The sequence below is a fragment of the Lepisma saccharinum genome, chromosome 18 (assembly GCF_977018435.1).
Source record: "Lepisma saccharinum chromosome 18, izLepSacc3.1, whole genome shotgun sequence".
In the NCBI taxonomy this organism is placed as follows: domain Eukaryota; kingdom Metazoa; phylum Arthropoda; class Insecta; order Zygentoma; family Lepismatidae; genus Lepisma; species Lepisma saccharinum.
Window position 1 is genome coordinate 46,455,120 of NC_139246.1, and position 60,948 is coordinate 46,516,067.

A 60,948-nucleotide genomic window follows, 5' to 3' on the forward strand; every position below is an offset into this window, starting at 1 on the left:
GTGGCAATATCCAATCCATCATATAGCTTCATCAGCTGCTGATATTTTAATTGTTCCAAGCTTTTAGAGAAGACATACAAGTGCCTGTTTTTCCAGTCTAACCAGTTGGGTGCCAATAAAAAATTATCAACCATTAGTGTAGTTTTACCACAAGCAGATGGCCCAACAATAAGACACCTAATATTATCAGGTAGCAATTTTCCATTTCTCTTATTCTGCTGTTCAGGTTCTGGCAGCCTTTTTATAACATCCCAAGTACTCATATTATTATTTTGTTTGCATCGATCCAGCTGTTTTCCGGATGACCCAGCCATTTGACAAGTAACTTGTTGCCTTTTCTGCGGATGATTTTTTCTATGAGATATGTGTCAGGCTGTTTAGTTTTGCTGAGCTCTTGTTCATAGAACCTGCCTTTGAGAATTTCTCCTCGGTGATCCTTTATTATATATGTGTTAAGGGTCCCGGGTTTAACCTGAACCACTGTAAATAATTCAGTGCTCCAGTTTCTTGTAAAGCCTCTCTTGAATAAGTGCTTATATTTGCTTATTCTTACTTGATCCCCAATCTTGTATCTGGCCTTTCTTGTTGTTGGCTGGTATCTAGGATAATATACAGTGCTGATCAATTTTTGCTCATCAGATGAAGTTACTTCAGAGGGTTTCATGTTGATTGTGGAATGGACCGAGTTGTTATATTTATGTAGAAGTTCTGGAAGAATATTAATCCATTTATAATTACCTTGGAGGGTAAATTGTTTATACATAAGATTTTTTAAGGTTCTGTTGAATCTCTCTACAATTGAGGCCTTGAGATCACTGTAACTCGAATAATGTTTTATTGCCTGGCTTTTAATAAATTGTTGAAACACTGAATTATAAAATTCTTTGCCATTATCTGTTTGCAAATAGCGCGGGGATCTTCCACTCTGATTGATGATTGTCCTAAAAGCTTCTGTAACACATGTTCCAGTCTTGGATTTGAGTGGCACAGCCCAGGCAAATTTTGAAAATGTATCTATGATAGTGAGTAGATACTTGTAGCCCTTGTTGATTTTGTCTAAGTTTTTCAACTGTCCACTTGCCATTTCAATCAAGTCGCTTTGCCATAAATCATCTATGCCCTTTGTGACTACTGGGAGTCTCTTAAAATTATGTCTGGCTTGTCTGTGTAATTCATCAACAATAATTTTTCTAGACATAATATGTAAACAAGAATATTGCAACTATAGGGTGTTCAGCAGCTGATACTGCAGGATTTTCTAAATATAATTTGTCCCCTATCTGTATTTTAAATTCCAAAGAGCCATCATCTTCAGTATAGGCTGTTTCTAATGTATTGGGATCTGTAAAATCCTCCAATTCTACACTGGTGATTTTCACTTTGTTGTTAGCATTTGTTATTGATAAGGTGGGGTAGTGGTGTGCCTGTGGCTGAAGCCAATATTTGATCTTGATTGGTCTCAATGTGCCCCCAACAAAAAATTGATAATAAAATTGTGCAGGGGACAACATATATATTTTGCCTCCTGGTGTAAATGGAGAATCATATTCTTTGTTGGGGATGCTGTACAATTCAAGAATTACTGAATGTTTTGGATTCTCGATTATGCCTGTTATTTCTTTTTCTGCTGTGAGCAATCTGCTTGTTACAGATTCAAGGTGCTCATTGATAGTTCTAACAATCTCATCGTGCCCCGGCTTGATTCTTATGTCAACAGCAAGTTTTTTGTATTGTTGCACAATATCTTGAAGCTGGGTGGCAAAAACAGACAAAGCATTTGCTTGATTGGATTCCATGGTCCCTAGCTGTTGCTTGATATTAGCTACAATTTGTTGCAAATTTTCAACAACTGCCAATTTTGAATTTTGAGCTGTAAGATCATGGACCTGTCTTCTGATATCCTCAAACAGGGCATGCAGTTCATTAATATGTTGATTTGTTGGTAGAGTGGCCACTGTCTGAGTGAGATGTTTGATCTCTGCCTGGATATTCTTGATATCTTCTGATTTCAATATCCTATTCACTGCCCTCTTAATATTTTTAAGTTCCTGTGATGTAGGAAGATTTGATACTGTATTTTGCAAAAATTCAAGTGCCAATTTTACATTGTGTAATTCAGAAGCATCGGCCACATTTTGCATTGCATTTTGGAGCAGGGCTATATCTGCCTGAGAGGGTGTGGATTGTTGTAAAATTTCAAGTTTTGTTTGGATATCATCGATCAAGTGATGAAAATGAGACAGTTCAGATTCAGTGTTGAGGTTTTCAAGCTTTGTGATTTGTTGCTGGACACTGACAAGGGTATCTACAATCCCAGGCAATCTGGATTCTAGTACATTTGCCAAATCACTTTGCACTGCTGCTATTGTACCTTGAAGATGGGTTATGGAACTTTGAATTTTTCCAAAATCTTCATATGTTTCAAGTTGCAGCTTAATATTTGCTACACTCCGAGTTATTGCATTCAAAGCATCAGAAGATGGCAAGTTGTTCATAAAATTTTCAAGTGTCTCAATTTTTTCTTTAACCTCGGCTATGGCATTGTTCAGAGGGTCCAGATTAGGTATTTGGAGTGACTGAATCTGTTCCTTTAGAGTGGAAATCACTAGATCAAAATCTTCTTGTGATTTTATGCTTTTGACAATTGTTTGGAGCTGTGTCTGAACATTATTTATCTGCTCTTCTAATTACTGTTTCAATTGCTCAGAGTTGTTAGCCTGGGTCTTAAATTTGGCTTGAAGAGCTGCTACAGCTTCTTCCAAACTTTGAAAATTATCCAATGTCGCCAGGTCAGTATATTTCTGAAGCAGCAGTTTAAGTTCAGAATCAATTTTAAGAAGAGGGTCCATGCATTGTGATTGCAAATTTGTAATTTCTAATTGAAGACTGGCATTGAGTGTTGTTTGTAAAGCTTGTAAATCACTTCTTAATTTCTTGACTCTGACATCAAGCATCAAAATCTCATCACTGTGATCTTCATGTCTTGTGTGGCCAAAAATATCATTAGGCATTTTGTTTAGTAGTTATTTATTATTGAATACCTGATTCTTAATTCTATAAAAAGGGTATAAGCTTATCATAAGATCCAGGGACCTCAATATATAAGCAGTCACCAGCAGAAACAGTATAAACAGTGCCAGAAATCATGTTTGAGTGCTTAATTCTGTAAATATTTCTCCCTACTGAAATTTTAACATCACCCTCAGGGGTTGTAATAAATTGCAATTGCCCACCTACAGGTAATTGGTAATGATTTAAATTGTTGTTAAATATGTACAATATTTTGCCTGTTTCATCATCAACATCTGTAAATATGCTGTTCAGATGAATAATTAACAAGCCACTCAGTTTAGACAGCTTATCAGGAGAGGGTTGTGGTGTTGGCAGCTCCATAATAGCCCGTTTTTTGAACCCAAATAAGTTCATAGGCATGTTTATTTATTTCAAATCATGCTCTGGAATTGGGCATTGATTGCCATTTTTCAAATCACAATGACCCCATGGTAGAGTATGTATGCCACATGATAAAATGCATCTCTTATCATCATGTGGGTCCAGAGCTACTTTTCTTACAACATTTGAAGTCAATAAGTGATCCACACTCTGAATTCTGGATTCCGATGTTCTGATTAAACTCTGGGATTTGAGGCAATTTTTATAATCTTCAAATTGGAGCTCTTTTTCCACAGTTACTCTGCCAATGCCCTTGGCTTTTTTGATAACAGCATTACATGTTTTAAAACTGTACATCTTGGCACTTAACCCAGCAAATTCCACAATAACATCACCAAGTGTCTCATCTTTTAACTTGCCGGGCACTTTTTTGTTGTGGTGTTGAATCTTTGTATGTTCACTGGTATCAAAGTATTTGAACAATTCAGGCTGTGACATATCTTGATAAACATCTTCTGTTTGAATATCAAGAATAAAACTATCCGTATCCATGTACATCAGTTTTACATTATCACCATAAAAAGGTTTCAACACATCATAATACAATGTTAGCATATGTAATTTGGACAATTCCAATATTGCAGCCCCTACATAAATAGGTTTATCAAACTTAATCCTTGTTTTTTTCATGTTGAAAAGTGCCATATCTTCATCATAAATTCTTCTGTAATTGAAATTAGGCTTTGCAACCAATTTTTTGCTCAGGCTGGGGTCAGTAATTATTTTAACATTGGTATGTTTTCTGACATTTTCAATTGTTTTGCCATATACAGAATTTACCATCAATTTAAACAAGCCCTTATCAAATTCGCTCTTTGCAGATGTTCGAAGCTCTGTATTTGTATCAATGTATGGCTTCAACCATTCTGAGTGCCTGAACCTTAAGACTTTGACAAGTTTGGTCACTTGAACACCATGACGCATCAGGAACTGGAGGTTCTTGTAATATATGACACAACCCTGTTTTGCCTCCAGTGTCAACATGAGCTTCTTCTGTTTAGAGCCAGGTGAGCACTGAACCTCGGGAATTGGGGGCAGATCAGAAAATTTGTTATGTAAATAATCTGGAAATATCAGATCAACCTCTAAGAAGAGGCCACAGTCTCTGTCATCAAAACCCTGAAGATCTTCAATATTGAAATCTTCGACCCACTCAAGCCCTGCATATGGCAGTTTTTGCATCATGGCATGACCATAGAGGCTGTTTGCATCCACATACAATATATAATTTGATGGCAGTGCTGGATCATAATCAGGCATATATTTGTTATTTGCTCTGGCATATCTCTGAGAACATTGCACCATGCCTCCTTTTATATTTTCCTCCATAAACAGATACATATCTTGATCTTGGATCAGATCCAATTGCTTTTTGGTGTTTAAAAACATTGCAGACCATGCTAGGCCCGGGGCACTGAAAAAATACACTGGGTCCAGTCCATAATTTTGCATACAAGATTTTCTGAATGCCTGCATTATATCTGCTGAGATGGTCACATCAAGTTTCAAATAAGCCATGTGATAATCACCAAATGTCTTGCATTTGAAATTGTCCCACACCAATTGGGCATGGTGATAATCCTCATCAGTGATTCCAGATCCTCTGATTTTGCTGTAAAACTCATGTTGTGGAGGCAGGGAACACTCATTAAATTTAGAAAAATCTGTAACATAATCATATGGATATACACCCTTCCGCCTAATTAATTTCGGGTCCTGATTTGGAAACACTGCACGTGTGATTTTGAATTGATCATCAGGTAATTGAGTGGCCAGTGTATCCAGGCTATCAGGTAAAAATCTGTAAGAATCAAGATATCTTATTTGAATAGAAAATCCATTAACTTTAATTATTTTGCTAATAGATATATATTTCTCATCATTTTCAGCTAAAATATTTAAATTCTGCTTCTCAAACCCCTCGTACCTGATCAAATGATGGAAATCATAATTGGATGCTCCATGGCAAAATATGGGGACAAATCTTGGTCTCTTGATCTTAATATTACAGCTATTACACAGGACCTGTTTATATCGACCATCTGTATGAGAATGGTGATGTACCTTGATATTTGTATCTGAAAATTCAGAATCACATATCGGACATTTTTCTGCATTGTTGAAATCTTCAATCTGATCCTCTGTTAAAGGCAACATGGGTTTTGATTTTAATAAGATGTTAGATGCTATGTCCGGCACTCATTTTCTATTCTATGCGCAAATATTTTGATGGCATCTGGTCCCATGTATGAATCTATTTTGGTAACAACACCATCCTGTACAATCACATAACAAAAGCTGGAAGGTTCATGTAGCTGGTATGGTGTAATAGATGATTCTTCAGGATCTGGGCTACAAAATGCAAGAGATTTGAGATTTGATTCAAAATCACAGACAATATATGCTGGGTGTTCCAACAAGGCTTCAAACTTTTTAAATTTGCAATTTTCACTTGGCATTGGCATCACCATATGAACAGGTTTATGGTTGCCACAGTATTTCAGATGCTCAATTAATTTGTTTTTGGCAATTTCTGCACTCATTTTACAAACCCCATTCACTGTTTTTCTACCATCAAATACACTTGAACATCTTCCGCACAACTTGAATATTCTATTAGATTTGTCTAGTTGTGTTCTGAATAAAGCTTCAAGATTATGTATCAGAGTGTAATGATTTGTGCCATCCCCTTCAATTAAGAGCAGATTAATCGGAATAACAGAACCATCAACAAATGTACTGATTCTGAGAGGATCTATCAAGCAATTGTCACGGCCAGTGGAACAAATATATACATTAATAGATAATTGTTTGCCATTCATATCCCTGGCTTTTTTTTTCAAATTTATCAATATGCTGAACAGACATTGGATATTCTAAACCCTCCATTGCATCGTCAAAATCATGTTCATGTTGTTTGTAATAACTTATTCTCTGAGAATTTCTTGAAACCGGATACAAAGCAGCTAAAATACACCACAAAAAGCATTTCTCATCATTATTTTCAATATTAACCATGGCTTGTTTGTTTTTAATATTGATAGGTAATGGCAAATATGTGGAACCTTGTAATGGGCTGAATTCAGAAATATTAACATATAACTTGTGCGGAAAGCCGCATAGGCTCCATCCAGACTCTTTTGCCTCAAATTCAGAGTGCTTAATATTCAATTGATCTATTAAACTGCTTATTATTGTGTCTGAATTTGCATTTGAATATACAGGTACAGTTTCTGTCATGTGGGGCTGTGTAAATTTAGTGCCATTTGGTTTCTTATATTGTGTAAACAATTTGAGGGACAGCTTATAAGAGCCATTTTGTGCATTTAGAATTGCCTGCAGATCAGGTTTTACACTGTTCAAGAAATTCTCAATACCACATCTTGGCTCTGATACAAACCGATAATCCCTAAGTTGGGCATTAAAACTGCTATGGATGGGTTCATAGCGTGGCTGCTTTGCTACTCTGGCATTAAGAGGTACTTCATGCTTCCTTTTCAGACCAGATGTAGATGGTTGTGGGGGCAATGTTGATGACTGTGCAGAGCAAGTATTTTTATGTGTATATGTGAAGTATTGCATGTTATATTTTCTATGGCATTTGGGGCAAATTTTTGTGGGAGCTCTGCGTTTGTCTGGGTTACAAATCTTTTGGTGTCTAGCCCAATTAGAGCTAAATATATTTTTATTGCATTGATTACAATATTTTTGATTCGGCATTTTTGCTATTGTTTATTATATACAATTTCCCGGGTTTCAATTCAAAACTTTATACTGGATCAGTTGGGTTCAGCACTGTGCTTTGTGTGTGTGTGTATGTGTGTATGTGTGTTAATATTTCTCGCTTTGGTATTTATATAAAATTTCCTGGGTTTTAAATCTAATCTCTATGCTTAATCAGTTGGGTTCAGTGCAGACAAAAAAAACTGCATAGCTCTATGTCAATTAGTTCTTGAGATATTGTATTTAGGAACCACTTTGGCCCCCCTGCCAAAAATTGGCTTTTACTGTATCGGTGTATATTGTCTCTATGATCAAAATTCTATGCTTAATCAGTTGGGTTCAGTACAGACAAAAAAAACTGCATAGCTCTATGTCAATTAGTTCTTGAGATATTAATTATTTTGTATTTAGGATCCACTTTGGGCTTTCCCCCCCTCTTCCCCCTCTGCCAAAAATTTGTATTAGTGTATATTGTCTCTATGACCTTACTTGGGTTATTCCGCCAAATTATATGCTTCAAGTCTCCTATACTTTGGTGGAGCCTGTTCAGGTTCTATCCCCCGCGATGTGGGTTCCTCTGCCGATCCAGCAAAGGTGAGGAATCTGCTCTGTGCCCTGCCTTATATAGTTTTACAGAGCCAATCAGAAAACACCACATCAGCGCATTATGTCGTAAGCATTTAATCAATTAATATTGCAGAACATGATGCAATAGAACTGGACTGGGAAGTAAATATGTATGGATGTAGGTAGGTGTGGGTGGGTAGGTGTGGGTGGGTAGGTGTGTGTGGGGGTAGGTGGGGGTATGTGGGGGTGTGTGAGGGTGTGTGGGGGTGTGTGGGGGTGGGGGTGCATCTTGACTTAGTTTTAAGTGTTGTGTTCAAAATAAAAATATAGTGGCTGGTAGCTGTATCTAAGCCCTATTATAATTTTTGTTTCTCTATTCTGTTACTAATTTTGATCCTAGGATAATTATATTTATGGGGGTGATTCTGCATAGCTGGAGTATTTTCTCCTGTGCGTACCTCCCGTTTCTCTGTTAGGTGTACATGCAATCAGTACAGCAGCGCCGTGTCCCCGGGACTCTCCGGAACTAATCCGTCAAGGCAATAGAACTGCTAATAAAACCGCGGGAGCTGCTAATAGAATTGCTGGAAGGAGAATTGCACAAAGTATTGATCGGCACCACTGTGTAAGCTCCATCATACAGCGCCACGGGAATTAAAGGAACTAATGCTCCAAGTATTGATCCGCTCTTCCTCTGGCAGTTAATTGGAGGAACTGCCGCTCCAGTATTGACCGGGCAAGGGAAACCTGCCTGGAGCGCCACGATGCGGGACTCGGAGGAACTGCCGCTCAAAGTATTGATCCGATGCACACAAAAGAAATGCTCGCAGCGATCCGAACATATTTACAGGCAATAAAACTACCGGCGCTGCTAATAAGACTTGCCGCTAGGTCACTGAGAATCAATATATTGATTCTCCCCTATTAGAGAGAGTTGAGAGCTCTTGTATAAATATAAGCTCTGGGACAAAGCTGTGTTTTTAGATTTGTGGCTCATATACAACATCTATTCGGCCTACTGAGCAACATACTCAAATTTTGGAAAAAATCGATAATTTTGTTTCTCTTATATCTTCGGAACCATAAACCCTAGAGACATGGGGTTTGTTGCTTTGGACTCAGCACGGCAAGATGCAACTTTTTGATGTCTATAAATTTTACAAAATATCTTGTTGTTCTCTAGATCTTGAATAACTTGCCCATTTTTCAAGATATCAGCATGGGGGTTACATATTTGAAATCTAGAGGCTGTTTAGAAGTTTTGTTAAAAAATCGATAATTTTTTTGAATTTGAGATTTTTCAGAAACTATCAATACTGGAGACTTGAAATTTTGTAGACATATTCTAGGCATAATTCTCTATATTTTATGTCTCTATAATTTTCCTGATATATGCAATATTTAAGCTGCAAATCTCTGATTTATGTATGTTCTATAAATAGAATTTTCTGAAAAGTGCAATATTAACAAAAGTTGTTAATATCTTCGGAACCATGAATACTAGAAACATGGGGCTTGGTGATTTCTCATGGGCATTTCAAGATGCAACTTTTTGATCTCTATAATTTTTCAAAAATCTCTTGCCTTTCTCTAGATCTTGAATAACTTGCCTATTTTTCTTGAATAACTCGCCTATATCATACATTATCAAGAAGAGCATATTTTTGACAAGTTTATGGACAACAATCTCACAAAAGTGCCTTTTGTAAGTATAGGCACATCAATCTGAGGGGGCTCTTCCTTTCTCATGGAATCCATGAGGGCTTTTTTACAAAAATCTTGGATTAGAGGGGGTTCCACACTAGAGCAAAAAGCTCATATAGGCATGTTGAGCTAGTTTTAAGTGTAGACAATTCTGCTGGAGGAGAGCTCTTCCTTTCTTGAGCTGGTAATAGCACAAGTCCCACTACTATAATCTCCTCGCAAATGTTTCTCTCATATTAAAACATAGATGCCGTTTTCTGTTTATTTCCTTGTAATGCTGACCTCCGTGGCGAAGTGATTAGCACAACGCTTTACGATGCCAAGGGGCCCCAGGTTCGAATCCCCGCCCGGGCATGGGTCTACTCTCCTTTCTTTAATTTCATCATATCATCACGCATCCTCATCTTTGCGATTAGCCAAGGTCAACTCTCGATATTTCAGATATATTAATAATTTTCATCACAACGTCTTGTAATAATTATTTGTTACTTCAATAATCTCCTCGCAAATGTTTCTCTCATATTAAAACATAGATGCCGTTTTCTGTTTATTTCCTTGTAATGCTGACCTCCGTGGCGAAGTGATTAGCACAACGCTTTACGATGCCAAGGGACCCCAGGTTCGAATCCCCGCCCGGGCATGGGTCTACTCTCCTTTCTTTAATTTCATCATATCATCACGCATCCTCATCTTTGCGATTAGCCAAGGTCAACTCTCGATATTTCAGATATATTAATAATTTTCATCACAACGTCTTGTAATAATTATTTGTTACTTCAATAATCTCCTCGCAAATGTTTCTCTCATATTAAAACATAGATGCCGTTTTCTGTTTATTTCCTTGTAATGCTGACCTCCGTGGCGAAGTGATTAGCACAACGCTTTACGATGCCAAGGGGCCCCAGGTTCGAATCCCCGCCCGGGCATGGGTCTACTCTCCTTTCTTTAATTTCATCATATCATCACGCATCCTCATCTTTGCGATTAGCCAAGGTCAACTCTCGATATTTCAGATATATTAATAATTTTCATCACAACGTCTTGTAATAATTATTTGTTACTTCAATAATCTCCTCGCAAATGTTTCTCTCATATTAAAACATAGATGCCGTTTTCTGTTTATTTCCTTGTAATGCTGACCTCCGTGGCGAAGTGATTAGCACAACGCTTTACGATGCCAAGGGGCCCCAGGTTCGAATCCCCGCCCGGGCATGGGTCTACTCTCCTTTCTTTAATTTCATCATATCATCACGCATCCTCATCTTTGCGATTAGCCAAGGTCAACTCTCGATATTTCAGATATATTAATAATTTTCATCACAACGTCTTGTAATAATTATTTGTTACTTCAATAATCTCCTCGCAAATGTTTCTCTCATATTAAAACATAGATGCCGTTTTCTGTTTATTTCCTTGTAATGCTGACCTCCGTGGCGAAGTGATTAGCACAACGCTTTACGATGCCAAGGGGCCCCAGGTTCGAATCCCCGCCCGGGCATGGGTCTACTCTCCTTTCTTTAATTTCATCATATCATCACGCATCCTCATCTTTGCGATTAGCCAAGGTCAACTCTCGATATTTCAGATATATTAATAATTTTCATCACAACGTCTTGTAATAATTATTTGTTACTTCAATAATCTCCTCGCAAATGTTTCTCTCATATTAAAACATAGATGCCGTTTTCTGTTTATTTCCTTGTAATGCTGACCTCCGTGGCGAAGTGATTAGCACAACGCTTTACGATGCCAAGGGGCCCCAGGTTCGAATCCCCGCCCGGGCATGGGTCTACTCTCCTTTCTTTAATTTCATCATATCATCACGCATCCTCATCTTTGCGATTAGCCAAGGTCAACTCTCGATATTTCAGATATATTAATAATTTTCATCACAACGTCTTGTAATAATTATTTGTTACTTCAATAATCTCCTCGCAAATGTTTCTCTCATATTAAAACATAGATGCCGTTTTCTGTTTATTTCCTTGTAATGCTGACCTCCGTGGCGAAGTGATTAGCACAACGCTTTACGATGCCAAGGGGCCCCAGGTTCGAATCCCCGCCCGGGCATGGGTCTACTCTCCTTTCTTTAATTTCATCATATCATCACGCATCCTCATCTTTGCGATTAGCCAAGGTCAACTCTCGATATTTCAGATATATTAATAATTTTCATCACAACGTCTTGTAATAATTATTTGTTACTTCAATAATCTCCTCGCAAATGTTTCTCTCATATTAAAACATAGATGCCGTTTTCTGTTTATTTCCTTGTAATGCTGACCTCCGTGGCGAAGTGATTAGCACAACGCTTTACGATGCCAAGGGGCCCCAGGTTCGAATCCCCGCCCGGGCATGGGTCTACTCTCCTTTCTTTAATTTCATCATATCATCACGCATCCTCATCTTTGCGATTAGCCAAGGTCAACTCTCGATATTTCAGATATATTAATAATTTTCATCACAACGTCTTGTAATAATTATTTGTTACTTCAATAATCTCCTCGCAAATGTTTCTCTCATATTAAAACATAGATGCCGTTTTCTGTTTATTTCCTTGTAATGCTGACCTCCGTGGCGAAGTGATTAGCACAACGCTTTACGATGCCAAGGGGCCCCAGGTTCGAATCCCCGCCCGGGCATGGGTCTACTCTCCTTTCTTTAATTTCATCATATCATCACGCATCCTCATCTTTGCGATTAGCCAAGGTCAACTCTCGATATTTCAGATATATTAATAATTTTCATCACAACGTCTTGTAATAATTATTTGTTACTTCAATAATCTCCTCGCAAATGTTTCTCTCATATTAAAACATAGATGCCGTTTTCTGTTTATTTCCTTGTAATGCTGACCTCCGTGGCGAAGTGATTAGCACAACGCTTTACGATGCCAAGGGACCCCAGGTTCGAATCCCCGCCCGGGCATGGGTCTACTCTCCTTTCTTTAATTTCATCATATCATCACGCATCCTCATCTTTGCGATTAGCCAAGGTCAACTCTCGATATTTCAGATATATTAATAATTTTCATCACAACGTCTTGTAATAATTATTTGTTACTTCAATAATCTCCTCGCAAATGTTTCTCGCATATTAAAACATAGATGCCATTTTCTGTTTATTTCCTTGTAATGCTGACCTCCGTGGCGAAGTGATTAGCACAACGTTTTACGATGCCAAGGGGCCCCAGGTTCGAATCCCCGCCCGGGCATGGGTCTACTCTCCTTTCTTCAATTTCATCATATCATCACGCATCCTCATCTTTGCGATTAGCCATATGTGACAGATAAGCGAAGTAAAATAAACTAAGTCTATTAATCAATTATTTTTTAAAACTCTTTAATTCTTCTTTAGCATGCCACGTTTTTGTTAAAATTATATTACGATTTGTAAAATGACGAAATTCTAAAGGAGAACACGTAACTTTCTTTGTAGCGCATCGGTCAGAAAGTTTCAGGAATATGGATTTTCAAAATACATTTTTTCACATGTACTTTGCCCCCTTTTTAAAAGTAGCGCGTTTTCAATTATGTTACTAATCGTTAAAAGGATGCCTCAATACCATCTTGGAGGATGACAATTATTATTTTCACCCTCCTAAAAGTAATAATATACTTTCGCTCTCTGAATCTCCCATATAAATGCTAGGGGCCGTCTGCTTCAGCCGAGCTCACTGCTTCTCCGGTGACGTCACGCGTTCGTGCAAGATCGGCAATCTTCGGAAGGCTTTACCTAATCTCTATGTACCTTGACGCGCGTACTGTATGCAAGGAAGAAGATATACTTGCAGATATCTCGAGTCCTCCTATCAAGCAATTTACACAATAACTCTCCACTAGAAGTTGGTTTAAATTTCCTCGTAATTATTAATTTCAAAATATTTCTATGTAAGTATTTACACAGCAAGCCACATGTTAATATTTGTTTTATGTTTTGGCTCTCAAGGATTGATGAATTGGTATGTTTTCAAACAAAATTAAGCAATTCTTATTGCGATTTCACTCCCATCTAGTGACAAGAATATAATGAATGCTATCGAATTGGCGTGATTCGTTTAGTTTAGGACTTGAGATTGAATCTAACACTAATCCTAAATTAATGTTTTAAAGAATTTTCAATGCTATATTTTAATTTTTGAAGATTTTTTTTACTAATTATTATACAAACTGTACTTACGTTAGAGTGCCTTATTTTATTGACAATAAATAAGACATAACTATAATTATGTATTAATAGGTACTTTACACAGGATATTTTATAATAATTTTCTTTATTTTGTATCAAGCTCGCGTATCAGGTTCCGAAGGTACGTGTACCAGTGGTAGTGCGTGTCATATTTTAAGAAACACCGCTGTAGGAGGCGGAGGTGTAAATAGAGTGTGTTATCCCACAATATTAATCCACTCGACACTCAATGTCTGTTTTGTAAGTAACGTTACTAATATGTCAATAGCTAGAACATACAAATCTATTATTTAGGACGGATAGCGACGACAGTTGTGCACAATTAAAGTAAAGTGTTGTTTAGAAATACAAGGTGACTCCATCTCCAAGGCTATTGACACTGTGAAAAGATCCAGTGAATGGGCATGTCCCTGGACAGATAATCAGAAGTACTTCACTTCCGACTTTGAACGTTTTATTAAGCTTTGATGAAATACTATGCGGTTCCTCAGCTATCACATAGGGAACGCAATTTTCTCTGTTGTCAGAGTCGCCATGTCCTTGTAAGCCCATAATATAGTACAGATTCTTTGCTTTTTAACGAAGATAGTATTTGCTTTAACGTAACGGTCCTTCAACTACCACGCAGGAGAACCGGGTTCGATTCCTAATGCTGATCACACTACCTCCACCACTACCGAGATCACAAACCTTTGCTCCACATCCCTTACGAGCCTTTATGAAACCATGCAAGGGATACATACCCTTGTCTTTTTTTTATGTGAAGTAAATAGAATTTTAATGCAATCTGATTTCCTAATTCCAATTTTCTCCTTATTTCTCGAGATGCCACGCACCTTTGAGTGCAGCTCTACTGGGACGATAGCAACAGCTGAACGCATCAAAGACGAACCAGTTCCTGGACACAGAACACAGCAACTGTGAGGAGCACATCAAAGGCGGGCTACTTCTTGGACAGATGCCATGAAGCCGGAATTTCCTGTATGAGAAGCTGTATCGAAAATTACACGACTTTCTTAAATTCAAAAAGCTTTTTTTTTTCTTTCCAAATGTTGCCAGTAATGCCAGGTTACTTCCGGAACATATTCAGCTGACTGGGGGAGCAGTGCCGGATCTACAAATCGCAAAACCTTGCAGTTCAGGGGGCACAAGGAAGGCATCAAGGGGCCCTTGCTCTTGCAGATATGCAGGAAAATGCAATCTATTTTCACTGCGCATTACAAGATTTAAATATTGTTATCCCACTAAAGTGGCATCAAGGTACCAATCCACACTTGCCCTCGGTCCTAGGCATGCATATATAATGAAAGGCGTTACAATAATTCTTATTTGGGGTTCGAACAGTGATGTGCAGTAACGAAGATTGGGGGGAGGGGGTCAAGGAGAGTTTACTTTCTTGGTTGACAAGACAAGACAAGCATCAAGAGGCCATAATGTTTCAGAATCTCCTTTAGTTGGGTGACCATGATGTGTTGTACTCTGTATTAACTTTCTGGCCCTTGGAGGTAAGCTATAAGTAGCACGCCGTCCTTATTCCAGAAATAATAAGCAAAGATCTTCCCTGCAGACTCTTCTGCTTCGAACATCTTGTGACAACTGTTGTTTTGTCTCCTGATCATGGTGATATAAGTAGGCTTTGTCCATACTAACAAATTTTGACATGAATTGTTAGACGTGTTCAAAATTGAACATGATTTTCCTGGATGCCTCCACGCTTTGGTCCGCGGACAGATTTTTTGGCACTCATTTCCCTAAGAGTTTTCGCATGCGCAGATCATAGTGAATTGTAGCACCAAGGCGTTCCAGTCAAATTCGTAGTCTCTCTGCCACACGTTTCTTTGATAAGCGAAAGTCTGCAAGAATCGGTTCATTAATTTGATCAATGATTTACGGAACGGTCTCTCTTTTTGGTCTTCCTGTGCTGGAGGTATTAGCTGCTGAGAATTCACTACGTTTAAACTGTGTGACCCATTTATTCACAGCTGCATATGAAGGAGATGGGTGTTGCCCATTTCCTCATGGATCTCCTTCTGAGACATACCCTGGAGGAAAAAAAGCTTCATTACAGCCCTGTTCTCTGTGCTGGTAAATCTCGCTCGCTGGGCGGACTTGCTCACTTCATAGAACGTAAGAAGGCAGTGAAGGCTTCGATGAATGCTCTAACGTTTGGTGCTTGAACATACGATATGAACATTCAAGTCACAATATGACCTTCCTTCAAATCGTTTGAGCACATTGTCGGGCCACAAATTTCTCATCACCCTCTGGTACATATATAGAAATATCTTCTGGAATATCGATTTTTCATATCTGATGTCATTGTGGGTAAAACTATGTTATTACGAAGTTTTGGATTTGTAACTGGCAGTAGTGTAGAGCTTTTTTTATGCATTTTCCATTTTAACAGCATACCCTTGCAACATCCTCCAGTTAGAAACCAGTTATGACAAAGTTAGTTTCCTACTGCTTGTGTGGGGAACATGAGACTCATTTATAACTCCCAAGGATTGCTGGGACTTTCAGAGAATAGACAATATACAGGGTGTCATTTTAATGACGCCCACGGACCATGAAAACGTGTAGAGGACATCAAAACAAACAACTTTTCTCAGTAACATTTTTCTCGTTGGTATGTCGTTTCGGCGCTACAGTCGTCAGGGTTGCCAGGAACACATATATTCTGTGAAAAATGACATAGCTGTAATCAGCCACATTATGTACCGTAAAACAAAAAGGAGAAAACACGTTCTGTAACCTAACAGGAAGTAAACAAACGATACGAAAAATGGTAGAAATAAAATCTAATTCAAGTAAAAGTGGTCATATCGAATTTTGTCTCGGCTTACATGTCAAATATTTGCAAATGTAGTTACCAAGTTGGCATCTACAATTTAGTCTTATCCGCTTCGCCCTTACGATACTAGTTGTCTGTGACACACTGAACAGAAGACAAAATATCGATGAAAGAACTCAAAATTCCAAAAGGTAAGCAACACATAGGACAATATGAGGCAAGAGGCAAAAATGGTTGAAAAATACAGTAATAATACAATAATAAATACAGTAGTAGTAATACAAGCTCTCCGACGACTGTGTTTATCTAAGGGCCGAATACACATGTAATAGTTTGCAACTGTGAACAGGACAGTATATTCGCCTACTGATTCATCATTAGATTGTTACTATGGTTGTACGTGTTTTAGCCGTAATGTAACAACGTGAACCTCGGATACTTCCGTTATCAGCACAAAAGTACCACAAGGCATCTGGACACAAACCTGTAGGTATCAACCTTGCAACGAGATTTGCAAATATTTGACATGTAACTGGGAGTAAACAGCCACATGTAAGCTGTAAGTAAAATAAAATTTATTGTTGTTGATATTTGGCATGTAAGCTGAGACAAAATCCGATATTGACACTTCATTTTGAATACGTTTTTTACCATTCTCATATTGTTGGTTCATTTAACCCTTCCCCGGAGATGACTACTGATCTTCTGGTTGGTAGGCTATGATGTTCGGTCTTCTGGACGCGTTTCTCGCTTCGTTTTACAGCTAATAATGTGGTTGGTAGTTTGTCATTTTTCACAAAATTTGCGTGTTACTTACAACCCTGCCGTGTGCTGTTTTGCCGCAGGAAATGACGTCACACATACGATCAAATGTTGTGTTAGCTTGTCAGCATCCAGGCGACAAAACGGTCTTTTTTGAACGGCTGTAGCGTCGAATCGACGCACCGAGAAAAATGTTACTGAGAAAAGTTGTTTGTTTTGATGTCCTCTATACGAGTCTGTGGTGCGTGTGCGCCATTAAAATGACACCCTGTATATAAAATTCTAAATATAGGCTATACGTTTACAAAGAACCTACAGATTGATATCCGTGCCTTCAGCAGTCTAGCAACTTAACGCCAGAATGGATGAAAAGACCAACTCTTACAACTTTTCAAACACAACAAACTATAACTGAATAACATTCAAAATTAACATTGTGCAATTCACATGTATAATACAGACGTTTTTGCACGTAATATTCCCGTACTTTTGCATATCGTCAGAATGACAAAAATATTAAAGCCATCCAAACACTATTCTTCGTTTCTAATTATCGCTTTCATGTTCTTGTTGATTCTCCTCCTTTTGTTTTCGACCTAACCCGTTGTTAGGTAGTCATATTTAGGCGGGTCCATTCACTTGTTCTGGCAAGTTGAAGGTGTGTTGCCAACACTGTTAAGCTGTGACATATTTCAGAATATTGATGTTTTCAATTCAATTAACAGCTTCTCGATACGAACAAAATGTATCGCACCGTGCTATAAACGAACAGAGTCTGTGGACGTAGTACTCCAGTCATCCTTGACCTCGGCCATGATGGAAGGGATGTGGTCAAAATCACGCTCCGACTAGTTATAACTCAGAACCTCTCTGTGTTGTGGAATTGTCGGGAAATTTCTTCTTCCTGAGAGTTTGACTCTATACCAACTAAAACACCGCGGCTCTTTCCCCAAAGCAATTGCAATTCCCTGCGCTAAGGCAACTATAGCCTGACAAGTTAAGTCCCGATATGCGCAGATCGCTGCGGAGCACCTAATATTACGTCATACTCTCCACCACTCTTCTACGTACTGGTCTGGCCTTGAGACTACGAGTGGTGCCAACTCAGCAAAATTACGCTATAACAAATATGACAAACTATTTTTACTGTGTAGATTGTCGGTGCTCATATCAGTTTATCAGTGGTTCATTTGATTTAATCCGGTCTTTGAAAATGCGTGCGGTGCGCGGATCGTAAACTGTAGTATTACGCTCGCGCCTTAACATTTATAACGAAGAGAAACTACTGGACGAATGACTTCATTTTCTGAATGGGACATCGAGCAGTAGCCTGTTTTTTTTTGTTTTTTTGAAGCCGAGTGGGGTGGGGGTTATCTTGTTTATCTTACAACAATCGCTACGAGAAGGCAATCTGATAACACGCTTGCCTGTGTTCGTTTTTAAAGCACAGAAATGTTCTTGCTCTTTACTTTTGGCTCCATATTTTTGAAATGCAAAAGTCAAATCATGCCGGGTTCAACGAAATCCACAACCAGCTCTGGAAAGCCCCTTAGAGGACAGGCCAGAGAAATTGTTTACAATGTTGCAACATATTTGCGAAATCAGAAGGAGTTATAAACTTAAGTATAATGTTGTCGAGTCCACAAGCCCCGCCACGGGAGTATCTAAATGGATGGTTTTTCAAGTCTTAAAAGAATTGGATTTGATTGATTTGATGTTTTAAGTCCACTTTATGCACAGTAAGGCTAATCAGGACTGGACCTACAGTTTAAAGTGGGATCCGAACCACTATGTGCCTCCACCGGGAATCGAACCCGGGATCCTTTGATTACAAGGCGACGACGCTACCAATGCGCCATCTGTGAGTTCAAGTTTTAAAAGAAGGAAAATAGTTGTTGGCGAAAGTTGAGCTGAAGTTCTGTACTCCGACAGGTAGAAAACAGCCCAGGTAAAAGCGAATACAAATTTCGTTGAAAATCCTCAGACCATTCCGCTCCCTCCAGGTTGCAACACTGCGAACCAAAGTCGCTGCGGAGAATGTAGTGGGGAAATGTGGCGTGAGCTGCGCAACAGCTATTTGCAGCGTCTTGTTTTCAAACTTGTCAAGTTATAGAGCAGCTAGTTCTCCTTCTGCGCAAGCGGTCAGCGTTTAGCAGAAAGGAATGTAGGAAGATGGACTTTGAGGGCAAAGGTCTGTCAATTTATTTTTCATTGAGTGACATGTGGTCAGCGCATCCAGTTCAGTTGCTGTATTCTTATCAAGCATTTCCTCACTTGACTTCACATTATTGGGTTATAACTAGGCTATTGAAGCTTTCCATATGGATCGAATTCAGATCGGCTTTTACCAGATGAAAACTTCCAAACTATTTAACTAGTCGAGAGTTAATCTTAGAATCGTTGATCAAAATTAACTATATGCATGTAACAGACGCTGGATAAAATTCAAACAACTTAAAATTATCACTTAGCTTAGTGCGCCTTTATATTTTGTAAATAATAATATGGTTAACACACAATATTTTACTTAGGTTCATTATGATCAGACTAAATATCTCCATTTTTAGTTCCCTTTACATCAAAAACACATTGCCAGCTCTCGGTGTGACATTAGTTTGTTAGTCACGCTGCCAATTTTCTACATTCGGTTTGTAACAAGAGATGGCGTCATATTAATATCATTTATTTTCTCTTGTTCTCTAACTTGATTTCAAATGCTTGTTTCACAGAGTTTCTTAGATAAATATGCAAAAATAAGTACGACTTTACTATAGGGGTGACACCTATAAATAATTTATTTCGCACTTTTTTACATTGCTAACGTACTATTCTGGAATTCGGAACATTTCTTTAGGTGAACTAATGAATTTCTAACGAAAATATTGTATATTTCTTACATTTACGAGTACTTACTGTTACTCGTAATTTCGATTCTTTAACACACAGTATGGTGATAGCGTACTGGTTCATCGTGTTGTGATAGTGTTTTATCGATTTATGCAGTGTTGCAACATTGTTCACAGGAAAATAACTACTTTCGTGCTCGGATTTGAAATTATGCTAATACCTCGCAAACCATTGACGTTAGCCTCACAAACCATTGACGTTAGCCCCACAAACCATTCACGTTAGCCCCACAAACCATTTTCCGTAAGGTCAGGTTAGGCAAGCATAGTTAAAAAAAAATTAAAAATTTAAAATACTTGACACTTTCAAACACGGCTAGTTTGAAACACTGACTACGGGGTTTACGTCATCTAACACACGGAACATTGTGCTCTTGTGCAGAAAGCAAATGGCAGCAGCAGAAACAGCGTGTCAGACAGAGATTTTCGCAGAAAACAACATGCATTCGCATTAAAATGGATCAAAACTACATTCACGAACTTACACAACGCTACAGAAAATGATTTACGTAAGTTCTTTCTCCTGTCAAAAGTAAGAAATCCGTCACCCCTATAGTAAAGTTTTACCCAAAAATATATTGCTTGGACTACTATTCTCTGTTCAAACTTGAAATGTGAACATTTGAGCGGAGTGTTCAAATTGGATAAAGTTTCAACTACTGATCATCCCTTAATATTCTTACTGTCCTTCCTCTTTACAACTAGCTCAAGAGCGTTTCTGTATGTTGATTCGTTCTCGAAATATACGCAATTGAAGATTGCATGTTTGTGAAAAATGCCTTTCTAATGCTTAAAGGGGGAAGGGAATGCATCTTTAGGCAACACGATCGCAGCTACTAGCCATTTGCTACAGCGCTCACTGATTTGCTTGGGCTACTCATTTTCTCTTCTCTACCGTGATTGGTAGAGAATATTCCATTTCTCAGCAACACTAGAGGTGAGTAAAGACTTGTTCTTTCAGCTGGTCATACTACTTCCAAAGATCATCCAATGTTTATTTGTTTAACAAAGTCCATAAAACCTTTTCTAGATCAGCATCTTTCCCTTTTAGGGATGAGATGAAAGATTTAGGTGGAAAATATGAGATGCACCGTGTACATGATCTCAAAGCCCTATATTGTTACTGCAGGACGATTTACCTCAATAGCCACATTACCAGTGTTGGCGATTGGAGGGGGGAAATTGCCACCCTACACCCTGTTCTTCCACAACAAGCAAACCTGTTCATCGAGCATGGGAAACACAGCTGAAACTGCGTGGCTTTGGCTTTCAATGTTTTGATGATACTCCTATTTCCTCGATCTGAATCCATCAGAATATCTTATCTTACCCCAACTCAAGAAATACCTGATAGGACGCTATTTGGCATCCGATCAGGAGGTGATCATTACCGCGCAACGTTGGCGTGAGGAACACATTTCAGACTCTTTAAAGTGATGTGCAAAAGTTGAAACATCATGCGAGGAAGTGCATTAAGGTTGGAGTGGAGTACATTGAGTATCTGTGAAATTTAATCATTCCCACTGCATTCCTTCTGTGTTAGGCCACGAACTTTTCATCCCCTTGTATAACCGATCCTAGAAGCAAAACATTTAATCAAAAGAATGAAATTTCATTTTCCTTGATGACTTGGGACTTATATTTCCACAGAGTCCCTTCATGGAAGATCATGAATTTGAAACTTAGAATTTTGTGTGCAAATCGATCAATTCTTCGTGAATAAACAGTGCTAGTTCATAGCCCCAAAATGTTGTTAACACCCTTGTTACTCTATTCTCTGTTATAACACTTCCTCTCTTTACATTATACAGTATATGTATTTCACTTCATTTCTTCTGTTCTCACGGTTTTGCTGACCACAAACCTCAAATTATGTGGGGCAACAGCAACAGTCACTCTAAGGGTTGGCGTGGGAAACACTGATCCCTTACAGCCAATAACAGCCAGTGAAAAGAGGTAGGTCATAGGCAGTCTTTCAAATAAAACACTACGTAAGTCTGATATGTATTTCAAATTGTGTTTGGTGCATGTACAGTAAGGCAACAAGCTTTAACATTTTTCGGACACATGCCACTAATACATTTTTTAATTTTTGTTTAAAAATTTTACAGTTTTACCATAACGATGGTTTGCAAAGAAGTTTCTTCAATGTCTCATTTGTATCACTGTTGCCTATGTTTATGTTACCATCTGATGTGTTTCCACCAGGCTACAAGTAGAACGTTGCACATAGTAGGAAGAGATGGTGTCACTGGATAGAACAATGCTTTCCCCATCAGTGTCGAATTACACTTTTTGCTTTCGGGGGCGATGGAGGATTCCATGCATTGCTAAGTTGAAATTAATTTATTTACGAGGAAATTTACTCTTTTTAACGGGACATAAATAGACATTACAAATTTTAACATTAACCACAAAGTACACTAAACACTTTCCGGATGTTGAATCTATCACCGCTGATCCTTACTGATTTTTCTTATTTTACACGAATTATTATTGTATTTTACATAATGTTTATTTTTTTACATGTTATTACTCCACAAGAATATTTTAGTGCCAGTCTGATGGGGTCGTTAAGAGTATGTCTATCCCCCGAATTGTCATCGTGTTCCCTTAATTTATCGTGGCTTAAAGGAAAAAAATACTTTAATATTTTCTTTCTTTGAATCCAAATTATTTATTTAACAATCTTTGCATGTAGATCACTATAGGTTTAATCTCTTTTAGCCACTGTATTGTAAATATTTATACAAAGATGGACCTAAATTTAAACGGAATGGTGTGTCTTGGAACGTGTATTTCTTTATTTCACTAAACCTGAACTGTGATTTCAAACTTCGCTGTTCATGTTATACCTTCTTGAAATCATTGAAATACGATATTTTTTCAAAACAATCTGTTCTTATGTTATAAAATGATTTAATGTTAGATGAAGTAGTAAATAGGCCTATCATAATGGTTAACGTAGTCCATTTGTAATAAAAGAGGTCCATGGTTGGATAGCAATGTGCTGTAGCTTTGATCTCACTTTAATCTGTGCATTGTAGTCCCTATTAGCCTAATTGAGCATAGAACTAGAATTGAAACATATTTGAGTAAATGGTTGAAGGAGCTTTTCAAAATATGTTGAAGAATCATAGAAAACTGCATTCGTACAGTGGGATCCATTAGTATTAACGTGCAAATTGTCCATCACCACGTTCGTGCACTTTATTTTACCCAATAAGGTAAAAACGATAAGGTAAGGTAAATGCGCCTCTGTGCTATGCACCACGCCATGAAGGCGTATAGCGGATGTGGGGTTTAGGACCCCACACTTTCTTGATCACGGCCGAAGGTGGGGGTGGTGATGTGATCAGCACCACTCCCCTGGCCGCCTTTACCCCCCAGAGATTCCTCCAGGTACGCACTTTATACGACGCTGGCTGGGCGCCGGAGCCGCTTGAACAGGTGGGAAAAAATCCGGCTCTCCCCCGCCGGGGATCGAATCCGGGTCTCTTCCAATGAGAGCTTCAGGAATTAAAAGAAAACTGAAAACAAACTGTTGACATCTTCTGCACTAGCATACATAAGAATCCATCGCTTAAAAGCACAATGGATGTAAGAGAAAAATTAATTAAAATAGTCGTGGACAATTTACTGAGCAATACTTGTGGATCACTGTACAGCCTACTAAAGATAATAGCTAAATTAAATAGACAAATTGTCCATCATTATTCTCATTCTATTTTATTCTACTTAGTGTGTTGTTTCAAGGAATGGGATTCTCTTGATGCGAAGCAGGTATTGTATATTCTCTTATCGTTGGCGTTTTTTTCGTGCGGGCCTCCATGGCGGTGTAGTTATAACCGTCGCCTTAATCAGAGGGCCAAGAGTTTTATTCCCGATGGAGGCACATAGTGGTTCGGATACCACTATGAACTGTAGGTTCAGCCCCGATTAGTCCTTCTGTGCATCAAATGGACTTAAATACAAATATATATCAAATCATGTCAATTCGTGATCATCACATTGGGGACAACAGACTGCATGAAAATGGTGATGGGCAATTCACCCACAGTTACTTTTGCCGTTGATTGTACGTTCCACACCTACACATAACTTATGATGTACACTTCCCGGATAAATTCCCTGCGAGGAAAAAGCCACGACCACCATCCGGATGGCTTCACTTCCGGCGGTTCCGGCTTATTGTCCGGCATCGTCACATTATGCTCCTTCTCGTCCTCCACCTCAGGCTCATCCTCTCCCTCCACGATCTCCTCCACCGGGAGAGGCTTCTGCACGAACTCCTCCTCGTCGGGGTACTCCGGGATGTACTCCAGAACGTACTCCTGTTGTTCCTCTTCGACTCCGTAGCTGCCGACAAAGGGTATGTATGAGACCATTGTCCCGATCGCACCTGCTATGCCGAACACTACATCCGGGACGCTGATCACTATTGGAAGATTCTGTATCAGGTTCGTCACAAATGCAGGCCTTGCCTCAGGGTCTCTTAAAATCAAAATGCTTCCTCCTGGCACTTGATAGGGATAGGGTACTCCTGGGGTCCAAACAGGGTGAAGCTTCACCAGTGGGTATTTGTAAACCCTGTAAAAGGAACAAAGTATTTGTTGAAAACTGATTAATGCATAATTTACAATAAGGTATGATTTCCAAACCATTAATTCCAGTATCATGTAAAAGTATATGGTAAAGCTTTTGCACAATTTACCGACGTTCGTGGGGGAGTGGTTAGCACATCGCGCTACAACGTCAGGGGTCCACGGTTCGAATCCTGGCCTGGGCATAGATGTTAGTGAGTGTCCATTCATTAATTTCATCATATCAACACTCATTCTCATCTTCGCAAATAAGCCAAAAGCGGCATAAGAAGCGAAGTAAAACAAAGTAAATCAACCAGTCTTTTGGACAATTTGAAAAATGTTGCTTTCTTTTATTTCTGACCATTGCGTTTGTTAATCAGAGTTGTTAAAGGTCTAGTAATTTTAAATAAATTCAATTCCGGTCCAGGATAGAATATCAGCAAGCGTAAACGTGTTATGGACCGTAAAGAACCTTTCTATCTATAAAGTGTTTCAATTCCGTCCAGGAACCGTTCTTCCGGATCAATTTAAATCCGGTCCAGGGACATTTCTTTCGAATCAATTTCAATTCGGTCCAGTAACCATTTTTCCAAATTAATTTAAATGCGGTCCAGTAACCTCTTTTTTCGGATCCATTTATATACGGTCCAGGAGCCTATTTTTCAATTAAACAATACGCAACTTGGATCGAATGTAAATTGTGAGAGAATAAAGGTTCCGGTCCAGTTACGGAACCCAATACAACCCATTATAATTTATGTGTTCCCAGATCTTTAACAACCCTGGATTTAATGTTTGTTGCTGTTAGTTTCAATATTGATTTCATCATTATTGAAGTTACATTGAGGAATATTCATTGTATACAAACGAAAGTAGGATTTTTTATGTTTAAAGTGACGTAAGTTTCAGCAAACCCAGACTGTTGTTTCCTGAGATACAGCTATTTTGGAGTTATCAATACTAACGATCTAATCATATTCCTTTTTAACCATTTTTAAAACAATACTTCTGCATTTTAAGAGATATGGATTGAAAGGGCAGTGTTCGGACAATGATATGAACCATAAACAAGAATTCCTCATGGTGACAAGTTATCTGGGTACGTTGAGCATTTGCACTGAAAGCCGAATCTATTTCTGGATTCCAGAATCTTCTAGAAGTCCAGAAGACTCCAGATGTTAGCAACAGAACAGGCTCATTGTCGTTGAAATAACTAAGGGGGCAACAGGTGACCTTCACCGAAAGAGGAAAATGAGCCGACAGGCAGTGTTAAGAAAATAAATAATTTGTAAATATCTAGATTATTGTAAAGTTGTGTATGATAAAAGTAAGCTAAAAATTCTTCAGTAAACTTTAGATTTGACGTAAGCAATCCTGTAAATTGTCATGTTTTATTTCTACATCACTTCCTGAGAAGGTTCAGTGAATGCATTTTGGAAGGGAGCCTCAAAGAGATTGGTGAAGTTTCAGTCGTAGCGTTCCTCCCTGTACGCGGGGATCTTAAATAGGGATGTAACTTGCCCTTCCCGATTAATACTTGTTGATGGTAGAGACAGCCCTGAACGGGCAGGTACAAATATCTAACTTATCATTAAAATAGACTCATGATTCGTTTTAGACTGAAGTGAGCAATGCGTATGGCAGAATGGGGTGTAGACTAGCTTACCCTGTTTGGTTCAGAAATAAGACCAGTAGCTCCTGCTTCTCCGATGATTCCAGATTAAAAGACCCCGTGTCGCTCTCATGCGCACCTATTTAAACCCTCGCTTGGCCTCTCGTCACCTCTTGCCAAAGGCCAGTGTTCTTACCATTTCCTGTGAAAGGCTTACCCAACACATTTCTGAGCAGGAGCTGACAAGGTCTGCCAGGGTCAATATTTCTTAATCGAACAGGGTATGGTACGCAGTGACGTGGTATGCTGTAACCGAACGTAACAAAAAATAACCAATCAAAACTTTAAATTGTGTTCATTTTTGCAACTTCGCTTACAAATAAGGTAATTGACATATTGTGTTTTAATCAGCAGTTCTACCATATTCATAAGATAATACACTATCTGATGGTAATTTCTCTTAGCGGATAAAGGAAATGAGGCAAATGGTACAGACGACATGTGCGGAAAGTGGAGTAGTCGCGGACGCCACCAAGAAATCAAGAAAAAACTAGATAAATTAATTACCTTTTACGTATCTTTGTATAGTGTTACGAGGGGCGTTCAATAAAGGATTTCAGTAGCCGTGTGGTGATAACAGTGCACGCGGATAAATATGACTTGTGACATACTGCATTTTTTTGCCATGAACTAATTACTATTTTTGATGTTTGGTTGTGCATGTGGAGGAAGGTGCGAGGATGGGGCCAGTGGTGTAAATAATAGTTATCCTGTTCCTGAAATACAACACATAACATTTTTTTCAGGGAAAGACGACTGCGTATGGCTTTGATGCCCCATCCAATGAGGTCATTTTCTGTAAAAATACTTGCATAAGCAATTCAAAATTTGGTTGGAAATTGGTGGAAACTGAATCTATTCTTTGTTGTCCGCAACCAGCCGTTGATGGAGACACGATCAAAACATTATAGTATATCGCTCCATAACCATTCTGGAATGAGCTCACAGAGTCAAGAGTAGTGTGGAGTAGTGGACAAGATCATCAAGGAGCATCTGCATGTATACAGGGTGTCCACCCACGCTCAAGAGTTCACTTAAAAGTCTTCGTCTGTATGCATACAACGTGCAAATTGTTCAAGCGCTGTAGCCACAAGACAGGCCACAACGCGAACAGTTTGCTAATGGGATGCTGGACCGAATCGAGCAAAAACCCCAACTACCTGAGGAATGTGATTTCCAGTGACGAAGCAACCTTCAACACATCAGGGAAAGTTAATCCGCACAACTTCCGCATGGGGGTATCAAAAACTCCACACTGTTCGGGAACATGTCAGGAACAGCAAAAAGGTAAACGTGTGGTGTGAACTGATGAAAGACAAAATTGTCGAATCGTTTTTCTTCATAGAGCAAACAGTAACCGGTAACTGTTATTTGGACATGTTTGAGCAATTTACTGTCCCTCAGCTCCTTCCTCTGCAGTCAAATGCGATCTTCCAGCAGGATGATACACCACCGCACTGAATATTCTGGACAGGACGTTCCTACAGCGATGAACAAGTGGCCACCTCAATCTCCGGACATAAACCCTTTGGATTTCATCAAGTGGGGTTATGTAAAAGACACGGTCTACGCTTCACCTGTACGTGTCCTTCGTGATGGCAGTAGAAATTAGAATTCCATCACCTCCATCACCCTTGACATGCTAGTGCGCACATGGGTGGAGATCGAGTATCGGCTAGAACAATCCGCAAGGCTCTACGTCCAAAAGTTTCCTCACAATTGTAATTTGAAATCAGGGAAGTTTAATGTTTATAATGTGTAGAAGTTTCAGCTTCTACAGTTCTCCGGTTGCTCACACTTTTCCGGAAGCACTATGGAATCAGATATTCCTGCAAACGTTTAGGCACATGCCAAGAAAATCAAGAGGACTTTATCACCGGTCGTGGGTTTATCACTGTGACCCAAAAACAAAAGCAATTCGACTCACCACCATCCGAAAATGCACGTGTCCAACACTCCACTGGCAAGGTTATGCTCAAGTGTTTTCAGACCAGGAGAGAGTGGTTTGAAAACTTTCCTACCCAAAAGGACCACAATAAATGGAACCTATTAAGACTCATTGCTCGTGAAGTTACGGAACGCCATGAAAAAAGAAAGGTGCGACATGCTTTCGCTTTCTAAAAGCATCCGTCTCTCGCAAGACAATATTCCTCTTTACAATATGGATATTGTCCAACGTAGCCATAAAATTCTCATACATCCCCCTTATTGTCCTGACCTTGCACCATCTGACTTCCACTTCTTTTCTTCCATGAAAGGCAGGCACAGCTGCACAAAACGATGGGAGAAGTGGGTGACTCTGAATCAGTGCCTTATCTACAAGCCGCAAAACTTCGCAGTGCGGGGGTGGGGGGGGGGTGAGACATTTAAGCCTCAGCCATTGACATAGTAGAGGGTTCGTATATGCGTATGTAAAAAATAAACGTAGTTACTCAGGGGTACAGAAACGAATACAATATATACAGGTAAAGGTAAAGTTCCCTGTGCATATAGCATAGTGCGATGAAAGCACATTAAGGGTATATGGGGATAGGGCCCCACATATTTTCGATGTCGGCCATCTTGGAGGTGATGATCAGCCTTTCACCCCCCTCCGTACCATTTGATTTGAGGCTGGGTGGGCCCTAGAGCCGCTTTATATGGGGGACAAATTATAAAAAATTCCAACCTTAGATCACTAATCCCACGTTTCCCGCCTGGCAGTCAAACTAAAATAAAATCAGGCTATAAATTTCACGAGAAATCCAATGATGAAGGTTTCTTCAACCTATCTTTAATCAAGAAAAAGTTACTAATGTAAGAAATGTATCATTTCCCAAGTATGAGAAAACAATGTCATATATACAGTGTGGACCAAAAATCGCAATACATAGGAAAAATACATATGTTGTGAAAAGAAACAATGTATTCATATAATATGCTCTACGTGGTAACAATTGGTTTGCAACACGTATCTCTCACTCTTGATGAACAAGCGTTAGAAAAGAACACGTTAAAAAATAAATAAATATGGAAACTTAAAAACACAATTTTATTTTCCTATGTAGCTATTTCGACTTTCGGTCCAGCATGTGTACCACATCACCGTTTAAAAATGTTGAATTGAATTCAATATGGCGAACACACAAATATTTTTCTCATAAGCCTAACCTGTTTCTATCATGACTAATTGTACCCAGCCTTAGTCCTTTTCTTTTTATAAGGGATGTTAAGAGACTTTTGAATCACCATCTAGGCCCTTATAGGTGACTTTGTTAACATAAGATCAAGAAATGAATATGAATATATATATATATATATATATATATATATATATATATATATATATATATATATATAGTGTGTGTGTGTGTGTGTGTGTGTGTGTGTGTGTGTGTGTGTGCGTGGGGGGGAGGGGGTGTATGTATAGTGTGTCTGTGTGTAAAGGTAGGTAGGTAGGTTAAAGGGGGCCTTCCGCAATATTTTGCGGAGGAGCCCAAGATTTGTAGATCCGGCACTGCTCTGAATGGCAGCTATGTAGAGGAAGACTAATAAGTGTTCGAACTTGTGCGTAAGTGGGTCAGTGGAAAAAGTTATTGAACGTCCTTCGTAGAAGTATATTAATTGTGAGTGCCCTGCAGAATATATTGCTCCTCTTCCCCCTTAACTATTTTATGGTACCGTCACTGAATATACATGACTAAATTCTGTATTACACACCGGTTGAAAATAGTTAAATTTACAAACCTATAAAGAATTAACATAAAAATACAATTGTGCACTATATGAAAAAGTGAGACAATTCGATATTCCTGTTTTTCAGTCCTTGCCTGGGCATTGGTGTTCTTTGAAAGTGCCTCTTCATTAATATCATCTAATCATCATTCATCCTCAAGATTAGCTAAAAAGTAGCAGGAAAGCGATGATAAATAACAAAAATACAAATGCATGTATGTATGATGGTGAAAGCATTCTTCTGGAAAGATGCAAAGCGTACTCCTATAAATTTAACACAGGTAAACGCTGTATTCAAGAGAATTTCAAGTGATTCACGGCTCATTGCTACTCTAGGAACAGCTACATGTTTACTTCAAGAATAAATTGAATCAATGGCGGCTCGTGGTTTGACTGTATGGGTGTGCACTTCAGACTCGTGTCCAGAAGAAGTGTTATCAACACTCTCAAATACTACCACCCGTTTTTGCGTACATTATGATGCAAAATGTATTGGCAACCCAAGTTATGAACACCTTTTACTGAAAATGAGGCTATGGGATAGTTTTATTTCATGAAAAATGTCAAAAAATATTAATGTACGTAGGTATATAAATTGGAAATACTTGGGTGAATTTTCCGTCGATCACGAGAAGAGTGATGTTATTGGGTATAGATAATTCAACATTGCATAACCTGACAAAACCACTATAAACATAGAAATGCCTATCTACAATATTCAATATTAGTTACGATTTTCAAAATATTTAGTAAAAAGTTTCTCCTTCGCTCCACTGATAATAGTGAACAAGAATAATAACATTTGCATCCGTCAAACAAGTAGCGCCAGGCGATTATCCGGGGCGCCGACCTCGTAGGGCCGCCAAACCGAGGGTCCTCGACCGTGTCCGTGGCTATTGTTTTAAAAAGATTTGGACTCAATTGAAGTTACTGCTGAATAACTTAATAAGTATGTTGGAAAATCATGAAGCAATTTATACTAAGAGATTTTTGTTGTTTTGATGTCATTATGTAGATATTAAATAAACACATACCTACAATAAACGTGTTCCTTAACAGTATTACAGTATTTTTAAAATAAGGCTATTATTTTTCATAATTAAAACCGTAAATATATAACACGGTTATGATTTATATTGGAGGGAGGTGGAAAGTAGAGGGAGCCAAAATTCCATCTCGCCCGGGTGAAAATTTCATTTCTAGCCACTCCTGCAAACAAGGTAGCAGATCCAACGACCACATGCAGAAAATCAGTTGTAATCTTTCTAGCAGTTGATTACTTCTAATGACCGACAGAAGCAAGCGAAATCAAGAGAATAACAAATATTAAAGAAAATAACAGAACTTACTCAGTTCATTCCACACTGCCCTCTTCGTACTTCAAACTTTTTCTTTCCCTTCCGCCGTATCCGTATTATTACTGCAGCCGTTGCACGCTTTGTGGCTAACTTCTTTCCAAAAATTCAACAACGTTAAATATTACGTCTCTGCTTTCGCTATGTACAGTTTTCCTTTCATTATGAAAGCACACACTTTCCACTGAAACAGGAAGGAGCTTTTGACAGTGCAACAATTTTGCAACGCACGAGTAGGCACAGCTGACTGATCCACGGTTCCCCTGCGCGGGTTGTAATTCGACTACAGTGCCACAAAGCCAGTTTATTTTGACCAAGCTGCACTAAGCAAAGACAATGCAAGACATTGTTTAAAGCACGCGTTTCGCTTTCAGTTGCCCCCACCCCCACCCCTTCCGCCTCTTTCTTGGCCTGTCATGCTCGGAACAGTGTGGGCGAAGATATCATCGAATTTCCTTTTTCCAAAAAAATCCCTCAATTTACGACGATGTGTCGGTTGCCTCTACTCCGCTACACGATCTCGAATGGAACCGGATTGGAACACTGTTGTATCGCGAACACAACGCTAGCAGTGTGCGTGGAGACTATAATACTGCGATCTAGAAGACCGAGTCCATTCTATTTTCTTGCGTGCTGCAAACAGCGGCAAAGAAGCACAGGGCGACTTGTGTTCCGAGCGAACGTATCTCAGCGGCAGGCACTGGTAATGCGAACCCGATGGGGCGATTGGGCTTCGAAACGTTTGATGTTTTGAAGGCGATAGTGTACAGTGAATAAGTATAATAAAAATTAATTGCATTGCAGATTTATTTGGGTGTGGACGTGCGAATGTGCGAATAGGCATAAGCCGCTACTGAAGTGAATACCTCATCTGCGACCAAACAGTCCAAAAAACGGAATGAAATAAATCATTCAATAAATAAACATAAACAAGCAAGAAGAATAATTTGCACCACGATAAACTCAGATATAGTTTAGTACACAAATCCTGCAAATGAAGAGAAATATAATTTTCCACTGAGTATGTGCCGGGCCACAGAATCTGAAGTGGAGAGCTAGTGAGCTGGGGCTAAAAGAAAATATTATTGAAAAATGATGGTAGATGTCGCGACAGGTTCATGAAAAAGGTTATTATTAATTTTCCTACGTATTTGTTTCTGTTTATCTTTTATCTGATTATTTTCCGTGGACAGATTTCGCTGTTTAAGAAAGGGCGAAGTTTCACAACAGTATAGACTAAAAACATAATTTTGCAGATAAATAAAGTAAGTTCCCAATTTCAGTAATATGTATTTTCTTTTCTTGAACCTTTGCAATTTCACATTCACATTAATTCATTAAAGTCAGAGATTATGGTTCGTTATTCAAGTAGCTATTTGTCTACATTTTGGGAAGCGCATTTGCACCACTTGCAACGAAACTGGATGGCTTCTGCCAGAGGTAAGAGTAGTATGATTGGTCCTATTACTGGAACACAAAAAGTATGACCCCCTCAGACTGGTTTTGGTTACACTTAAAACTATGTCAAGATGCTAATATAAGCTTATTGCCTACAGTGTGCTACTCTGTCTAATCCAAGACTTGAGTAAAAAGCCCTCGGGGATTGCCCGTAAAAAGTATGACCCCCTCAGATTGATTTGGCTACACGTACAGAAAGCTGTCAGATTGTTGTCCATACGATCGTAAAAAATATGCCCCTCTTGGCATTGTTTTGGCCACACTTAAAACTAGGCCAAGATGCTCATATGAGCTTATTGCCTTTAGTGTAATACTCTGTCAAGTGTGCTTAAATACTTGACAGTCAGTTCAGAGTATTAATATGTTAACCCGAATATTTTAATTGGGCACCAAGCTCAACTTGTATATCTAGTACTAAGACAATGCATTGTGCAGAGGTCATCTAAAATTGCTCTGTGACTCTTTCGTTTCTTATATCATAAACATATGATTTCTGACCTATAAGAATAACACTGCATATGGTGTCGGCAGGTGGTGAATCATGGAATTCACAGATTATTTTAATATTTGTCCTGTCATTAACTACAACCTGCTTGCGTTTTGAGGTGTTGATGACAAACATTGGTCATTATGCTTTGAATTCATCGGGTGATTAATACATGTCGGTATTGCCAGTAGTGACTCTCTTGTATGCTGTATAGGCCTCGTATAATTTAAGAAAATCATCCTTGGACATGTCTAAATTATAATTTTCTCTAGGAAACACCTCGTTTCTGCCGTTTTTAAGATATAGTATGTTCTTGATATTGCAGTTATCGAACTTACTTGAATTTCGTTGCTGGTTGTTGTCTCGACCAGTCTGAAACAGCACCACCACAAAATCTGGCATGTCATATTGTATACTAGAAACTGAATTCGTAGCATCGAATTCGTAATAGCTACCAGTGGCAGGCTTCTGGACACATTGATATGTATAAAATTGTAAAGGCACCTGTGGATTTTTTAGTATATCTGCTTTGTATTTAAGAGCATAACTGGCTTCGTATTCAACAACCGGGATTCTTAGCTCCATAGTCTGAATAAGGCATTTGTCTTCGTCAGGTACGGTATTAGGCAGAGCCTCCCCAGTAGAGTTTAATGTACTGTATCGCATCAAAGCATTATTATCATTAGCGGTTCTTCGAAATGTGATTCTTAAACCACCCTTCCACATAATATCTTTGTAATCCGAGAAGAATCCAGGTAACAGGCGCATCGGAAACAGTACAGTGTGGCTCTTAGTTATTATTTTATCGGCAGCCTCAAATCCACCGATTTTGTAGTACGAGGTCTCGGTTGTGGATAAATTCAGTGTGCCAAAGCTGTAGATGTAACACCAGGATAGTCTACTCTGTTTATGACAACACCATGCTTTCGGATCTCGATTTGAAAAAACAGACGCGGTACGAAATTGACTACTAATCTTATATTTGAGTTAGCAGAATAATCCGTGCCGTCGAGCTTGACAACCTTAAACTTGATATATAGGTCTGCTCTGTGGGGGTGTATAAAGCCATCCCCTACGTCATGATCAACCTCAATCTGTGTGTTGGGCTGATTCAAATTGTCAAAGGTCCTACGGTTCGAAGGGAACGACTGTAGCTCGTAGCTTTCGATATGCTCCATTTTTTAGTATATATTTTATTTATATATTAATCTCTATGATGGCGGTTGTTGTGGCTCCAGCAAAATCAACTAATTCTTCTATTTCGTTAGTGACCACCAACTCAATGTAGTCGATTCTATTATGGCACACGGGAAAATATAATGTTGGTGATGGAGTGTAGATGATTGGCTCCATGAATTCAGAGTTACGTTTGAATGTTGCGATGATGCCAGTTTGTTTGTGAGTGCCTATGCCATCTAATTTGGTGATCATACCCTCGGCCACTTTACAATGAATATTCAGCGTCTCTATGGCCAAGAATTTAGGTATATTAACAGCAGTGTGTTCGATGGCTGGTTCAAGTTTTGTGTTGTTCTGGAAGCCTAATAGCTCTGCTATAGTACCCAGATCCACTGCCTCTGTAGCAGACACAATCTCTACTCTGTGAGTCACAGAATTTTGATTTAAGACAACACCACTAGGTAACTGAGCATTTAAAGTAGATATATTATTCTTCCCTGGAGTGATGACAAATTTTTGATCCCCAACTGTGATTGTGTTGTTATAGTGTGTAATATTAGGGATCAAGTACATGCCGTAGAATGCTCTAAGACCTATTGATTTGGGATACATAATATCATCATGTAGTTTGAGTTTTAAGCTTGAATTCTGGCTGATAAGATGGAATATGCCCATGATGTTTTAGATACCACAGGTCCTTTTGAAAATCTTCAATTGATGGTTTATTTATTTGGGACAGATATCTAAGAACAGATAAACACAGATGTCCACAATTAATATCTTCAAAATATTGAATACGATCGTCATTGTAATACAGATTATGAGATTTTAGATATATTACTACATTATTAGGTGGAATCCCCCCAAACGAATCGAACAAAAACGCCTCGTTGTTTGAATATTTAAGATAGCAGATCCAGTGAGTGCCCTGATTTTTGTAGCTATCGAAATTGACTATGCCACACTCTTTTTTGAGAGATTGTTCTGGTAAAGAATCAGACATGTACATACCACTAAAAATTTTGATGCCCAGTGGTTCGATTAAAGCTTCAATATCTTGGCTGGTAAACGGCGCTTGTTTTTTTTAAAACTTATTTATGACTCTTTTAAGACCTTTGCCTTGTATTTCTATGACCAGATTATGGCGCCTTTGTTCAGCTAATTCGGCCTTATTCTTCTTGGCATCTATTACTGTTTTTGCTATGGCAGCCGATCCCCCTGCTAAGCTACCAACTGCACCGAGTGCTGCTAAGGTAGCCGGGATATTAAATATAAAGCCACCAACATGTGATTTTTTTCTGGATTGCTGTAATTTTTTTTTAATTGGGGGGTACTAAGTAACAACTTCATACCTTGGCCTTTGGCAAGACAACTGCTTTTCTTCTTGCACTGTTTTTTGATTAAAAAACTATCGACAGTACCAAGAGATTTAAGACCTGTATAAGGTACCTGATACATAACACCCTTGGCCTTCATAGTAGGTTTATTATATGCATATTCTGGGATTACATAGCTTAATTAAGTGGTCTAAATTTAAGTCGTAACACTTATTGCTGGGCCAGTTTATTTAGTCTGTTAAAACCCCCACCCTAGTTTTTGTTTGGTGTTCATAGCTATGGTGGTCCCCAACGCTGCTATTTTTCACCCAAAAAAGCATCTCTGCTTACTAATCTACCGAATGCAGCCTCTTCTAATTTTTTGTCTGCCACATGTCGCTTGTCAAGATCGGTGTGTGTGTTGTATGCTATGTCATGGTCTCTACAAGCAGCATCTAGGGGATTAACACCAGGGTCCCCTCTGTTTAGTCTATTGTCTAGTTTGGTACCAACCGGGGCCACAATACTGATAGACTGGTATGTGTAGCTCAAATGGCAGCATATTTATGATGTCATTAACCAGCCCCCGACCCTCAGAGATATTCCAAAATTTAGGTGGTAGAGTATTAATAATTTTTATAAGATAACCAATCCCCTTAGTGTCGTTGACTAAAAAATTAGACAATTTGGTGGCTATCATATCCATAATTCCGACTTTTTCGTTGTAAAAATTGTGGTTACCGGCATTTTCTTCGCCAGCTATGACCAGCAACCTATCTATTAGTTTTCTTACATCGTCAACCCAGACAAATTCTTTAGGCAGGGTGCTGTACTGTTTGATTCCGCTACCTGTCTTAATTTGTGTCCATATGGGCTTGATTAAGTTGTTGTATTTTGCTCCACTGCTAGACTTGTCTCTTTTTTGTGTAGGGTCGTTGTTTTGGTACAAGGCATCTGATTTTATTAGTATTTCTTTGAAGTACTCATAGTCTTGATCTGTATAGTTGTCAGGCCGTTTACGAGTCATCAGTTCCCACAATACAGGTGTTCCAGGATACTTAACAAAACCGCCTCTTTCTCCAAGATGAGATTCTGAATATACAATCAGATCATCGCCCATAAACGTAACTCTAAAATTGCCAATTTTATGTATGATGCCACCGTCAAGCTCTGTGTCAGCATATAAACCGAAGACCTCGTCTTTGTTGTCTTTAGGTGTGCTTAAATATTTTTGAGCAAGAAGGCCCAATTCAATAGGATCCTGACTAGCTTCGATTCTTTGAGTACGAACAGGACTAGGTGTATGAATACTAGAAAGGGGGGTGATTGGATAATCTAATATGTTCCGAGAAATTTTGGTTCTGCTCTGTAACAGTTTTGATATTTTTACCCAGTTCACTAATAGCATCAATAATAGGCTGTCCTGTCCGCTTGTGTTGTTCATAAAAACCTTGGTTCTCTGATTTCCATCCCTTGAATCGTTTTACAAGATAGTCTCTTAATTTAAGACGGTCAACGATTGGTCGTTTCATGGCTGTTTATATACGTCTAGAAAATTATTGATCTTACTCCTATATTTACCACTATTGGGCTTAGTTGTCATATCGATTGTGACAAACCCGTAGCTATCCTGGTTCCAGCACCTACCACAAAACTTAGAAAAATCGTTGTAGCTTAAGTCTGCCCCTACATACTCGTCATGTATGTGTTTGAGGTTAGTATGATCTTGACGAAACGCACATATGAAATTGCTGTTGTCTCGTAGCAGCTGTTTCGGTATTTTAGAAAAGGTCTGCGCCAGGTAGAAGCAATCTATCACTTTGTGCCGCCCCTGTGTAAAAAAATTTCGAACCTCGTTTTGATTATCTAATATAATGTCATCAAACACAACAACAGAGTTATCGAGACAGTCATCGAGTGGCTTAACATCTGATTCAAAAGTGGCTATAACCAGTTCATTGTATAGCTTCATCAGCTGCTGATATTTTAATTGTTCTAAGCTCTTAGAAAAGACGTACAAGTGCATGTTTTTCCAGTCTAACCAGTTAGGTGCCAGTAAAAAATTATCAGCCAGTAGCGTAGTCTTACCGCAACCCGATGGCCCAACAATAAGCCAACGAATATTATCAGGTAGCAGTTTGACGTTTTTCTTAGTCTGCTGTTCGGGCTCTGGTAGTCGCTTTATAACATCCCAGGTGTTCATAGTATCACTTTGTCTGCTTTGTTCCAGCTGTTTTCCGGATGACCTAGCCATTTCACCAGTAGCTTGTTGCCTTTTTTGCGGATGACTTTTTATATGAGATATGTGTCAGGCTGTTTAGTTTTGCTAAGTTCTTCTTCATAGAATCGGCCTTTTAGGATTTCGTTGTGATGGTCTTTTATTATATATGTGTTGCGGGACCCAGGTGTTACTTGAACCACTGTAAATAATTCAGTGCTCCAGTTTCTAGTAAAACATATTTTGAATATCTGTTTATATTTACTAATCCTTACTTGATCAGCTACCTTGTATTTAGGTCTTCTCGTTGTTGGCTGATATCTCGGATAGTAAACAGTGTTGATTAATTGCTGTTCGTCAGATTTGGTTACGTCAGATGGCTTCTTATTAATTGTGGTGTGAACCGAGTTGTTACATTGATTTAGAAGTTCTGGTATCATAGCAACCCATTTATAATTACCTTGAAGCGTAAATTGCTTATACATATGACTTTTTAGGGTCCTGTTGAATCTTTATACCATAGAGGCTTTGAGATCGCTGTAACTTGAGTAATGTCGTATTGACTGGCTCTTAACAAATTGTCGAAATACCAAATTATAGAATCCTTTGCCGTTATCTGTTTGTAGATAGCGCGGCAATCTGCCACTCTAATTGATGATTGTCCTAAAAGCTTCTGTAAAACATGCTCCAGTCTTGGATTTGAGCGGCACAGCCCAGGCATATTTCGAAAATGTATCTATGACAGTAAGTAGATACTTGTAGCTCTTGTTGATCTTGTGTATGTTTGTCAGCTGTCCACTTGCCATCTCAACCAAGTAAGCCAGCCACAAATCATCTATGCCTTTTGTGACCACTGTCAGTCGCTTATAATTACGTCTGGCTGGTCTGTGTAGCTCGTCAACTATGGTTTGTCTAGACATAGTGCGTAAACAAGAATATTGCAACTATGGGGTGTTCAGCAGTGTATTTCTGAAGCAGCAATTTAAGTTCTGAGACGATTTTAAGAAGAGGGCCCATGCATTGTGATTGTAAATTTTGTAATCTCGAGTTGAAGACTGGCATTAAGTGTGGTTTGTAGAGCTTGTAAATCGCTTCTTATTTTATTGACTCTGACGTCAAGCATCAGAATCTCGTCGCTGTGATCTTCGCGCCTTTTATGGCCAAATATATCGTTAGACATTGTGTTTTTTAGCGGTTATTTATTATAGAGTATCTGATTCTTAATTCTATAAAAAGAGGTATAAGCTTGTCATAGTGTCCCAGGACCTCAATATATAAACAGTCACCGGCAGAGACAGTATATTCATAGCCAGAAACCATGTTTGAGTGCTGAATTCTGTAAATATTTCTGCCTACTGAAACCTTGACATTGCCTGGGGGGTTGTAATAAATTGTAATTGACCACCTACAGGTAACTGGTAGTGGTTTAAGTTATTGTTAAATATGTACAATATTTTACCTGTATTAACATCAACATCTGTAAGTATGCTATTCAGATGAATATTTAACAAATCACTTAGTTTAGATAGCATAGACTGTTTTTTGAACCCAAATAAGTTCATTGGCATGTTTATTTATTGCAAGGCATGCTCTGTGATTGGGCATTGATTGCCACTTATCAAATCGCAATGACCCAATGGTAGAGTATGTATGCCACATGATAAAACACATCTCTTATCGTCATGTGAATCCAGAGCAACCTTTCTTACAATATTTGTGGTCAACCAGTCATCCACACTCTGGATTGTGCACTCTGATGTTCTGATTGTGCTACATGATTTGAGACAATCTTCGTAATCTTTAAATCTGAGCTCTTTGTCTACAGTTACTCTACCAATGCCCTTGGCTTTTTTAGTAACGGCACCACTGGATGTTTCAAAGCTCTACATCTTGGTCCTTAACCCAGCAAATGCTACAATAACAACGCCAAGTGCCTCGTATTTTAACTTGCCAGGCACCTTTTTGTTGTGTGGTGGAATATTCAGATGGCCAGGTAATTCGCTGGTATCGAAATAGTCAAGCAATGCAGGCTGTGCTATATCTTGATCAACATCATCTGTCTGAATATCAAGGATAAAGCTATCCGTGTCCATATACCTCAGTCTTATACGATCACCATAAAAAGGCTTCAGCACATCGTAATAAAGCCCCAGCATATGTAATTTGGCCAACTCTAATATTACAGCCCCAAAAATAAATAGGCTTATCAAACTTGATCTTAGTTTTCTCATGTTGAAGAGTGCCAGATTGTCATCATAAATTCTTCTGTAGTTGAAATTAGGCTTTGCTACCAATTTTTTGCTTTGGCTGGGGTCGATAACCAACTTAACATTAGTATGCTTTCTGACATTTTCTATGATCTTACCATACACCGAATTGACCATCAATTTGAACAAGGTCTTATCAAATTGGGTTACCGCACGTGTTCGAAGCTCGGTGTTTGTATCAATATATGGCTTCAACCTGAACCTGAACCTTAAGCCTTTGCCAAGGTTGGTTACTTTAACACCGTGACGCATCAGGAACTGGTGGTTCTTGTAGTATATGCCATAACCCTGTTTTGGCTAAAGAGTCAACATCAGCGTCTTCTGCTTAGAGTCAGGTGGACACTTGACCTCAGGTATTGGCGGCAGATCAGAAAACCGGCTGTGTAAATTATCAGGAATTGCCAGATGCACTTCTAAGAACATGCCATAGTCACTGTCATCAAAGTCTTGAAGATCCTCAATATTAAAATCTTCAAACCACTCAAGCCCTGTATATGGCAGTTTATCCATCATGGCATAACCATACAGGCTGTTGGCATCCACATAAAGTATATAGATTGATGGTCGCAAAGAATCATAATCGGGAACACACTTGTTGTTGGCTCTGGCATATCTTTGAGAACATTGCACCATGCCCCCTCGTATACAATATTCGATGAAAAGATACATGTCGTGGTCCTGGATCAGATCCAATTCCATTTCATTCTTCAGAAACATAGCAGACCATGCTAGGCCTGGAGCACTATAAAAATGGACTAGGTCCAGCTCATAATTTTGTATCGATGATGTTCTAAATGCTTCGAGTACATCGGCTAAGAGCGTCACATCAAGTATCAAGTATCTCTTATGATAATCACCAAGCGTCTGGCATTTTAAGTTGGTTCACATCAACTGAGCATGGCGATAATCATCATCACTAATTCCTGATGCTCTGAGTTTGCTGTAGAACGCTTCTTGCGGTGGCAGAGCACACTCCTTAAATTTGGAAAAATCGGTAACATAATCGTATGGATATACGCCCTTACGCCTAATTAATTTCAGGTCCAAATTTGGAAGCGTGTCAGACGTAATTTTGAATTGGGCATCCGATAATTGACTGGCCAGAGTGGCAAGGCTAGCCGCCAGAAATCTATATGAATCTAGAAATCTTAGGTACATATGCCTGCCATTAACACTGATTATTTTGCTAATAGCTATATATTTTTCATCATTTTCTGCTAAAATATTTAAATCCTGCTTGTCAAACCCTTCGTATCTGATCAGATGATGAAAATCATAATTAAATGCACCGTGGCAAAATATCGAGACAAATTTTGATCTTTGGATCTTAATATTACAGCTACTACAAAAAGCCTGTTTATATCGACAGTCCGTATGGCAATGATGACGCACCTTGATATTTGTATCCGAAAATTCAGAATTGCATACCATGCATTTTTCTGTACTGTTAAAATCTTAGATTTGATCCTCTGCTAAAGGTAGCATAGGTGTTGATTTTAATAATATATCATGGGCTATGCGACGACACTCACTTTCTATTTTACGTGCAAATTCTTTAACAGCATCTTGCTCCATGTATAAGTATGGTTTACTAATAACACCATCCTGTACAACCACATAACAAAAACTAGAAGGTCCATGTAGCTGATACGCTGTACTTGATTATTCTTCAGGATCTGGGCTGCAGAATGCAAGCGGTTTGAGATTTGTTTCAAAATCACAGACAATATACGCTGGGTTCCCCAACAAGGCTTCGATTTTTTTGAATTCGGCATTTTCGTTTGGTTTGGGCATAACCATATGAACAGGTTTATGGTTGCCGCAGTATTTTAAATGTTCAACCAACTTATTTTGAGCAATTTCGATATTCTTTTTACGAAGGCCATTTACCATTTTTCGACCATCAAATACGGTCAAACATTTTCGACACAACTTGTATATTGCGTTGGATTTGTTTTCTGACTAAAGCCTGAACATTGCGTATCAGAGTGTAGTGATATGTACCATCCCCCTCAATTAAGAGCAGATCAATCGAGACAGCAGAGTCATCATCAAGGTTGCTGATTCTAAAAGGCTGTATTAAGCAATCGCCACGAATAGCAGAACAAATAAACACATTAATAGATAATGGCATACCATTGATATTTTTGGCCCTTTTTTCGAATTTATCGATATTCTTGACAGACATCGGATATTCTAGGCCCTCCATGGCATCATCAAAATCATGTTCGTGCTGTTTATAATGACTTATTTGCTGTGGATTATTTAAAACTGGAAACAAAGCAGCCAAAATAGACCACAGAAAGCATTTCTGGTCGGTATTTTCTATGTTAACCACGGCTTTTCTGTTTTTGATATTGTAAGGTAAAAGCAGATATGTAGAACCTTGTAGAGGTCTGAATTCAGAAATATTAACATAAAGCCTGTGTGGAGATCCACGAAGACTCCATCCTGATTCTTTAGCAGCAAACTCAGAATGTTTGATAAGCAATTGGTCTATCAACCTGCTTAGTATTTCGTCTAAGTTTGTATTTTTGAGTATACAGGTACAGTTTCTGTTATGTGGGGGTGTGTAAATTTTGTGCCGTTTGGTTTCTTATATTCACTATATAATTTAAGAGATAGTTTATAAGAGCCATTTTGTGCATTTAGATTAGCTAGTATATTAGGATTTTTACTGTTCAAAAAATTCTTAATATCACATCTTGGCTCTGATACGAAGCGGTAATCCATTAGTTGACCGTTAAAACAACTATGAATAGGCGCATTGTATACTTAGTGTATATACTTTGTATGTATACGTAGTGTGTTACTATTTTTGGTTTTTGGTATTTATATATAATTTCTTGGGGCTCAAATCAAAAACTATATACTTAATAAAAAACCACAGGTGTCTGACAAACTATGACAGATTGATTGATTGATTGATTGATTGATTGAGTTTATTTTACTTCGCGTTTTGTGCCTCTTGGCTAATTTGCGAAGCTGGGGATGAGTGATGAAATGATGAAATTGATGAATGGACATTCACAAACAACCAAGGCCGACCATGATTCGAACACGGGACCCTTGGCGTTGCAGCGTGATGTGCTAACCACTCAGCCACAGGGTCGGGCTACAAACTATGACAGGTCGTAAAGCTAATGACCTACTATGTTGATCTACAGAGTCAACGACCAACCGCAAATGCGTGTCTGCACATGCACGTCGTGTATATAGGATGGCAATGACCGCAAATGTGTGTCATGTAGTAGAAGCTGTATTGATCTTGTATAACAAACTGGGACAGATATAAATTAGTGTATCTGCCTGACTCTAAATATGAGTGGATTATAACAAACAAGCTGGATGTGTCAAATATTGGACTACTTTATACGAAATATAAGCCTTTCGTACAGTGTACCAGGAATATATTTAATGTGAATAATAGGAATTTCTATATATCAAACCGAACAGACCTGTAGTCCAGTCTATACGAGTCTGTTATATTTTTGTGTTCTTATTCTATATTACTAATACTTAATTTTTTAACAAAAAAAAATTATGAGGAGCACTGCAACAACACGTCCGTACTCTTCAACCACTCTCACAACACTAACTGATCCGTAATGCGCAATATTGCATAATAATTTGTTGCGCAATATGATGCAATAGAAGTAGACGAGAAGTAGACTAGAAGTAAACTTGTGTGTGTGTGTGTGTGTGTGTGTGTGTGTAACTAATAAGATTACACTTGACAGAGTATTACACTAAAGGCAATAAGCTCATATGAGCATCTTGGCCTAGTTTTAAGTGTGGCCAAAACAATGCCAAGAGGGGCATATTTTTTACGATCCTATGGACAACAATCTGACAGATGCAGCTTTTTGTACGTGTAGCCAAATCAATCTGAGGGGGGTCATACTTTTTACGGGCAATCCCCGAGGGCATTTTACTAAAGTCTTGGATTAGACAGAGTAGCACACTGTAAGCAATAAGCTTATATAAGCATATTGACATAGTTTTAAGTGTAACCAAAACCAGTCTGAGGGGGTCATACTTTTTGTGTTCCAGTAATAGGACCAATCATACTAGTGGTAAGAAAGACAAAACAAGTGAAGCTGTTTGCCTAACACGATATAATATAAAAATAAGTAAGCATAGTTGCTTAATGCAAAAGTCAAAAGGTTACAGGCTGTTACGATCCCTATTTTTCACGGAAAATATCGTGCATACTACTAAGACATTTTCTTTTTCAGGATCCCTTCAATGAATACTTTTCCGTAGACTTCACAATTCGTGCTTGCATTGGACTGCCATTTATGGTCACTGACTAAGAACGTTTCAGCTAATTTCGACGATGAAGATAAGTGAGGAAATATACAAATAAGAAAACAAATGAAACGCTCATGCATAATGGATAACTTGAACTTCAGACTCATGCTTTGTAGCTCACAATACTAACCACTTCACCACGGAAGGCGCAATTTTATATGTCGATATATACATAACACAATCAAATAAAATATGCTTTATATTTTAATTCAAATTACTGTCTCTGTATTTGTTACAGGACACGTAGTGCGGAAAATAATAGAAATTTAACACAGTTTTATGTTATGTGTAACACGAGGGATTAATTTGATTCTTGTTCTTACCTAGTAGATTTCTGCATGTACGTTTGCTGAAGTTTAGCAAAGACCCATTGCTGATTCACATATATGTTCAATTCTAAGTTAGTGCCTGTCTACCTCAAGAAGAAGAATATTTGGAATCTATGTGCAGTCACTTATCAGCCAACGCGAAGGTCTTTCCACCAATCTGCGTGCGGACTGAGGCCTCCTCTATTTGTGAACTTGCTGACGTGGTCAGTAAGAATAGGGACATTGAATTTCCATTTGCTGTAGAATGTGTAACATTGTGTATACGTTTTAGTTTTCCCGGAGGCAAGAAAACACTGCTCTTCGCTGGCGCAAGTGTATGCAAGAGGTCGTTTTGTAAATAACAGTTGATACGTTCATGTAAATCTGAGCTGATAACAGCCTGTCCTGTAAGTTTTGTCGGACTTTAAAGGTTTTTTAATTGACTCTCTCTCCTATAAGTAAAACATTTTAAAACTGAATGACAAGACGGCAACATGTTAATTGTTCCTCTACCTCTTAAGAAATACTGAGAAATGTGTTTAGTTAAACAGGACAAGAACGAAACAGAAGTACTTGTTTTTATAATCTTGCCGTGCCTTGCATTACACATTTCCATGAGAATAAATGTTAAACTTATATCTAAAGATTTAAGATCTGACATTCTTGTGTCCATGAAACAAACAGAAATGTATGTTACGTTCAAAAACTTACGCTGGTGCCCACTTTGTATTATATATAGCTCCAACATAGCTTGGATGTGTTAAAGGCAAGTACTGGTAATCCAAGGTTATGGCTTTTTGCGAATTATCCACAACAGTTATTATTACCCAGTCCTGAAATATAGAAACATGAAAGTTACATATTGCAAATAAGACTAATATAAAGTTATAAGAGATACTGAATATTAAAAATATATATTTTTTAAATGCACATACCGGTATACAACGTAAAATATTGCATTGATTGATTTATTTAAAACTTTTAGGTGCGTAGGCACATCATGCCATTTTGCATCCTTAAGAATGTGGGGGGAAGATCTATCTTATCTAAAACCCTTAGCTCAAAATTAAAAAGCGGAGTGTAAAGAGCCCCTTAAAAATGCAGGTTGTAAATTGACCTGCGTAGGACAAATGCAACATATTATAAAATGTAGGGATAGTTTAAAAATTTCCTCAGAAACAGTGCAAAACAAAAACATTGACCAAGACACTGTCATCGTCTCCCAACATAGAAAACAAATTGTTGGGACGGGTAATATACTGTCTGAGGTAATTAAAACAACGTTACAAGTACGACACAACGGAGGGTATAGTCCTTGCAGCAAATTACGATGCGTGAGACGGCTGTGTCCGATTCGGAGCCGCGTTAAGATCGCTTTTTCTCTGCGGAGAGACGGGACGAGGAACGCCAAGCACCAATGATGGGCTTAATAGCTCGAAGCTTGTTCCCCCTTATGCCATCCCACGCTGCCTGCCACGTTTCAAGAACAGAACAGCGAAAAACGTTCAGCAGGTACCCAGCTGGCAAATACCTGTGCATTGCATGTGGCACGAAGGCACATAGGAGGGAAGTGAATGTAGGGCCTCACACATTCTAGATTTCGGTCATATTGCAGCGGTGTACCAGACGCTTTTACCCCCAGAATTGACTTAAGTAGTCTATTTAATTAGATGCTGGATGAGCTCTAGGACCTGTGCAAGGACATTGTTGACAAAATACTCATTTGAAATGACTCATCTCAGGGTATCCATCTTGGACGAGCAAAAACATTCTTCATATTGAATATATAGAATTATATTTTAGTTTAGTGTTCATTACAACTCTAAAAGTCATATCGGGCTGGTTGCCTTTCTCAGAAACCAATAATGCTAAAGTTTAAAGCTTGACAAACTTAGATATCTACCAAATACTATTTACCTTAAGATATAAATTATCTCCATCCTTGTGTGTCAGTGAAAGCCACATGCATCTATATATAAGTGAGGAGTTACAGGGCTTATGGGGATACAACGTTGGGTATCTAAAAATTTAGGCTAGATCAAATGATTGCATAATGAATTATTGCAATTGACAATTAAGAATCAATAATATCTGTCTTGTGATTCATTGTAATTTCTAGTCACCAATGACTGTAAAAGGTGATTTCAAGTTCCTTGTTTCTTAATTGACCAGTTGTGTGTGAACATTGAAGCATCATATCACTATCGTCACGATTAGTCAAAAGTGGTACAAAAGCAACATAAAATAACCTATTTCAATCGATCAATCAATTCACAATCTTTGAGTGTGTTTGACAAAATCTAACAACGGATTTGTGCTCAGAGAGAGGGTTTGAACTGTCAAGAAATGTTTCACTGTTCTTCAATAACATATCCATAAAATAGTCTAAGATCCCACAGGCAAAGTTTTCATTCTGATTGCATTACCATTGTATTCAGGTACTATAGACAAAACTCATGACAGATGCTGGTTATTTCTATTTTCGTTTGTTGCCACAGAGGACAGGCTCACTTGGAATCTATATAGAACGAAAATATAAAATTTGACTGCTTCTGTGTCATGTTCTAAATGTAAGCTGGAAATGGCAGAAAAACGTTTTAATAAAAACTTTCAACTTTGAACTATAAGTCCAGTAGATTAGTCCCAATTAGATAAACTGAACTTAAAACAATACATAAAACTTACCGATGGTGGATGAAATTGAACAGCGCCTTTCATCGGTTTTCCTACGGACGTTACTTGAACGTTGGGCAATTTGTTCATGGGTCCATCGTACCTAAAATTAAGAAAAATCCTCAATATATATACACATGAATATAGTTCTTTTCACGTTCAAGTCGCCCGTGGAGTGGTGGCTAGTGCGCCGGGCGGTGAAAGATCGTCTGCCGGCATTTAGAGCCACAGCTTTACGCTGACCTTGGAAGTGCTTCAGTATGCAGATAGCTAATGTCTAGTTTCAACGTGTTTAAGAAGTGTTAACAAGTGTTTTAGATAGTTTTGTTTTAGTTTACGTGTTGCTGGTGATTTTCTTCAGTCTAATAATGCTAAGATATAGTTAGAATTTTAAACAACGAATTTTTATGTGCGACTCTTACGTCATAACGAATTATTGTCGGGAAGTTAGAAGGCGTTAAGAGCACAATTCCCAGATGTTCTTGTTCCACACAGAGACAGTATTCGGAAACTTGTGAACAAATTTAGCGAGACAGGGTTTGTTCTTGTTTACTGAGGAGAAACCACATAACGTTGGAGCACGATTAGAACATACTCCTTAAAATTCCCTCAAGCACATTGCACAAGAAACAGACATTTACATGAAGTGTGCGTGGCAAGCTACGAAACTTTTAAACCTGAAGACATGCATTAGAAGAATTGAAAGGAAATATCGGGAGGGAAATTGAAGCAATTTCAGAAGAGGAACTGATACGTATTAGTGCTATAAATGTGTGGATGAAGGAGGACATCGTCCAACACCACTTGTAACAAGGTACGTGCTCATATTAATTGCAAATGTCCACGTAATTGTACGAGCTTATTTTATTACATAGCTAGTGGTTCCATTTACGCGGATGTTTCATTCAGTTTGCCGGAGACGTGCTCTCGCAGCCCGGCGCGCTAGCCGAAGCTCCACGTTCGACTTGACCGTGAAAAACACTGTGTATATATAATCTAATGAAGCCATTGAGTTCATGGAATATCACACACGTATCAATTCACTGCTCCCAAAACTTCATGGAAATTTTTTTAAAATTTTTCATTCATTGTTTCGAAAGGACTGGATTCTTTAATCAGAAAAGAGTAATTATCTTACCAATGCCTTCTGTTACTGTACACTGATGTCCTGTGAAATGGATAGCTTAGCTCTGGTGTTGGCAACAAATACAGAGGTGCCGATTGTCCAAAGTCCTGCATTGTCATTAGAAAAGACACCTGAAATAATATATTACAGGACATTATCATAGCATACATTCATCCAATTTTATAATATTACAATGAACTTTCATTGTAATATAGTCCAAAACTATGGAATTTACAGAGACGAAAACAAATCAGTAGCAATGCTAGAAAGCAGAAGTCTAATTCTTTATTATGTCTAAATATGATGCCGTGCTCGTAGCGAACACCGGAAGGAAAGTACCGTGCGTCCATTTCGATCTTCAGCCGAGAGATCGGGAGAAGCGTGGCGGGCGGCGCTGGTGGAGATGCCGACATTTGCGGCCTGTAATGCCCGCTTATTTTTATGGACATATGCAGACATTTATATAAATATTGCAAAACGAGCACTAACCTGTGTTATAATTTATCATCTGTAATTCATCCAAGTTCTGCCCTTATATACACAAAAAATACGCTTTAGAAACGATGTTAAGAGCCATAGATAATAAAACATTTTAATCATAATTTTGACCAGTAACGTCCTGCTTCAGTTTATATCCTTGAAAGAGTTTTGTGGCGATGGGAATCGTTTGGAGGTTTCGAATGTGCAACACTGTATTAAGATTACGCTGTAGACGAAACCGTTAAAAGTCAATGGTTTTCGTAAGCTTCCTTGCAATCCGATATCTCCGAGCTCGAGTTTTTTTGTTCCTTCGCGACTAGATGAAGACAGAGCTGTGAATATAGTGGCGAGCAATGTAAACCAAGAGCGTGTTAATTTCGTACTGTGCGCAAGAGTGTTATTCTTGGTTACTTGCAGTTACTTGTTTGTGTTATTGCAGTGTGTATGTGCGTTGTGTCAGTTAGACGACTGGAATGCCAGCTGCAAGGTTCACGTTAGAACAAAGATTTATTATGTACGTGAAAACAGACTCGTGTCGAGACGTGTGTAGGCAATTTGTACAGAAATTCCCAGGCGTTTCAACTCCACATAGAGATACGGTTAGACATCTTGTCCTTAAATTACGAGAAACTGGATCGTTTAATTTTAAAACACCTAAGCAAAAACGACGGATTCTAACCGAAGCAAAACTCGATGATATTGGTGGAGCGTTAGAACGTTCTCCAAACAAACCTCTACCCCGTGTTTCACAAGAGGTGGGCGTGTCAAAATCATCGGCACATACAGCCACTAAGCTACTAAAATTAAAACCTTAATCTTATAACACAGGTTAGTGCTCGTTTTGCAATATTTATATAAATGTCTGCATGTGTCCATAAAAATAAGCGGTCATTACAGGCCGCAAATGTCGGCATCTCCGTCAGCGCCGCCCGCCACGCTTCTCCCGATCTCTCGGCTGAAGATCGAAATGGACGCACGGTATTTGCAGATGCGTGCTGTTAGCGAACACACAAACTTGCCCTGTCTTGTTTGTCCTTAAAAGTGGTCAACATGCAAGTGTTGCCAGTGATACCTTATAATCATTTTGTGTTTGAAATTAGCTAAATGAAGGATCCTCAACAATTTAGGTTAACTACATGAAAGTTTTTGTTAAAATATTGATATATTTCATATTCCTTAAAATCAAATTTTATATAGAAAATGTAAATGTTAATAAACCTAGGTTACTTTTTGTACAAAAGACAACTTCTTAAGACATTTGTAAATGTTATTATCAATTTTCAGTTGTTCCAAACCTGTTTTTATATCCGGGTGTCGATGTTCATGTAAGTCTTCTTCCTTTTACCGCTAGAGACTCAAAGTTCTACCTACCTGCCTAATTTGGAACCGCTTCCCCTTTTAGTTTGATTATTAAATGGAATATATTTGAACAAACACAAATTCCCGTACATCGTTTTATTGAATTCCATTTCACTCACATTGCTGGTTTCACAGTCGATTGAAGAATGATCAGAGGTGAGGCAAGGGGTCTCACTTATCGCACAACACTTGAGCAGACTTGTGTTCTGACGTCACGGAAGAAAGCTTTTTAATTTTAGGCTAAATGCCTACGTTGTTAGGTTAGGCTAGCTATGTTTAGTTCTCTTACCTTAAATAAGATTTTTTCATTGTATTTATGCTAATGGAACCTAACCTAACCTCCGGCGATTGGGTCTAAAACGGGGGGGGGCAAGGTGACAAAACTAGGGGGGGCAAAGACAGTATATTTCCCTTTGTAGATAAGATTTATCATAGTGCGGGGTCAAAAGCGGCGAAAATTGGGAAGGTAACTGCCCCCCTCGTCCCCCACTCCTAATCGCCGCCACTGCCTTGTAAGCATTCCTCGTCTAACGTCAGAACACAAGGTAGCAAAACTGTTGTGCGACAAGAAAGACCCGAGTCAGATCAGATCAAGAGGCACCAGACAATGAGGTGTTTCTCCACGCAAGTTGGCTTATCACTGGCAACACTTGCACTCTGACGAGCTTCAAGGACAAAAAAGACAGAACATGTTTGCATGTTCGCTAACAGCAAGCAGCTGCGATTCCTTCCGTAACTGTGTTCGCTAAGAGCACGTGTTCGATATAGCACGTTCGCTAACAGCACGGCACCCTAAATATCGACCACATTAAAAATTGAATGTAGTGTTCATGTTTCAGACAGAAGTATTTCTAACAAGATTTTCGAATATGTTCGTGTTTTCGTACCCAATCATTGACAAAAAGTTCACACAATTTTGAAAGTGACAGTCTGTCCAGTGTAAAAAGTAACTAAAAAGTATATTACGTAGTTAATCATATTAATGAGTCAGTTTTTAAAAATACCGGGTGATTCGTTTGAGATGTCAAAAAAGTAAACTTCTATACACAAGAGGTTAATATACGGTACGTCTCTGTGAGCAGTTTGTTGTAATATGAGCAGAAAGGATGTAAGTTTTAAATGTGAGGAAGTTTACAGACTTCAGCCACATGGCGGCGCTAATGTGCAGGGCAACAAAGGTGGTAATCACGTCACAACAGCGCACACAGTATGTCATATGGTATGCGAAACTTTCGAATATTTAATGCATGCTACTGCCGCCACAGTGCTGAAGACTGTAAACCTCCACTAATTCGAAACTTACATCCTTTCTGCTTATATTACAACAAACTGCTCACAGATACGTACATCAACCTCTTGTGTATAAAAGTTTACTTTTCTGACATCTCAAACGGATCACCCGGTATATTTATTATGCTAAAGTAATTTGTCATCAGTACCTATCTTTATGCATGATTAAATATTCAAACTTAAATATAAAAAAAACGGTTTCGTCTTGTTTTTGTAAATGACAGGCACTGTTAAACTTTGAATGTAAAATATTGTAAATTTTACTGTAGCTTTTAGCAGTGTAGCCTACCCGATTATTATTACGAAAGTGTAATATTATTTTAGGTTTTGTTATTTTTGGTTAAAGCGGATAATTGTAAGGCAAAAAGATCATAGAAGATGATTACAAAGTGTCTGGTTTTCGATATTCACGAGTTTAAATATTAAGAAAATAATAGATTATGTTGTATATAGCGGAAAACGTCTAATATACAATATACAATCGAGAAACAGTGAATGCTTGGTAAATACAATTGTGTGAAGAAAACAATATCTCATTATTTATATTTAACATCATTTTAAAGTTTTCTTCCAGTCATTGCTGTTAGTAGAAAAAAAATATTATGTGCCGTAAATGAATTTTCTGTTTACGCCCACACTTGTAGTATTTTTTGCCGGCCTCTGTGGCGGAGTGGTTATCACTCCTCGCTACGACGACAGGGGTCGTCCTTTCATCAGTTTCATCACATCATCACCCATTCCCATCTTCGCGGTTAGCCAAAAGGGGAAGAAAAGCGAAGTGAAATTAACCAAATCAATCAACCAGTCCTAGTATTTTCTTAAGTATATGAATTACTTCATACAGGTAATTCAAAATCTATTCTACAATACCAATTCCAACAAACGCTTAATATTTAAGTTAAATGCACAAAACATTACATCATTTTTCAAAATATCTGTAGTTACGGATTTGCAGTTTTTCGAGGATATCCGGCATATAGAGAAAATCGAGAAAGTAAAACGGTTATTCTCGTATAACAGATATACATTGCAAACTTTTATTGAATTCGACTTTCTTTATTTGTGTGTTTCTTTTATGAAATTTGAGCAAGGACCTGACAGACAAGCCCGTGGTTAGTGGAGGTGATTAGACGGAGGTCGTCCCCCACTTTTTACCACTTTTGCCCCCGTACTATGTTAAACAATATATATCAAGGGAAAGTAAACTGTTCTTGCCCCAACCCCCCCCCCCCCCGGTTTTGGCACCATGCAACCCCAGTTCTGAAACCCAATCGCGGCCACTGCCCGTGGTACAAATCACAAACGTTGTAAGTGCCAAAAGCGAAAGTGTTGGGAAATCGCATCGTTCAGCACATCAGCCCGAAAGAACGTTCACACTAGTGCCTTTTTACACACCCTTTGAACTACTTAGAGGGCTACCAGCCACGTTTCACGTTTACCACATTATAAAGCATGGCACATTTCACAGTTCAACGTTGAAGACGGTGTTTGAATTATTGTGGCACTTACAGCGTTTACCAATTTTTGTCTTCAATTCATAAAGTAACTATTATAGAACTGTGGTGTATAAATTGAGGATTTCACTAGTAAACCACAGGCATGTGAAACATTGATGTTGATTGGTCCCTTCCCTATCCCGTAGGACGTGCGTCACTTGTTATTTCGATGTAAAAGTTCGATAAGAGATGTAACATTCTCATAAAAATTAGATGAGGAACGGTATCAACAACAATTGTAGAACTTAACGTTATTTCTTTAAGTTTTTTTTCATATAATTTTCTCACATGAGACCAAGGTTCGATTCTGGATTTCGGTAATTATCCAGCAGTTACCTATCAAAATCGAAACAATGTCCTATCTTGCTTTATATTAGATAGAGATAATAATTTAAACCATACGAGAGAGTAATGCACTATATATCACTAGATTATTATCAGATTACCAAATATGTTGTTGATTGGTAAAACACAACACTTGGTGCTGTTTGTTATAAACTTACACCGTGAAAGACATATAATTATGTAGATATATAATACTTTATAATTATTAAACATTATGTAATTATGTGTGTATACACACACACATTTGTACACAATAACCGTCTATAATCATGACTTGATGTGGTAATGTTATTTGTTGAAAGATTTTTAAACATTTCTATTTCTTCATAAAGATGTTCTATTCAAATATGAATTCATGATTTATGAATATAAACAGGTGCATGTTTTCGAAACAACCACTGGCTACGATCTATCTTCGTCGATATATGTGGGATATGAGCCCTCTAGCTTGATTAACTTACCTTTTTATTATATTTTTGTGCATGATGGGGATTGATACCATCAGGGAAAGTTTAATTATTTCAATTATAGAATAATGAATAATAAGAACATGTTAGGTTTCATGTATATTTTACTCTATCATGGTAATCCTTTTTCAGGCATCTTATTTATATGTTACTTATAGTAGTGGGTTAAAAGAATTGTTTATTATGTTTTGTTGTTATATGTTTAATAAGTAGAATCTCTCTTATTTTCTTATTTTTATTATGTAGAATTTCCCCCGACTATGTAGTGGTAATGTTGTAGGCTTGAAATGAAGATGCCCAGGGTTCACGCGGTGGAGGCACGTTTCACAGTGGTTCGGATCTGTCTTGGGACTGTAGGTCCAGTTCCAATTATCCCCTCTGAACACAGAGGTGAACTTAAATCAAAATTAAACTTTTCCGTTTTTGAAGTAAAGAAATTGAGGCGTTCTAAAAAGTGTTTAGCAAGTGTTCAGAAATAACTTCACATACTGAAAGTGTCCCAAGAGTGATGAAAAGTAATTTTGTGGGAACACGTTTGTACACTTTTGTAACACATTTGAATTGAGAACGCTTTTAGGACACTTTTTAAAAGTGTACACTTTTTACGTGTATGAAAAGTAGTTTCTAGAAAGTGCACAAAAAGTGTATTTTTTTACAGTGCAGTTAAAGTATTAGGCCAGTGTGAGAACAAAATGGGGAAATGTGGCACTAAAAATACCCCCTCCCCCAGGATGGCACGGACACTATGTATCATATCTTCACTTGCTAATTTAGTACACTCCTTATCAGACAAAATTAAAGATACATCCAGGTTCTGGCACAGAATCGAATCCAGACCATTCCGTGATGAGATCAGAGTCAGACTCACTTACCGAGGCAGCACGAACACATACATGAACGTACACATATATTCACTGTCAGTGGCAACGAGGGGCGTGAGGGGCAGTTGCCCCCCGCTCACCACGTTTTGTTACTTTGGGCCCCGGTCTATGCTAAATCTTATCTACCAGGGGAAATAATCCTTGCCCGCCACAGTTTTGGAACTAAATCACCGCCACTGTTCACTGTATATTATAAGCAGAGATATAGCTATATCCTAAACGAAGTGTTTAAATGTTCGTAAACGTTTAACAGACAGGCAGTTAATTGCTGTGGAAAGTCAAATAGATTACCCACAGTTCTTTAATTGAAGGGCTTGCAAGGAAGTGTTGGACAAACAAAAGAGTGCTGGCTTCAAATCACTCGGTAGAACTTAACCTTCCCCCACCATGAACCCTGTTGAGAGTCCTTATATATACCCACACATGCACTCAAACACTATATATGACTAGCCTAAGAGAACTGGTCTTTTTTCTTCTTCTTTTACCTGAACAAGATGCACGAAACAGGTTGTTGCGGGCCTCATGTCGACGTACTGCGATGCCCCCCGTAGCTTCGAGCGTTCTTCCACCCTTATCGCCTTTGATTGGAACCAACCAAGGCACTGGACACCTCCACGCACCTACGCCACGACACTTGAAGCTTCACACCCAAGAGACACTTCCTGGCGCATAATCCAAGACATGTACACAACACTTTAACTGCACAGAAGCCCGCTGTTGACCCACAGGTTGCAAGAGGTCGATGACCTTCTCATGGAAGAACAGACTCAATGATTGAGAGATCACGTATGGGCTTATAGCGTTCTTCAGACTTGCTATTCCGACATTAGTGGTGTGCTGATAATTGCAGGAAGGCGGGTTTGTGCCAGGCATCTCTTGACGACATGTTGTTGTCGCAATCTATCGGTGTTAATGTAATCACGATAGTCTCACTGGACCCCTGTGTTGGGTAATGATCCTAAGCTTCATGCAATATTCATTCAAGTGGATCCTTCAGCGCGGTTTTTGTGGCTTTTCCTGCGGTTAGTAAAAAATGCATTCTTTCCGTTTTTAAATTGGTAACAACCAGTTATGGAAGTTGAATTGTTTTTTGTACTGCAGGTATCTTGAAATGCAAGTGAACTTCAAAAACTACGATTTCCTGTAATGAAAGCTGTATTTAAGGCCAGTATATAACTTTGCAGTCCAAGACCATAGGTATAACTATACATATTCAAAGTTCATTATATACATAGAGCGTAACTTCTTCTCTCAGTTTAAAAGTAAAGGACTGCAAGAATGGATAAACGGACGGATAATGAAATCAAGACAGGTTTAAATTTGACTTATACTCTGTCCCCCCTATCTCTGGAGCAAGCGAACGAAAACAAGTTTCTGCGCAAGTAGTGAAGCGAAACGGCTCCATCAATGAGCACGTGAGAGAGAATGGGATTGCATGGAGGGGGGAGTGACTGCAGTTAGCAGCCATCGCAGGAGCGTGTACTGCTTCGATCTGCACACTAGATTTGCCTCTTCTCTGCCGTTTGATCCATACATAAAGGAACAGAATATATCTGATTATCGAAAGTAGATCTTTGAGCTATAGGGGTGTAATGTTGTAATTTATTTGGCGTCGCTTTCGGGAATGATAAACTGATGAAGTGACGTTGGTCAAACACAACGATATACATCTGCTTACCCAGAATTCGAACTTAGATCTCTGGCTTCGCAGTCAATTGTACTGACAATTCCCTCACGACGGGTGTTAGGGCTGACACTTCCACGTAGTACACCAAAATGTCAACCTCACTTCCACGTAGTACATACTGGACTGAACTTTGCAGACTAACGAGGCTCTGGCGTCTGAACCTACGACCAGTATAATCTTCCTAGGACTGTGTGTGTGTTATCCTGTGTTCAGTCCTTATGTGTGCTGAGTGTCCCTATACATATTACGCTTTTAAACCAAATATGAATATTTTAGTCTTCTGACATTACAGTTATGTTATAATAGTTAGTTATTAAGGGGCTGGACCCTGTATAATGTGTGTAATGGTCGGATTGACCATTACTGGGTTTTGTATATTGTAACAATTAATTGCTGGCCAGCTACAAGATGTAGGGTTAAGTAATATGTTTCCATGAGTGTACTTATATGTTATTATTGCATGTAAGTGTATGTTCTTATTGGATTGTACTTTACTGTATATTCGATTCCCCTGTTTTTTATCTCCTCGGTTGGGGGAGCTAGCTGTCTTTCAAAAGACCGTTGGCAGTGGAATTTTTCCAACGCTACGGGGTCCACGTCCACGGACGTTTACCCAGACTATAAAAAAGGCCAGTGGGCTTTAGCAAAAAAAAAGAAAAAAAAAAAGACAGTGTTTCCCCATTGATCGACGAAGAGAAACGTATCCTCAAGTTTAGTCCGCTTTTGGTGGCTAGACTTAATACAATAATGTAGCATTTGGTGCAAGCAAACGCCTGTTGCTGTCCTAAGTCCCCTTTTAGAAAAAGCCTTGAATATGTGGATATTTCCGTGTTGATTAATTGATGCCCATAAGATAGAGAGAAGGCGTAAGGAAACGCATTTGTAATGAACGGAATATCATTTATGCTGAGGGCAGGCCCGCAGAGATAGTTATGCTAACTCTGCGGTAAGGGAAGTGCCAATGGTGTAAGCCATAGGTTCGCAATTATGTTGATTTAGAGATTTGATAATTTGGTCTATGCAAGACAAACATGGAAACTCTATGTAAATATGTATATATATAACAACGTATAATAAACCAATACTAGAAATGTTATGATTCCAAGAACTACGGTACTGTCCATCTAAAACCAGTTGTTTATTCACTTGCTGTACATGTGTAAACGAACCATGGACTAAAAAATATAAATTGTTATGTGCAACCCCCCCCCCTTTGTAATTCCGGCGCAAATATAATCTGCTCGATTGGCACCCAGGGTGAGGTGAAAGGAAAGATTTGAAGGATTAAGGCAGGAAGTAATCCAGAGGACAGGAAAAAAACAAGGGAATGGGGAGGACGTTTTCACATGTGACACGTGCAAAATAGCCTAAGTGCTGAAGTAAGGCCGACTGTGTGATATAAATATGATATATGGTGCAACATGTCCACTTTGCACCCCCCGCCCTTTCCCTTAGTAATTGGTTAGGCCACCGGTTTATAGTCAAATGACAGGTCTGCTGTAGGTTCGATTTTCACCACAGGCAAAAATATATTTGTTTACCCCAAGACTAGAGAACAGATGGTGTCTCAAAACGTAGTGTTCAAATATGTATAGTTAAGAGCAGTGTAATAAGCATTGCATGCTATACTCTATCCCGGGAATCTCTGGAGCAAGGTTGCGCAGAAAGACAGGAAGGAGGTGGTCGGAGAGAAGTAGTAAACGCTGAAAAAAGCAGCTGGGAGCTGCAGTCGCTTTCTCCTCCACGCAATCCCGCTCCCTCACACGTGTTCATTGGTCGAGTCCTCTCGAGTCACTACTTGTACAGATACTTGCTTTCGTTCGCTAGCTACAGAGATTCCCGAGACAGAGTATAAAAGATCCATTGTCGCTAAAATTAAGAGAATACAGTTATCGACGTATAAAATAGCACGCTAAGAGAACGGTGGCGTCGACCTTTCAGGGTCATGCGATAAATAGCATTTATCATGAAACAGCAGTGAGAGAGACCTTGAACCTCCCCATTATCCAATATACAGTAAAACCTCGTTAATCCGGATCCCGATAATTCGGACTTCGCAAAAGACAAGGGGGAAAAAAGCAGAATGCAAGGTTTTAAATGTGGCCAGTAGTCAACAAGAGAACTTCCCAAAGAAAAGGCAGTCAACCACTGATGATATTCTGTTTCCCGCAGACTTTTTACTGTACTGTATAGTGTATTTATGCCTATCCCCTTAAAATACACCATAATAAACGTGTTTTGTTGCTATAAACGGAGTTTTGATGCACTTTCTACTGTTCTTTTAGGTTATTTCAGTTAATCCAGACATACGTTAAACCGGTCAACTTATCTCCCCATTAGTCCGGATTAACGAGGTTTTACTGTATTTGCCATTTTGCATAATAATAATAAATAAACAGTGTTGCCAAATTCTATCCACCTAAAACAGATAAGGTGCACTTTAAATGGGGGGGTAGATTTTCAGTGACGCGATAAATAGCCTCATGGATTAGAATATTTGTTAAAGGGGTTTGTGGGGGGGGATATTACCATTAACTTTAAAGTATTGACAGTTTATTCATAGTTTTCAACGTCTACATATGGCGGCACCATCCTTCTCGATAATCCATCGATGGTCGTATGAAATCGACAGTGGATTAAACGCCATTTTCACATCACTGACCTCCGTGGCGGAGTGGTTAGCACATCGCGATACGAAGCCAGGGGTCCCGTGTTTGAATCCTGGCCTGGGATTCTTTGTGAGTGCCCCTTCTTCAATCTCATCATTTCATCACTCACTCCCGACTTCACAATTAGCCTAAAGTGCTATAAAGTCGAAGTAAAATTGGGTAACTTAGGGTAAATCGGGTCACTAAATCAAATAATGTAAATATTCCTATAGTTTCATTCAAATGTAAAATCATCGGGAATATGGTAATATAGCAATCCATTTACTATAATTTCCAGTAATTAAAAATTTGTTAACTTCTCTTATTATTTTGCTCGTAGCATTTAAACTTCAACTCTGCATGACCCTATTCACCCTTAAGAGTTTGGGTGAATTGGGTCACATCCTAAGGGTGAATCGGATAAGTTACCTAACTTTGAAATAGCTATGCATTATCAGTCTTTAATTTCCAATACAAACCTTATGTTCAGAGCGTAGGACCTTATATTTTGCTCGCACATTTTCCACAAATAAATATTATTCTCCCTTGTGCAGTCACACATTTCCTGTGATATCCATCTCTTGATTTTCCTTCCACCGTACCCAATCAAACAATTTCACAGAAATAGGGTTGTTGTATTGATACTTCACATAACAGGACCCACAAACAGTATTGTTTCCTTCATCACTTACGTTTTCCGACTCTGAACATGATGATGATGATGAGAACATGCGAGAGACTGACAAATTCGAACGCAACCTTTCTCACATCACTGGGGTCGAGGCAAAAACCTCACGAACATAATTTTAGTAACTGCGACACCAGCTCGTCCTTCTGCTCCACGTTCGAAGTAGCTTATCCCTTTTTTCTCAGGATTTTTTCCTGTCAACTCTGTATTCTTCTTTGAAGACAGAAATAAGGAACACCAAAGAGTTCTGCGGCATGTCGTTGGTTCCTACCTTCCCTAAATGCCTTAAACGCTTTCTGCATGTTCTCCTCATTCCACGAAGTTGACTTTTCCCTTCTATATTTCCCCATCTGTAGGAGACAAATGAATTTAGAAGCCTCTTTCAGGGCCAATGGATAGATATATCATGTGTTGAACCTATTCACCCGATTTCTTGACCCCAAAAGTGTAACATTTTTCTGTTCATTAGCTGGATACACTGTATGAACGATAAAGATGGCGGTAAATCTTATAATCTTTTCTAAGACAACTAAATACCATGTTATGCACAATGATCTTTAAAATATCGCATGTAGTACAGTACAATGGAAATAAATACAAAGAGCCAATTTTAAAACACGCTTTTCCTCGTCTACTTACATGTAACCCGAGTATTATTTGTAGTTTTTTGGCAGCTCCAAATACACTACTTCTTGGTAGCTCTTACGTTCAACAGATACTAGAAGTTCCAAACTTCACTGCCAAATCGAAATATTTCCTTCAGTTTGTTTGGTTTTTAAGTTGGGAGAGAGAATTCCAAAAGTGACTCACCCTGTAACGCGATTCACCCCTAAGTTA

General features: G+C 38.6%; 1 protein-coding gene across 2 annotated transcripts; it reads right to left on the minus strand.

Moving 5' to 3' along the window:
- Nucleotides 1-23,853: 23,853 nt before the first annotated feature.
- Nucleotides 23,854-56,005, minus strand: LOC146002051 (uncharacterized). 2 transcript variants are annotated; one of them, XM_083139764.1, is made up of 5 exons: nucleotides 55,574-56,005; nucleotides 48,783-48,901; nucleotides 47,657-47,747; nucleotides 45,683-45,804; nucleotides 23,854-24,687 (listed from the first exon to the last, which is right to left on the minus strand). In XM_083139764.1, exons 1-5 carry the CDS (start codon nucleotides 55,610-55,612, stop codon nucleotides 24,189-24,191), a joined length of 870 nt encoding a protein of 289 aa, XP_082995890.1. In that variant the 5' UTR covers nucleotides 55,613-56,005; the 3' UTR covers nucleotides 23,854-24,188. The 2 variants fall into 2 exon arrangements, with proteins under 2 accessions (XP_082995890.1, XP_082995891.1); XM_083139765.1 differs by lacking the exon at nucleotides 48,783-48,901.
- Nucleotides 56,006-60,948: the final 4,943 nt, after the last annotated feature.

What these genes read in the sequence shown, in the direction of transcription:
- LOC146002051 (XM_083139764.1), bottom strand. Translation starts at nt 55,612, where the DNA reads ATGAGGCCCGCAACAACCTGTTTCGTGCATCTTGTTCAG. An exon ending in GTTTCGTGCATCTTGTTCAG is followed by an intron (nt 48,902 to 55,573) that starts GTAAAAGAAGAA and finishes ATATTATTTCAG; the next exon opens with GTGTCTTTTCTAATGACAAT. An exon ending in TTCAATTTCATCCACCATCG is followed by an intron (nt 45,805 to 47,656) that starts GTAAGTTTTATG and finishes TCTATATTTCAG; the next exon opens with GACTGGGTAATAATAACTGT.